This window comes from Nelumbo lutea, chromosome 8 (assembly GCF_056320005.1).
Source record: "Nelumbo lutea isolate HS-2025 chromosome 8, American lotus-T2T, whole genome shotgun sequence".
NCBI lineage: Eukaryota > Viridiplantae > Streptophyta > Magnoliopsida > Proteales > Nelumbonaceae > Nelumbo > Nelumbo lutea.
In genome coordinates, this window is record NC_142691.1 from 19,335,393 (window position 1) to 19,407,481 (window position 72,089).

Consider the following 72,089-nt stretch of genomic DNA (forward strand, 5'->3'; position numbering starts at 1 on the left):
AAGGAAGGTCAGCCTATTGTGTTCACCTATGAAGTCGTATTCGAGGAGAGTGATATCAAGTGGCCTTCAAGGTGGGATGCCTACTTGAAGATGGAGGGGTCGAAGGTTCACTGGTTTTCGATCCTCAACTCTTTAATGGTTATCACTTTCCTTGCCGGAATTGTCCTCGTCATCTTGTTGAGGACCGTCCGGAGAGACCTTACCCGGTACGAGGAGCTTGACAAGGAGGCTCAGGCCCAGATGAATGAGGAATTGTCTGGGTGGAAGCTTGTTGTGGGGGATGTTTTCAGGGCTCCAAGCAATCCTGCACTGTTGTGTATAATGGTAGGGGATGGGGTTCAGATTCTTGGAATGGCAGTTGTGACAATCTTGTTTGCTGCCCTGGGATTCATGTCTCCAGCTTCTCGTGGGACACTCATCACAGGTATGCTGTTCTTCTACATGGTGCTTGGAATTGCTGCTGGTTATGTTGCTGTTCGGCTTTGGAGGACAATTGGGTGTGGTGATTACACAGGATGGGTTTCTGTTTCATGGCGTGTTTCCTGCTTCTTCCCTGGTATTGCTTTCCTGATACTAACCACTCTCAATTTCCTTTTGTGGGGTAGCCACAGCACAGGGGCCATTCCAATTTCTTTGTTCGTTATTCTCATTCTGCTCTGGTTCTGCATCTCAGTACCCCTTACTCTTGTGGGTGGATATCTTGGGGCCAAGGCACCTCACATTGAGTACCCAGTTCGAACCAATCAGATCCCTCGGGAAATTCCATCTCAGAAATACCCATCTTGGCTATTAGTCCTAGGAGCTGGAACCCTCCCATTCGGCACCCTCTTCATTGAACTCTTCTTTATAATGTCTAGCATTTGGATGGGACGTGTTTACTATGTTTTTGGCTTCCTGTTCATCGTTTTGATCCTTCTCGTTGTGGTCTGTGCTGAAGTATCTCTAGTTCTGACATACATGCACCTCTGTGTGGAAGACTGGAAATGGTGGTGGAAGTCCTTCTTTGCCTCTGGTTCAGTTGCCATCTACATCTTCTTATACTCCATAAACTACCTCATATTTGATCTCAAGAGTCTGAGTGGCCCTGTGTCCGCCACTCTTTACTTGGGCTACTCACTTTTCATGGTTCTAGCAATTATGCTTGCAACTGGTACAGTTGGGTTCCTTTCCTCTTTCTGGTTTGTTCATTATCTATTCTCTTCAGTAAAACTAGATTAAGCCTTCCCACCTTGAGAAGCATTCTTTCAAGAGCAATGGTGGAGATACATGGAAGCATGCAGCGTGAATCCTGGTCATGGCCTTTTGAACTTCTGTACCTTCTATCTTGGGTTCATTCTGTTGTTCAGAAACTTGGTGAAGGTAATAAATAATAGCCTCATCCAGTTTTGGTTGAATTTCTTGTTAGATAATTGCTGCACAATACGGTTGTTTACTTGCATTTTGAGGGATAGGAGTAGCGGCAGTTATTGGTAGTCAGGTGTATTGCTTCTTTTTATTTCCTTTTCTTTCTTTTCTCTATATTTGGTTATTGAAAAGAAAAGTTTATGACTTCGTGTATGATTTGTAATGCAGAAAATCATGGATCTTCAGTTTATGATCCACAGTTACCTTCTGATTTCTGTTGTTGAAAATTCTATATTAAACATGTGAATCTTCAAGAACAAATTGTATCTAGGAAATGATGTAGCAAACTGGCAATTTGCAACAAATGATTGTGGTCACATTGTCTTTATCTAAACCCCCTGTGATGGATTTCAGATTAATTGGTTAAATTAGGTTAAAGCTCCCGCATCATTTCTATGGTCAATTATGCAGGCTAGGCTACTGCAAGTGGTGAATGGTCAGATTCATAGTATGCTTTACCTGTGGAAGACATACCATCAAAAGCATTTTGCAAATCTGAGTAATGCTTCTGCTTCATGGCAGGTACTAAGTAACTAACCAGTTGCCCTAATTCATTGTTGTTATGCTGTTGAAATTCGCTAGACATAGTCTTTAAGGCGCCAAGGCAAGGCGACTGGGGGGCGCCTTGTCACCTAGTTGCCTAGGCGATGGATTTTTTTATGTTAAAAACATAAATCCTAGGGTAGTTCCCTAGGTACCATAACCATATTTCTTTAATAATTATTCATGATTTTCCTAAGAAAAGTATAAATTTCATATTAAAGTATAGAAAATCAACATTTTCATGAGAAGAAAAGGAAGAAGGAAATTTCAAAAAATATAGGGGCTGAACCCTTATTTTTGTTATAGGAAAAGAAGAAAATAAAAAGTATTGGTGGTAGTAGTAGTAGAAGAAGTAGAAGAAGAATATATGGAAAAGGAAAATGTGCTGATTAGATAAAATTTTAAGTTCTTCCTTACTTATTGGTTCAGGGTTTTTAAGTCTTTTAGGGTTCAATACAGCATTTAGCAATGTTTGTGTTGATTAAACCCTAATAAATAAGAAAATAATAAAAAGAAATTAGTATATAAACACACAAAATGATTATTTTAGTTTAATAATGTCTATTTTATAATTATAATCTCAAAAAAGAATGTATAAAAAAGTATTTTATAGTAGGAAGTAGAAAACTGCTTGGCGATTAGGCAAGGTGAGCCTCAAAGGGCGCCTTGTCGCCTAGGTGTCGCCTTAACAACTATCTCACCAGACTTGGAAATCATCAATCCCTGCAAACCTTCAGCCGACCCCTCGTAGCATTTATTTTAGGACATTAAGATTAAGAAACAACCTATTTGGAAGATTATTTTTTGGTGAGACCTATTCAGAGGATTTTTAACACTAACAGTTATGAAAAACATTCTAATCTCATGTGATGCATGAGAAAGGGAAATTTGTAATTCTTTATTGGTGTAAATTGCTTGTTCCCCACAAGTTAGATCTTCCTCTGGGTTTACCTATTAACTTTATAACACTCCCTCTGCAATTTCGGCTTAGATGCTTATTCCGCCTCTTCAGTAATGCGCCATCAATCTATTGACAGTGTTTTCATGACATTTTGGACTTTCAAAAGTATATATTTTTTAGAGTGATAAGTTTTTAAAAATAAAACGTTGGGAAATGGGAATGAAATAAAATAAAAATTTGAGATAATAAAAAACTGTATTTAATATTTATAAACAAGGTCACTTTATCAATTCTAGAATATATATTTGTAAGGAAAAATTAATAATTTTCTATTAAGAGTATTTTGGTAAAATATCTATTCCTGTCTTAATTCTTTACCATCTCTTCCATGACAAACACCCTGTGTATTTCATGGTCGAAGGGGTAAAGTTAATAGGTATATCCGAGGGGGGAGGTATTAGTATTTAATTAAAACCCCAGAGGAAGTGTAAGCAATTTACCTCCCTATTTATTACTTGACAGAGATTCTGTATGCATTCACTACCTGTTAATAGGTATATATATCCGAGAGGTAACTTTAACCAGGCCTCTCTTTTCTTTTTTCTGGAGTTTAAACGTTTCGTTATTGGGCTTATGAGAAAGGATACTAGTTGACCTGACAAACAGGAAATTGAAATTTTAACTGAAGCGAATCATAGAGGATCCATTTGGTAATGCTCCTCAGTTGGGTAAAGATCCACTAAAATGAAACAGTTGACTAAGTGGAGTTTGGATCTGCTGACCACAACACATCGCTGGATTTTGATATATTGATGTCCGTGGCTAAAGCTGTATCCAAAATGGGCAATGGACTTGTGGGAAATGGTTGGGTTTAGACCATTAAGCATTGACCCATAGTAATGACACACGCCTACCAATACCAAACTTGGTATAAAGAAAAATGGATTATGATCATGGTTAATATACTAAAAAAATTAGGTATACAATACAAACAAAAACTGGCATGCAGAACTTTGTGAAAATGGGAAGAATTACAATTTCAATTACAAGTAATCTAGTAAAAGCAATCTATTCCATAAGATAGAAAATGAAGAACAAATTACCCGTTACAAACCCAACAACCATGGCGTAAGAACAAGTCCCTCTGCTTCTCTGTGGGAACAAAACCACCTGGTGGAACAACCTTACTAAGAGATGGCCTTGAAAATATCATCCATGCCAAGATATCAGCGCTCACTTTGCAACATTTCTTCAAATTCAGCTCCCTTAACCCCTTGCAGTTCCCTACCATCTCCTTCACCCCCTTCGCGGTCACTTCCAGACAACCTTCCAGGTCCAAGCACAGTAATCTACGACAACTCTGGCTGACCATCGACAACCCTTCGTCGTTCATCCCCGATCCAGCAGCTCGCAGAGACTCCAATTTGGAAAATCCCATGGTCGTTCCGAGATTTGCCATTTCTTTACACCCATTCACCTTTAGCTCCACAATCCCGATGCAACTAGACCCTATTGCTTCTATTCCTTTCTCTGTGATGCTCCAACAATGGCTCAGGTCAAGCGATCTCAGGTTAGGACAAACGATGCCAACCTTCTTCAGTGTTGTGTCGCTTAGACACTTGTTCCAAGCCAATTTCAAAGTCCGAATTTGGTTGTTCTTCCTTAATTCTGTACTGAACTTCTCTTCTCCTACACTCGTTCTTTCCATTCGGATTTCTTCCAGTGAAGGACAGTCTCTCGCGAGGTTGAACAGAGTCGAATTTGTCAAGTGAGAGCAAGAATTTAGATTGATGAAGGACAAGTTCTGGAGGTACTGGGATAATTCCGTAATGGACTGGTCGGTCAAGAAATCTGCTCCTCCTATATCTAAGTAGTTCAGAGATCGGTATGCACTCAGAAGGGATGATATTCCGACGTATGTGTATCCTCGGCAACGGGATAATGCGAGCTTCTGCAATGGAAGATTAGCTTTGGACATTGAATGGAGTAGATCATCTGAAAGGGCCATTTGAGAGAACTCGAGAGTGCACAAAGCTTTGGCATAAATGAGGGAGCTTTCAACTGTGAAGGAAGGAGACAGAGAAGTTGAAGGAAGCGGGAGCTTGTTTCCGTTGATGGCCAGTGAAATCAAATTCGGACTGTGCCGGATTAACCATCCGATGCCATTTTGGCTAATGAAACTGCAATCAAATGCCGCGATTTTTCTCAGAAACTTACAATTGGATGAAAGAGCGACAAGAGATCGATCCGAAATTAAATGGTTTCCGGAGATGTTTATTTTCTGGAGATAAGAAAGCTTCGACGATAACACCGTAATCCCCGCATCGGTGACCATACCTGGAAAAACAGAATCTTGTTCAGCCGAAGAACCGAAATCTTGCTCGGGATAACTGATATCTAGTTCTTCAAGTGACGGGAATGAATCGGCAATAGCAATCAGATCGCTGTCCTGCAAGAAGCAAAGTCTCGAGCAGATTAGAATCCTCAGAGACCTCATCTTTGCACCCAATTCCTCCAAGCTTCTGGTAGGGACTCTTCTCTTCTTGGACATATTGAGAACTTCAATTTTCAATCCAGACCGCGCGATCTCGCGAACAAGGCGATCTAGATCGCCATGGAAATCGACGAGATCTATCCGTTTGATCCCACGAAATCTTTGGAGGAGACTAGAAACGCCTCGGTGAAGTTTAATTGTGGGATCGGAGATCGTCAAACGGGATCGAAGCTGATTGGAGATGGAAAGAAACCGCTTGCAAACCAAGGAGAGGGCTTCGAAGTGTTGGTGATGGTCGAGGCGATTGAACACCGATTCCCAGCATTCCTCCGGCAAATCTTGACACCACTCCTCCATTTTCTCCTGTGACGGGGCTGAAACTCCGTTAGGGTTTCTTCGGTACCGGAGGAGGAGAGAGAGAAACCACCTTTTTATGTTAACTAGTAGCCGTTAACCGGTGACTAGTGGTGGTTATTTTGGGGGAAGGGGAGGATTCGGATTTTAATAGTAGTGGATGCGGAAGTACCGAATATTTTAATGGGAAGATCAAGATATCGGTGTTTTTGAAATTCAAATAACACATTGGACCTGAATGGGTATCGCATTCACACATTCCGTTCATAGGTGGCTCATAGCCTCAAGCCTGAGTCCCACTTCATCTGACTATTGCCACGTGGAAAAATGTAGGTAAAGGTTGTTTTGACAGAGCGCGCCTGTGTGAGATCAGAGTGACCGAGTGAGGCGCACTGAGCAGATCCGATCTCAGATTAAGGAGGGCATTTTTGTCTGCCACCTCTGTTACACGTTTGCAACTTATCAAGATATTCAGGATGACTCTTTTGATATCTTTTGAAGGGAACTTATCAACCAGCTGGTTGGCGTCTGCGTCTTGCGGATATTCAGGATAACTCGATTATGTTTTTTGGGACTCTATCCACAATTCTACCGTATATAATTTATATATATTTTTTTATTTTTTTAATTTTAAGTCATTTTTGAAACAATTAATTAGATGCACTTTTCTAATAATATAAATAATTTCTTCTCTTGAAAATTTTCCTAAATTAATTCTTATTTATCTTCTAAATTATCTCTAATTCCTATTTATCTCCAAAATTATTTTTAATTTATTACAGAATTTCTTTCCTAAATTATCTCTAATTCCTATTTATCCTCTACCCCAGATTTTATCTATATCTTTCTAATGAAAGTTTGGATTAAAAAATTTAAGAATTAATTCAATATTCAAACAAAGTTATATAATAACTTCAAAATATTTATTAAAAACACAAAAAAATAATTTTATATTTTTACAAAATATATCACGGAATTATGTACTAACAATTTAAATTCTATTTTTCCAGATTATCAATTTAAATGTTATTCAATAATAAAAATAAATTAACAACAAAATATTTAGTAATATGTAATAGCTTTAATTATAACATAGTATTGAAATTAATAATAATTTAATATCTTACAAAATTAATAATGAAATTATGTAATAATAATATAGAATATAATATTATGGATTATTAAATTCAATAAATAATTAATGTTTTAAAATTCAAATATTTTACATATTATTTAAGTATTTAAATAATTAAATATTTTAAATAACTAAATATTTAACATAACTATATTTTAAATTAGTTAAAATATAGAAGTTATGTAATAAATATAAAAAATCTGAAAAGTAGAAAAATAATTATAACATAATATTGAAATTAATAACAATTTAATATTTTACAAAATTAATAATGAAATAACTTTAATGATAATTTAATATTTTTACATAATATTGTAAATAAATAATTTCACTTATATCAATTAATAATTTAAGAAAATAACTTTCAAAAATTAATATTTATTAATAATAATTTTAAACTTTTAATATATATCTATTATATAATTGTATATACTAATATTAATATTTATTGTATTTCAATAATTGTTTATTGTTTTTTGTGATAAATATATTTTCAATAATTATGTATAAATTTATTTTTATTTTGTTATTTAACAGAAAACTTTCAATAATTATTGGGTTTAAACTACTATTATTGAAAATTTTAAATTATTGTTGTATTTATTGTATTTATTTATTTTTGTTAAAACTTATTAATTAATATTTATTAGAGATTAAACAATTATTTGAGATTATACTATATATTAACTAATTTATTATAGTTTTAGTACTTAATATCTTTTTGCAATTATTGCATTTTTTCATTATCAATATATTTTCAATAATTTAATATATTTTTTATTTTTTTAATTCCATGTCATTTTTGAAATAACCAATCCTAATAACCTAAATAATCTCTTCTCCTAAAATTTCTCTTTCACTACCTCCCCTACTTTCTCCTAAATTATCTTTAATTCCTATTTATCTACTAAATTATCTCTAATTCCTATTTATCCTCAACCCCACTTTTTATCTATATCTTTCTAATTAAAGTTTGGATTAAAAAATTTTAGAATTATTTAAATATTTGAAAAAAAATTATATAATAACTTTAAATATTTATTAAAAACAAGAAAATAATTTTATATTTTTACAGAACACATCACGAAATTATGTACTAACAATTTAAATTCTGTTTTTCTAGATTATCAATTTAAATGTTATTCAAATAGTAAAATATTATTTAAATATTTGAATAAATAAATATCTTAAATAACACAATATTATAAATATCTAAAAAATTATATAACAAAATATTAGTAATATGTAACAAAATATTTAAACATAACTAGATTTTGAATGGTTAAAATAACGAAATTATGTAATAAATTAAAAAAAAATCTTAAAAGTGGAAAAATAATTGTAACATAATATTGAATTAATATCTTACAAAATTAATAATAAAACTATGTATTAATAGTATCAATTATAATTTTATGGATTACTAAATTCAATAAATAACAAAAATTTTAAATACTTTGTATATTATTTGAATAGTTAAATAACTAAATGTTTAACATAACTGAATTTTAAATAGTTAAAATAACAAAATTATGTAATAAATTTAAAAAAGTTCTTAGAAGTAGAAAAATAATTATAACATAATATTGAATTTAATAATAATTAATATCTTAAAAAAATTAATAATGAAATTATGTATTAATATTATAAATTTTATGGATTATTAAATTCAATGAATAATTAATATTTTCAAATTTAAATATTTTACATATTATTTAAGTATTTAAATAACAAAATATTTAACACAACTAGATTTTAAATAGTTGAAATAAAGAACTTATGTAATAAATTTAGAAAAATTGAAAAGTAGAAAAATAATGATAATATAATATTAAAATTAATAATTATTTAATATTTAAAAATTTAATAATAAAATAAATTTAATAATAATTTAATATTTTTGCATAATATTGTAAATAACTAATTTCACTTATATCAATTAATAATTCAAGAAAATGGCTTTCAAAAAAATTAATATTTATTTATAATAATTTTAAACTATTAATCTATATTTACTATATAATTATATATATTATTTTTTGTGTTAAATGTATTTACAATAATTATGTATAAATTTATTTTTGTTTTGTTATTTAACAAAAAATTTTAATAACAATTGGTGATTAAACTACTATTATTAAAAATTTGAAATTTTGTTTATTATACTTTTTGTATTTATTGTATTTTTGTTATAATTTATTTATTAATATTTATTAGAGATTAAACTATTATTTACAATTATACTATTTATTGACTAATTTAATATATTTTTAGTATTTATTGTATTTTTGTAATTATTATATTTTTTATTATCAATATATATTTTCAATAATTGTGTATTTTTGCTATAAATTTTCAATAATTGTCGGAGATTAAATTATTGTTATTTATCAAAGATGAGACTATTAATTTAGTTGAAGTTACGAGTGTTCATGAGTTGGTTTGGTTTGGTCACAAGCAAGCCGATTTGACTATTTGTGAAAATCGACTCACTTAGGTTGTATCGATTTGGGTCGATTTTTTGGTTTGGTGAGTCGGTTAAAAGATTTAAACTTAAAAATTAAATTTATGATATAAAACATTTTAGACTAAGAAATGTGTGAAAATTTCCACTTTTCCATCTTAAAAATTACATTTAAAATATAAAATATTAATATATAATTATATATCAATGTTTAAGTCATTCGATTTTGGTCGGCTTACAAATGGCCAAAGCGAAACTGATCCAACTTGGTTGAGTTCGGAAATTTGTCAACTCGGGTCAATTTGATCAGGTTGACAGTTTGATGAATAAACCTAAATGAAATTAACTATTGTTACTTTTGTATTATAAAAAATTTATTAAAAGTAGTATATAAAATATGAATATATAATTATTAATTATTTAAAATGTTGAAAATATAAAACAATTATACACTGTTATATGTGATCAAATTCAAGTTCCCAATACACACTCGGGATCAAATTCAAGTTCAATTAGATAAAGAGACAAATTTGAATGCTTCCATTGATCTTAACAAATTGGATTCGATTGGAGAAGTTGATTTATTTAGTTAATGGGTCAAATTTAGATATGCCCCGTTCCGATATCCAATTCGTTAGTTATAAAAATGTATATATTATATTTTATATATTCTATATATTATTTATATTATTATATATAATATATTATTATATTATATAAATAACATAATATATTATTTATATTATATCATAATTTTTTCTAATTGAATCGGATTTGAATAGGATATATGATAAAACATATGAATTTGATTTCGAATCATGCTTTTGAAAATCCAATGGATTCTTATTGGAATCGGATCGATCTCTTATCAGATTGAATCGAATATGTAGACAAACAATAGAATTGCTTTTAAAAGCATAAATGGAATCGTAGGTTGGATTATGCGTTGGTGCTAATTATTCGCCTGCTATATCAAAAAAAAAAAAAAAATCTCAAACGATAATGCTTCTAATACAAGAAATGTTTCCAATTCACGGAAAGGGATGTGCTGCGGGGTGCTTGTGAGGCATGGGATTTGGAGAGTCCTTCGGAATTCATTAGGATAATCTTAAAGGCTAAAGAAGCTTATGCCAGAATTTTACCAACACATGATGGGAATTGAGATCTGCTACTCACACTTACGTTACAGTCACATCCCACCTTATATTAAGAACATCTTCCATGAATAATAATATAAAAGTATGGGTAGGAGTGTCAATATTATTCGAAAATTCAAATTTGAATTCGAAATTCGACATAATTGAATTGCATTTGGATAATTCGAATATTTAATAGGTCGAATTCGGATATTTTATTCATACTGAGTAGCTAATCAGATTTGAATTCGGATATGACCTAATTCGATTCAATAAATATCCAAATTTGATTGGTTATTTAATTCTTACATATAATATATAAAATTTTTCAATGTTTTATATAATTTATATATAACAATTAAATTGTATAAATAATTTATATATTTATATACTTTATATAAATAAAATATTTATTTTATATATTTATTAATTACCTAAAATAATTAATTAGTCGAATTTGAATATTAATTTACAATATCCATCGGATATTGAATCGAATTTTTTAATCGGATTCGAATTCGGATATTACTTGATCCGATTTGAATCCGATCTATTTACATCCAGAAGTACGAGAGCCCGACGTAGTGTAGTTAGAAAATGATGTGAGGTTGGTGTGAAGATCAGATCGGGACTCAGCCCCAACAAAGTCCCAACAGCTCATTGCAACCGTATATTGGGAGTCATGGTTTTAAAAAATGACCTAATAATGGAACTATTCTAGCCACTGATTTTTGGATTGACGGTTCAACCGTCTGATTCAAATGGATGACCTATTTTGACAACAAAAATTTAAAAATAAAAAAAATTAAAAATAAAAAACAGCTAAAACCATTGAACGGGGCCGATGGTTTGACCGCTCGGGTCAATGGGTCGTTGACCGATTCAACAATTTTTGGCCAAAGACCAGGTTTGTGGTAAAATGGAACTGGCTGCCTGAACGATTCCCAGGCCGAACTGTCCAACTATTCGAGTCAACAGTGTTTCAAAAACCATTTTGGAAACATTTCCTATGAATGACAAGATGTTCTCAATATGTAACTGCAGTGACTTGTTAGGAGCATTCCCTACCCCTTATGCCAGTGGCTTAGATATGCTACACACAAGTTGTTTCAAATCCCTATCCCATGAGTAATTACAGGGGGAAATCTCCGTAATCATTCAAGGTGATGTTTTGTGGGTATGGATGTAGAAATAATTTTGAATAGCAGATCCGGAGTGCACGATGTCCATGGTCCAAACCAAAATCATGAACAGTTATTAACAAAATCAACTTATTTTTACTTATGTAAACCAATGGAATAAAAAACACAATTCAAGAATATGTTTCAACCTCTTTTTGCTTATGTGATAATTTAATATTATAGAAAAATATGAAATCACCTGTTTCATTTTGGAAGTCTTCACTAATATGTACGTTTAATTTGTTTTACAAAACAAAAATATTCATACCCAGTAATCACCATGACAAGGAAATATTTCCAAATTGCAGCTGTAATTGCTTGTGGGTTGGGATGTGGGATCAACTTGTGCGTACTAGATCCCATCAGATCTCCAAAAATGCCATGTCAGCAAGGTGCCCAGTTGTCAGCCATTACACTATGTTCATAGTTTCAAACTGCTCTCATGACTTGTTCCAAATTACTGATTTGTAGCTCAGGTTGATTATTAGATTGGGCGGTTCGGTTTTGCCTCAAGGTAGGTTAGACCAGATCTGTGCCGGATTATATGTCCACCCTCCTATATATAAGAGCATAGACATTCTACCTGGTCAACTTGCTTGAATCAAAACGGAACCAGTCCGATACCCAGCGCATTGACTAGTTAACCGAAGCAGCCACTTATGCTGACTAAGAAAAATTGAAATTCTAGAAAATTCTTTAATTGAAAAAGGAAAAGAAAAATATAAATAAGGTAACCCATTTCCAAATGGGGCCCCAATTCCCACCTTCTCTCCCTCCTTCCCAGACTCTCGTCCCCTCTCTTTCCAATCAAATTGGGATTGCAAATTGTAATTGGACATTGAATAGTATAAATAAATTAAACTAATTGGACATTGAACTGAAATTGGCTTTAATATTATATATCATCAACAACAAAATGAATGGAAAATTATATAAAATATGAACCTATGGCAATTTAATAAAAATATAAAATTCAAATAAATCTTTACCAAGAGATACAACATAATTTTCAAACTTTTTAAGAATATATGAGTAACATTTAAATCCAATCGAATCGGATTATACCGGATAGGATTGGGGTGGATCCGCAGTTGATCCCATTATAAAGGGAAAATCTATGATGTGGAAAAGATTCCATATCATATCGGATGAGATGGACCAATCAGCTTTCGAGTTTTTGTTTCGGTGAATACGGATTATGGCAAGTAACCGGTTTGAAAAACAAAAATTAAAATCACATTTTATTCTTAAAACAAGAATTAATAAAGACGTTAACTTGTGGAAAACTACTGACCATCATTCTCCCTGATATCTTCAGCTCACCACCCCTGTTGAATCATTTCTGACGATAATGGTTTCTCTTCGGTGTCACCTCGTCACCCTTGTGCTTCTTCAAGTGATCCTATTGCTCTTTCACCCTTGTATTGATTAGTTTTATTTCTCTGCCAATTTATATATGTTCATCATTCTTTCATTCTTGCATGATTTGGGTCTTCATTGTAAGTCCGAGTTGGCCGATTAATGGGATTTTTCTGATAGAATAACATTCGTTTGGTCGGGAGGAAGATCCCGATGCCTGATTCTCCTAAAACGTCATTAGGTGACGATCTGAACACATTGTGTCTGAAAAAGGGCCTGGATAGGGGAGAAAAATGCATGTTGCAAATATCCATTTGACTGGGTATCATGTTCTGCAGTGTTACTGATTCTCTCTCTCTCTCTGGTACTTCAATGATTCAAAGAACTAGTTTTGAGATTTTTTTGCGTTTTTCTTGCTAGGCTCTTGTAAATTTGATCTGTTTAGAAAGAGTTATGGTTATTTTAGTTGTAGGGTGCAAGTCTGTGATGAGATTACAAAACTTTTATTTTCTGCAGTTGCTTTTAATTTGTTTAGCTGCAGAGGAATTAGTAGGGTGTTGTTAGAATTGTTTTAAGTGTTACAGTCCTTATTTGAGAATCCTATGGATTACCTACAGGTTTGCCTTAATTTTTCACTAATTAGAAAATTTGGTTCAGTTTCCTAGTTGAGTTTGGTATCATTACCTTCATTGGATCGTTTTCTCTTTGTTAAATAGGTTATATCTGGCGTAGGACCCATAGAATGGTGGATATCATTAGTCTGAATGTGCATATCAGCATATGCTAGTTTGCAGCTCTGAGATGCCATGCTATTATACAAATACCTCGTGTTTACTTTAAAATGTAGATTCAAGATTGAGGCTAATGAGTAACTGTGTAATTGATATTGCTATAGTTTTCCAACACCACCATTTCTCCATGGAAGTTGATTATGTCTTTTCTGATCCTCCCCATCTTATTATAATCCACCTCTGAAGGTTGATCTCCATTTGGTCCATATGCTGTAATCACCTTCTGGATTCTGTTTTAGCTTCTATATCAGCATTTCCGACCAATTATTAGTTCAACTGTCTTACTGTATGGTGATCTCCAAGGAGAATAAGAGACTTTCAAATAAGCATTTGGCACTACTAGTTGTAAAAACCTCTGCATTTGTATTCTGAGTGCAAATAGTAACGGTAGTTGAGAGTTTCACCACATGAAGGATCACAAGTAAAAGTACCAACCAAATAAGCTTCATGTCAAAATGCCTGAAATGGTAATGGTACCAAACACAACCTATGAAAGGCAATTTAAGAAGGTAATTCCATATGTGATCCTCAAAACCCCAAGTTAGATGAGAATGGTGTTTCAAGGATTGGTTCAATCTTTAGATCTTGATTTGCTTGCGTTATTTACATGTATGGGAGCATTTGCATGGTTGTCATTGCCATGAGCCAATCTGTTGATGATATTGATATATTGCCTTGTAAATGGGATTCATACTTTGTTTCTTATCTGTTTAAACATTAATTCCTGTTGGTAGTACTTACAACAAGAGGGTTATTTCCTGACTCTCTGTCATAGGGTATGTGTATTTTGCTTCTGCCAGTAGTCGTTTGTGAATTGTAAGTAGGCTTCTTATGTGGGGCAGTTGTGCTTTAGCCTTTAGGTCATGGACTTTTTTCATTGTTATGGTTTGAGTTTGTGAAGGGGATATAGAATTCATATAGTATGTATGGTGCAATATCTGCATGGTGTTGGCTTCTGCTGCAAAACAAGTAAATGTACTTGGGTATTTGGGTATTAGGGAGTGCGTTGTCTCTTTGAAAGGGATACATCATGTCGAGAATGTCTCTTCGCCCACAATATTTCACTCGAGAAGTAATTGTTGGTAATGATGTAACCGTTTTCAGTCACGTATCATTTTTTCGTGATGTGTCAATTTTTTGGCTAAGTACCTCGTCATCTCGTATGCTCTCATATGGTCGGTGACTCAGAGGCTGAAGTGGAGCTCCTTGGTGGCGAGTTGCTTGGTGGCAAGCTACCTAGTGGCGAACTGCATGGTGCCGAGTTGCCTGCTGGCGAGCTGCCTGGTGGTGTGCTACCTAGTGGAGAACTGCCTGGTGCCGAGCTGCCTTGATGAGCTGCTTGGAGGCGAGCTACCTTGATGAGTTGCTTGGTGGTGAGCAAATGTCAGAGGACCCAGGGTGGCTAACCCGGCGAGGTCACTCCGATGGCTAAGTTAGCACTTAGTAAAGAGAGCTTGAAGAATGATATTAGAGAATGAGAGAGCTAGGGGTTACCACCTCTTCCTTTAGCCTCTTTTCACATATCTTTGCCCTTGGGGGGTAAGGTCTTTATATACTGGAGTCCTCGTGAGTTAGGTGGAGCAATTATTGGATCCCAACTGTGATGGGACTGGCTTGTGTGTTAGGTGGATGAAATGCCATCAAACGGTAAAACTGTCCATTCTCGTCAAAATCGGGGAGTGGGTGAGCTAATATAGCCATTACAAGTCACAATCTCGTAAAATGCGAGGTACGGTGCTCAGCTCCTCGAGGTTGTCAGGTTGGCACTTGTGTCAGGCCGCCAGGTCGGTGCTTGGGCTAGGCCGCCAGCTCGTACCAGGGCCAGGTCACGCAAGGGTTAGGCTGCCAGCTCGTTCCAAGGCCAGGCTGCCAGCTCGTGTCAAGGCCAGGCTGCCAGCTCGTGCCTATGCCAGGCCGCCAGGTCGGGCCAGGGCCAGGCCACCAGGTCGCGCCTGTGCCAGGCTACGCTTGTGGGACACTATCATCTTAGCAAAGGCAAGTTGTTCCCAAAGTGGTCCCGGGTGTCACCTAGTTGTTCTGAGTTGCTAGGCTACAAGATGGTCGGCTACCTGTGGCAAGTTGCCTGTAGCGAGCTACCTGTGGCGAGCTCGAACTGTCTATCTGTCAAGGGGCTGCACTTAGTTGGCATGAGGTGCCAGGTGTCACAATGTCATTGGAGGGCCAAATCCGCTCTCATCAGATAGCTAAATGAGCACCATGTCTCTAATTTTTCTGGCTGGATTTGTTCAGAAACCGGTAAGCCTGCTATGAAAATGATCTCAGGTTTCAATTTTTGGGGATTTAGTACACTGTTAGTGTGAAGGGTGTGGTAAACGTAGCAGACATGGCCTACTAATATGGCAAAAATACTTGTTCTTGGTGAGTTGGTGTGGAGTAGGATACCCTAGAACACTGCTGCAATTTGTCTTGGCCCAAAATAGTTGCTGTCTTCCTACCCCATATTTAGCAAGAATATCAGCCAAATTATTGACAGTCTTGATCCATTGAAATTTCATTTCCATATCCTTAGTCAACCACCTAAATTTTTTATCTCATTACTATAACTCCTCATTTAAGCTTCCCTCCTTTGTAGCCATCCCAATATCGACTTCGAATTACCTTTCACAATCAACCTTTTAATATTCAGACTTCTTGCTTTTTTGTTTTCCCTCCAGAGTGGCCAAGACTTGGTTGTGGAATCCCAGGGCTTTAATGTCTGTTTATTTTTTCGATATATGCGGACCCCAGTGGCTGGTGGTTTATTTCCCAAGAGAGAAAATAATATTTATGAATACCAAGCTTCTAGCTTTAAAGCTTTCAAAGCTTAGAATAGAGGATTCGTTTTAACACCAGATTTAGTTCCTAAAAGCCTGGGGGGGGGGTTATTGTTGGATAGTGAGCTGGATTGTTAAATAAGGAAGTTAAAGGATGATTGGTTGAGCTTTCAATTATATTTGCTTTTATGATACTTAAGAATCAATCAAACCAACCAAATCGTTTGCATTGGAGATCTAGAGAGAGAAGAGAGGACTGCATGCAGTTATATTAATCAAGGAATATTATTGTTTTGAAAAAGCAATAGTTCCTTATTAGAATTGGATTATTGTTTGAGTTTAATAGCTTTTGGTCCAATTCATTGTATTCTACCATATGCCACAGTCATAATAAAAGACAAGTGAATAATCATAATCACATTATTCTTTAAAATTTATTTTCCAAAAATTCTGGTTAACCTATTTAGTACGTTTCTAAATGTGTTAACTGATATGTTTTCTTGTTTGCTATTATTGTTAGGTTCCTGACCGATTGGATGCACCACGTGAAGCATCATAACATGAGCTAGCATCCTTGTATAGGTAATGCATTTTAAGCCTTCCATCTTCTTGTGATATTCTCTGAAAAGGTTATGTCATTGTTCTTTTTAAAGGATTTGGTTTTATAAACAGTAAATTTCTCCCTTCTGTGCCATATTTGTTTTGCAGGTGATCATGGATTTGTCATTTGTTTATGCCGTATGGTAGAAAGATGAAGATGGAACTCTTCTTACCTTCCCTTGTTTTTTTTTTTTTTTTTTTTCCTATTTTACTTTATTCCTTAATATATATCCGTAGGAATCAAGAAGCCACACAAATTTTTGACAATAAATGCAAATACCTAGCTTTCTATAATTAGCCAGAGCGAGATATTTTTGTAGTAAACTTCTAGACTGTAACAAGTGGTTGTTTGATTTCAGAAAATATGGAATCGACTGCCACCTGTTTGATTGCAGAAAATATGGAATCGATTGTTAGGAAGGTGTTTAGTGATTGCAGAAAATATGGAATTGACTGTTAGGGAGATGTTTAGTGATTGCAGAAAATATGAATCAACTGTTAGGGAGATGTTTAGTGAGGTTATTTACTAAAATATGGAATCAATTGTAGAAAATATGAAGAAGAAGAAGAAAATACTTGTGATTGAGAGCGAAGGAGATGAATAACCTCTTGCTGCTGATTGAATGCATTGTGATCTATGGATTTACGATTTCCAGAGGGAGAAGTTTGAACAGAGTAGGGAACCGGAAGATTCGGTTAATGGATAGGTTAAACAATGTTTTAAATTTTAATTAATATATGAAATAATAATTACCTGTTACTTAAATAAATCCGATAACTGCTGTATACGTGGCAGTAATAGAAGTTTTAGATATGATATGGTTTTCTATATTATAGTCGGACCCCATTATAAATCGAACTCGGATCACTCTCGATGGGAACGAATTCGAATTCGGACAATCGGGTGGCATTGCTCAATTTGTATCCATAATTTCGCACAGGATGGTCAACCGTCTACAGAAAAAACCTCGTGTAGTGTAGGAAGGTGTGGGACCTACTGGATGATATGTTCTGAACTTAACCGCCAATTTGGAAGGCTCGGTGGATTTCACTGTTCACAGAGCGGATAACTACCATTTCTCAGGAGCAAACCAATGGTGGCCGTTTATCAGTTACAAAATATCAGCCACTCTCCTTAGTCCTCACCTCACTTTGCTACACGAAGATCCTTTCGACTTGTAACCTTCAAAGAAGTGCTCTGCAGCGCAGAAATGGTGCTCAGCTCAGTGATCTCGATTTACTACAACAATGGCGCTTCGGCTCCATTCCCCATAACCACCATGGCTCTTTCTTCCTTCAATTATCACCCCTCCTCTTTGACTTCCTTGTCATATTCTCTCTCCATTCCTTCACCGTATTCGCTCCATCTGTCATCGTTACGATGCTCTTCAAGAACTCAACCAAGGACAAACCCTAAACCAAAGGTTTGCATATTGGTTTTGCAGATTTTCGGTTTGTATTATATTTCTCCTTAGCTTCTTTTTTTGGGCAGGGATTTAGGGTGAATTGTTTGGCTGGCGAACCATTGAAGGTGATGATATCAGGGGCCCCAGCTTCGGGGAAAGGAACTCAGTGTGAGTTGATCGTCCAGAAGGTGATTTCTTTATTTTCCTAGTTTTGATTGATCCGTTGGTCTGCTTAGCTTAGAAGGGTAGAATGCAAAAAGAATCAAAATAAGGTGAGGAAGAAAAGGTGACACAACTTGCATAATGTACAGGATGGGACGCAGTCATTGAGAGATAAAATATAGATTGAACAGTAGAACTTCTTCATTAAGGAAACTACATGCAATAGGTAGTTGTTCCTAGATACTGTTGGAGAAGGAAATGTTTCTTTGGGAATTGCAGTTATAACGACCAGAGATTTTTGCATCTCTAAAATCACACAAATCTAGCAATCATTTGTTATAAAACAGAGATGAGTTATAGAACTGGACCCAGCAATGATACATGAGGCACACTGGGGTAATGCTCCTTTCCTTATTTTTGGTTCCAGCTCAATATGAATACCCAGAGAACAGAAAACACTATCACCTTGAAGAGAAAAATTCTGGTACAAGTTAGTCATATCTACGTGTCACTATGTCTGGTCTTTCTCTCAACAAGCTAGGATTTTTTTCCAAACAAAAAGAATCCAGCCTTATAAGAGGGAATATGATGCATGATAGACCTGCAAAATAAGAAAAAGATAAGAGAATAACATAGGAATCATCACTTAGAGGAACTATTAGGAATCGACATATAATAGCTTCTTGAAGGAATTAGAATCATCAAGAAAATCTGTCATTAACACCAAACAAAACAAAGCCTAAGGAAATCATCAAGGAAATCTGTCAAGGAAATCATCACTTAGAGGAGCTAATGACTTCTAATCACTTTCCAATTCATGCTCATACCTATGTTGGAATGAGTCAAAGATTGCCTAGAACTGTTAAAAACCTTTAGGAAATTGATTTATTTGACCCATTAAAAGTTAAACATGAATTTCCTGTAGGCAGACGACTTCTAAAACAAACACCTAGAAAAATAAATCCTAACTCTAACTTAAAATTTAAAGCAACCAAGTAATAGAAGCCTTGTCACAAATCCATTTCTATTTTTGATAAACGGTGGTTTATTTTAATGGGAAATAAAAGACTAACGGAGTGGTTATTTCAGATACAAGACAGCCAAAACATAACTATTTCATTTTATGTCCAAAATTGCATGATCTTGGGCTTGCTGGATGGATAATCAAATGAGTTTTCCAGTGACATCAAAATCAAGCTAACTGTGTGAGTTTCAATATTCCAAATTGTGGCTGCAAGTAGAATGGTGAACTTGAGATGCTGTCTCTAGTTTTGATTTGAAGTTCAAGTAATTCACCTCCAACTTTGAGTTTTTGATCTTTTTTAGCCCGTGTCAGAATGAAGTGATGCAGATTTGTGATTTTTTTGCGACATGCTTATGTTTTTTTTTTGAAAAAATAAAACTCCTCTCCTTTCTCTAAAGAAAGAAAAGAACTTATTGTCCTTGGTTGTTAGATTCCATCATCTTCATCCTTTTGGTTGGTCAGACTCAGATAAAAAGTTGGGATCAGGTAGTGAGGATCTACCCATTTATCATTTTCTCCTTCTATCTCTTTTCTCTCTTTCTTTGCAAATTTTCTTTTCTCTGAGAAGATCTTTCTGGAAGCTTTTTCAATCCTTGTACAAGGTGAAATACTTCTATTTCAGGATTGTCTTGTATCACAGAGTCCCTAGACCATGTGCCTTCTAGAGAAAGTTTCCACTCTCTATCTTATTCCCCATAAAAACTCTGAACAAAATGACTTTAAGGACACCCATCCATGCCCTTTTTGTCCTAATGTCAATTGAGTTTATGTCCAATGCAAACATAGATTCATCTTTCATGAAATTAATCCTTTTTTAGTAAAATGGTTTCACCTGAAATTTCATTCTCAGGAAATGCATCGTGCTGTTGGGTATAGCTGTTTATGCATTAAGCTTTCCACATTGTCCCATGTGATTTTTGTTAGACTGGACCAAATTCTTTCGTCTGTCTGTTTGTGTGTATGTGTGCATATTTTTTCTGTAGTTTTATAATAATTTTCCAATAATTAATTTAGTGTTTTTAACATGATTATGTTCATTTTAATTTCATTTGTAATTTATTTTCAATTTTCATGTTTCTTTCATTATTCAGTACCTTAATAGAGAATTTTATTTTCCTTGTTCCATTAACTTTCATTATTCAGTACCTTTTTAACATGATTAATCTTCCTTGGTTCTTCAGTATGGATTGGTGCACATATCAACTGGAGATCTTCTAAGAGCTGAAGTATCATCAGGGACAGAGATTGGAAATAAAGCAAAAGAATATATGGAGACTGGCTGTCTAGTTCCAGATGAGATTGTCATTGCTGTATTATATTACTTCCAAGACCTTGTGTTGTGCTTTTTTTTCCTTTCCAGAAAATCACTAAACCAATAATTCTTCGTAGATGGTGAAATCACGATTATCACAACAAGATGCAAAGGAGAAAGGATGGCTCCTTGATGGATACCCACGAAGCTCAGCCCAAGCACAAAGTTTGGAACAAATGAAGATTAGACCAGACGTATACATTGTCTTGGACGTATGTAATTATTCTCCCATCTTTGTTGGTTAATTGTTGTACATGAATTAAACCCACCCAAATGAACTGTACTGAAATTTATAAAAATTACATCACATGTGTATAAGGAGCTGTTTGATAACAGCTGAAGTTGCTGAACTTAAAGACTTATTGCTTTGTCTTTTAGTTTGTTAAAATAATTAAATAATAAAAATTTCAAGGGTATAGTGATCTACCCAACTTCAGTTTCAACCATTAAAGAGTTCACAATCTCCTTAAGAACATATTCACTAAAAGACAAAGCAATAAGTTTTTCAGTTCAGCATCTTCAGCTGTTATCAAACGACCCCTAAAGTTTACGTGATTTCTTGCTTCCTTTGAAATTGTTATTTCTAATTCTATTATGTGAACAGGTTTCAAGTTTTGCAAGCTATTGTTTGATCATCTTAAATGTTAGATATCCATTTAGAACTGGAACCCCAGTGTTACCAGGATGGCTTGAAATTAAAGGGTCTAGTTGTGCTGACATTTAGAATCCATGCTGCAAGTTAGCACTTGGCATGAAACTTACTTTAGCATAATGATGATGCTCAAATCTGAAGTTAGGAAGAAACCTGGCACTTTGTACTCATAAACAGTATATCACAGGAAAGGACACAACCCATAATGAGTCTGCACTCCGAGTCCTTTTTTACTATTTTAAATTATTTATATAATTAAATGTTAAGGGCCATTATTCAGTGTAATGGTAAAATCTCTAGCTGTCAGTGTGAGAATGCAGGTTTTAGTCTGACAGCATCCACTTTGTGCAAAAAAAAAAAAAAATGCTAAAGGTTAGGACTGTATCCAGTGTACCCCTCCCAAGACCCTAGATAGCTGGGACTAACTTTTTTATGATTAAACAAAATTTATTTCCATATCTCCTATGCTATATATGTGGAGGTTCATGTATCTGGACACCTGAATACTTGGTGTCCTTGCTATGTACCATAGTAACTACATCAGAACCAAACCATTGGAAAGCCTTGAAACCTGAATTAGGGGATTTCATATTTAAAACTAATATTACTAATAAAAATGTTATCTAATTAGTTCTTTCTGTATATACTATTGTTCTGTTAGAGAGGTTGTCCAGAGGAGAAGAAGGAAGAGAGAGAGAGAGAGTCGAGAGACAAAAGTTTGAAGTCTCAGAAAGCTGCTGGCAGTGCCAGCTTTTTTGTTATTTGTACTAGGGCGACACAACTTAAAATAAAACAGGTTGAAAGTACTAAAGTACCCCTGCGGTACTAAACATACAAAATAACAACATTTCAACACTCCCCCTCAAGTTGGGACATAGATATCAATCATGCCCAAATTGTCACACAAAATCATAATGTCGCAAGTGATGTAACCCCTTTGTGAAGATGTCTGCAAGTTGGTCTTTAGAACTGACATAGGGAGTACACACTTCCCCTGTGACAACATTTTCTCTGATGAAATGTTTGTCAACTTTGATATGTTTAGTTTTATCATGCAGCACAGGATTAACAGTGATGTTTATGGCTGCTTTGTTATCATAGTAAAGCGTCATAGGTCCATCAACTGGAAAGCCCAACTCAACAAATTCTTTAACCACATAATTTTTGCCACTCCATGAGACATTGCCCGATATTCAGCTTCAGCACTAGACTTAGCTACCACATTATGCTTTTTGCTTCTCTAGGTAACTAGGTTCCCTCCTATAAAGGTACAATAGCCACTTATTGACTTCCAGTCATTCAATGATCCTACCCAATCAGTATTGGTGTACACTTCAACTTTCAAATGCTCATGCTTTTGAAACAACAAGCTTGCACCTGGGAACTTCTTAAGATATCTGAGAACTCTTTCTGCTGCTTCAATGTGGGTAGTCTTAGGGGCATGCTTGAACTGGCTAAGAACTCCCACTGCATAAGCAATGTCTGGTCGAGTCATAGAAAGATATAGCAGTCTTCCTACAAGTCTCTGAAATTGTTTCACATCCTCGATGGGTTCACCTTGATAGTCTCCTAACTTGTTGTTAGGATCAATAGGGGAATCAACGAGCTTCACTTCCAATTTTCCTGTATCTTGGAGTAGATCTAGGACATACTTTCTTTGGGAAATGAAGATACCCTTTTTTGAGCAGGCCACTTCAATCCCAAGGACGTACCTTAGAGGACCTAGATCCTTCACTTCAAACTGGGAAGCAAGGAAACTCTTCAACTTTTGAATTTCATCATTCCAATCACCAGTGATAACTATATCATCAACATATACTATCAGTGCTGCAATCCTTTCTTCTCTTTTCACAAACAGTGTGTGATCAGATTGACACTGCTTGTACCTCTTTGCTGAATTGCTACATGGAATCTATTGAACCAGGCTCTCGATGATTATTTCAGGCTATATAATGATTTTTTTTTTAACTTGCACACTTTCTGTTCCTTACCTTGAGCTCGGAAACCAGGGGGTTGCACCATGTATACTTCCTCTTCAAGGTCACCATTTAAGAATGCGTTCTTGATATCAAGTTGATGAAGTTCCCAGTCAAGATTAGCAGCTAAGGAGAAAAGAACTCTAATGGAGTTAATCTTAGCAACGGGTGCAAAAGTTTCTCCGTAATCCACTCCATACACTTGTGTAAACCCTTTTGCTACTAGATGAGCTTTATACCGCTCCACTGTGCCATCAATCCTATGTTTTACTGTGAAAACCCATTTACACCCAACTGGTTCCTTCCCCTTAGGAAGATCTACAAGTTCCCATGTACCATTCTTATGTAAAGCATTAATCTCTTCCTTCATAGCATCTGTCCGTTCAGGTATCAAAAGAGCTTCTACCACATTCTTAGGAATGAGAACATTGTTAATGGAAGAGAGAAAGGCTCGAAAGGAAGGTGAAATGTTCTCATAGGAAACAAAGTGGGACATGGGGTGTTTAGTGGTGCAAGACCTAACACCTTTCCGATGAGCAATAGGAAGGTTAAGGTCATCAACAATAGAGGTATCAATGGCAATAGGGTCAGGAACATCAATGGGAACCAAGGTACTTGGTTGGGAAGGATCCAGCCCCAGAGAGTTTGATGGTATTGGTGGTACAACTTCTGGATGCTCCACAACTCTTGAACTTGGCTGGCCTTTGTGACGTCGAAAGAAAACACGAAAGGGAGGAGGATCAGGAATAGGGGGCAGCTAAACTAGTTTCTCCTCATTTCTACACTCCCCTTGAGGAGAAACAGGGAAGAAAGGCTCACTCTCAAAGAAAGAGACATCCATAGAAACAAAATATCTCCGGGAGACGGGATCAAAGCATCGGTACCCCTTTTGAGCGAGGAAGTACCCTAAGAAGATGCAAGGAATAGCTCGGGGATCCAATTTTCCACGGGTGGGAGCCAGATTTTGAACAAAGCAATGACAACCAAACACACGAGGAGGAATAGAAAGAAGAGGAGACTTGGGAAAAAGAAGCTAATGTGGGGCTTTGCACTCTAACCAGCGAGAGGGCATACGGTTAATGAGATAGGTAGCACAAAGGACTGCCTCAAGCCAAAAACGTTTTGGGACATTCATATGGATGAGTAAACCCTTAGCCACTTCAAGAAGGTGTCAGTTCTTTCTTTCTGTTAGTTCGGCTGTCTTAGTTTGTATGTTTACTTTTTGTTGGGTCTTAAGTCATTAGTTAGTGGGCCTTGTTACTGGGCCTAATCTTACTTAATGTTTATTTCGACTAGGTGTCCCATCACTAATCAGGGGCAGTCTTGTCCATTCATGTAACATTATGTAATGCCTTTATATATAATAGATTAGGGCTGGCCGAGGTGATTACTGCCGCCCATTTCATTTCTGTTCCTCTTCTTCTTCCTCTTCTACTCTCATTCGACAGCCCTATTTCAGCAAACATGGTATCAGAGCACTGATCTTACGACTGGTTACAGCAGCTGCATCTTCTTCTACTCGCAGGTAACTTTCCCATTCTTCTTGTTGGTTGCTGCAAAGAAACCCTAGAGTTGGTCGTAGAATACAGCTAGACCTACATCTAGGGTTTCCCTTGGTTGTAGGGCCCAAGGGGAGTTAGACCCAGAGGCTGATGCCCTAATAGACACAGCACAACAGACTGTAGCCATTCGACTAAGATAGATCTGTGTAGAACAGATCTAGGCGGAAGGACTGATTTCAGCAGTCCTAGAACTGTTTGTGGGTGAAGTTATAACCTGCGGCAGCAGTGTTTAGCACACAGTAGAAGCCAACACAGCAAGTTGCAGTGTAGTACTCGGTGACAGCAGTAATTTGGGCACAGTGTGCAGTGTTTCAGCTCTGTGTCTGGTTCTCAGGACTGAGTTTACAGTGCAGCAAGTTCCGTAAGTGTGAAACAGTTCTCTATACATTGGAGGTACAGTCTTGACACTTACAAGTAAGTGAAGATGTCTTCGATATCCGGGGAAGTGTCTTCTAGAGATGTTAGGGCTTATGGGAGGTCTCCTAATCTGGAGAATCCAAATCTGTATAGCCTACAGATCACAAGTGTGTTGTTGGATGAGTACAACTTTAGGGAATGGTCTGTCTCAGCCATGCTTTTCATCACATCCCGTGAACTCACTGGTTACTTAGACGGGCAGAAGAAGGAACCAGAAGTGGGAAGTGCTGAATATGGAACTTGGCACAAAGAGAATGCTACAGTTATGTCCTGGCTACTTGCCTCAATGACTCCAAGAGTAGCCAGGACTGTTCAACATTTTTCCACGGCTGCCAAGATTTGGGAAAAGGTTTCTAAAACCTATGGGCAGAAGAAGAATAATGCCAGAGTTTACAGATTGAATCAAGATATTGCTGCCTTGAGGCAAGGAGATATGAGTGTTGCAACATATTTTGCTACACTAGAAGGACTATGGGAAGAGTTAGATCACCACCTTATCATTGACTGGGAGAGTGCTGGAGACAAAGAGAAGCATGACAAACAAATTGAAGAGGGTAGAGCATTTAAGTTTCTTGCTGGCCTAGATCCTATATATGAGAGCATAAGATCCCAAATTCTGGGAAGGGATGAAATGCCAGACTTACATCATGTCTACTACCTTGTGAGGAATGAAGAGGTGAGAAGAAAAGAGATGCAGGTTGATACTCAAACAAAACTAGCTGAACAGCCTGTGGAGCATTCGGCCCTAATCTCTACAAATCAAAGGGGAAACAGGTACTCTGACAAGCGACATCTGAAGTGCACCCACTGTGGAGGGGAAAGGCATGTGAAAGAGACCTGTTGGGTTCTCCATCCGCATCTGAAGCCAGCTGCATTGAGGAAAGATAAGAAGCATCAGAAGGGTCAATCTGCAAGTGTGAATTTGGCTATGGGTCAAAGTGATGATGGTTCAAAACACACATCTACAGTTACTTCCTCTTCCATGGGACAAACTTCTAATTCCCCTCGAACCGAGTCCTTGGGTTTTACTGCTGATGAGGTAGAGGTACTTAGCCGGGCCCTAGCCCGTCTAAGGACCAACTCTCTTCCATCATCCTCCCTTGCCAGATCAGGTATTGTCTCTGCCTTTAGTGCTACTAGTTCTATTGATCATGCCTCTTGGATTATTGATTCTGGTGCAACTGACCACATGACACACATGTCTTCTCTATTTTCTTCCTATCATTTAATGTCTGGCCAAGATAAAATGAGGGCTGCTAATGGTTCTCTCTCTACCATCTCTAGGAAGGGAGTGGTTGACCTAAGCAAGGGCCTCTCACTAAAATTTGTCTTGCATGTTCCCAATCTTTCTTCAAATCTCTTATCTGTTTCCAAGCTTACCAAAAATTTGAATTGTAGCGTAACCTTTTTTCCTACTCACTGTGTCTTTCAGGACAGTTTGACGAAGAGAATGATTGGGAGCGGTCATGAGTGTGGAGGTCTCTACTACCTTAATGCAGACATCAGTTCGGCCTTGCAAACATCTGCTACGTGTAGTCAGTCCAATGTGGAGTCAATAGCTAGGTTACATCTATGGCATGCTAGGCTAGGTCATTTACCTTTTTCATCATTGGAAGTGTTGTTTCCAGAACTATTCAAAAGTGTTTCAAGTCAAGAGTTAGTTTGTGAAGTCTGTCAACTATCAAAGCAATGTAGAACTATTTATTCAACTTCAAGTAATGAAATTCGAGCTTCTTTTGACTTAGTCCACTCTGATGTTTGGGGTCCTTCTCCCATTATTTCTATTGATGGCTTTCGATATTTTATCAGCTTTATTGATCACTATTCTCGATGCACATGAATATACTTATTAGGCACGAGAGGAAGTGCCGCGGGTAACCATGACATTTTGCAAAATGATTGAAACACAATTTGGTACGAAGGTCAAACAATTAAGGTCAGATAATGTTGCCGAATATTTTGAAAGGTCCTTGAATCTGTTTATGGAGGATGCTGGAATGATTCATCAGTCATCTTGTGCTAGTACCCCTCAACAGAATGGGGTTGCTGAGCGCAAGAACAGGCACCTATTGGAGACTGCTCGAGCCTTACTATTTCAGCACAAAGTTCCTAAAAACTATTGGTCTCAAGCAATCCTTACTGCATCATATCTGATAAATCGAATGCCATCCAAGGTATTGGGGATGAAAACTCCTTTCTCTATTCTTTGCCCCCATCTTCCTGACTTTTCTCTTCCACCGAGAGTCTTTGGTTGTGTATGCTTTATACATGTCAAGGATCCGAAGAAGACCAAATTGGATCCTAGGGCTACAAAGGGAATCTTTTTGGGGTACTCCCCTACTCAAAAGGGATACAAGTGTTATGATCCAGTCAACAAGAAAAAATATGTCACAAAGGATGTGGTATTTTTTGAGTCTCAATCCTATTTTCAATCTTCCCAGAATCTTCTTCAGGGAGAGACTAGTGGGATGGAAAAGGATTCTTCTATTTCCCCATTCTTTGTACCTCTCTCGACCTCAGGTCTTCTATCTTCTCCTCCTGATCCACCTAGTTGTGGTATCCTGGGTGAATCTAGTGAGGCTCCCATTGTACCAGCTACTACTAGTGATGTTGCAAATATTACCGAAGACTCCGGCAAGCTGCAAAGAGATATCAGAATCACCTACAACAGAAGGAAGAAGGGTCCTCTAACTCATGACAGCGACCAATTGGACTCGGATCAACCTGTCTCAGAAACTCAAGGTAATCCTATCAGTTCCTCTGACTTAGATCTTCCTATTGCCCTTCGTAAGTCTACTCGTTCTTGTACTATCAAATACCCCATTGCTGATTTTGTGTCTTACTCACAGTTGTCTCCTCGTTATTGATCTTTTGTGTATGCCCTATCTTCTGTGCATGTTCCTACCAAGTATACTGAGGCAGTATCTGACCCAAAATGGAAAGAGGCTATGGATGAAGAAATGAAAGCCTTAATGAAAGCAAGAACTTGGGAATTCGTGGATCTACCAGAAGGGAAAGGCACTGTTGGATGCAAGTGGGTGTTCACTGTGAAGCACAGGGAGGATGGGTCCATTGAGAGGTACAAGGCTAGACTGGTAGCAAAAGGGTTTACTCAAAAAGAAGGGATTGACTACAAAGAAACTTTTGCTCCGGTGGCAAAACTCAACACAATCCGAGTTCTATTATCTTTAGCTGCAAATTTCTCCTGGGAGCTACATCAGTTGGACGTGAAGAATGCTTTCTTGAATGGCGACCTGCATGAAGAGGTGTTCATGGATCCTCCACTAGGTTATGTCTTTGGCAAGAAGGTATGTAGACTGAGAAAGGCCCTTTACGGCCTTAAGCAGTCCCCTCGAGCTTGGTTTGAGAAGCTATGTGGAGTCATGAAGAAAGGGGGTTACACTCAAAGTGGAGCGGATCATACCCTATTCATAAGGAAGAGAAATGGCAAACTTACGACACTTATTGTCTATGTGGATGATATGGTAATTACAGGGAATGATCAGGAAGAGATTAAAAGACTAAAGGAGTTTTTGGTTGCTGAATTTGAGATCAAAGATCTGGGCCAACTGAGGTACTTTCTTGGGATTGAAGTTGCAAGATCCAAAGAGGGCATCTATATATGTCAGCAGAAATACATCCTTGATCTTCTTCAAGAGACAGGCATGATGGGGTGTAGGCCAGCCGATACTCCAATAGAACAGAATCATGGTCTACAGGTGTTAGTAGGAGAGGACTACCCTGATAAGGAAAGATACCAAAAGCTGGTGGGGAAATTGATTTACTTGTCCCTTACTCGCCCGGACATTGCGTATGCTGTACATGTTGTCAGTTAGTTCATGCACACTCCTAAGATCCCTCACATGAAAGCTGTGGAAAGGATCCTCAGATATTTGAAGTCTTGCCCGGGGAAAGGGATTCTGTTCAGAAAAAACAGTAAAATTGAAGTTGAAGGATATACTGATGTAGATTGGGCTGGCTCTGTTGGGGACAGGAAATCTACCTCTGGGTACTGTACCTTTGTTGGAGGAAATTTAGTTACATGGAGGAGTAAAAAACAGAATGTGGTTGCAAGATCTAGTGCAGAGGCTGAGTACCGAGCTATGGCTCATGGTGTTGCTGAACTCTTATGGCTAAAGATCCTGCTTGGTGAACTTGGAATAAAGATTGAGTGCCCTCTCAGGTTGTACTGTGACAACAAGGCAGCCATCAACATTGCAAATAACCCAGTGCAACATGATAGAACAAAACATATTGAGATAGACCATCACTTTGTTAGAGAAAGAATTGTCTCAGGAGAACTTTGCATTCCTTATGCTCCCTCCGAGATGCAGATTGCAGATGTTCTGACTAAAGGGCTAGCTACAATGAAATTCGTGGACTTACTTGGCAAGCTAAACATGATTGACATCCATGCTTAGCTTGAGGGGGAGTGTTAGTTCGGCTGTCTTAGTTTGTATGTTTACTTTTTGTTGGGTCTTAAGTCATTAGTTAGTGGGCCTTGTTACTGGGCCTAATCTTACTTAATGTTTATTTCAACTAGGTGTCCCATCACTAATCAGGGGCAGTCTTGTCCATTCATGTAACATTATGTAATGCCTTTATGTATAATAGATTAGGGCTGGCCGAGGTGATTACTGCCGCCCATTTCATTTCTGTTCCTCTTCTTCTTCCTCTTCTACTCTCATTCGACAGCCCTATTTCAGCAAACACTTTCAACAACACCATTTTGTTGTGGTGTTCAGGCACATGAGCTACGGTGAAGTGATCCATGCGAAGCAAAGAATTCCGTGAGATCATTATGAAAATATTCTTTTGCATTATCGGATTGGAAAATTTGGATCTCAATTTGAAATTGGGTGAAGATCATTCGTTGGAAATCTTGGATAATTTTGGGTACTTCATCCCTGGTTCACATAGGATATATCCATGTGTATCTGGAGTAATCATCAATAAAGGTAATAAAATATTTGTAGCCACTCTCGGACGTTAAAGTAACAGGGCCCCAAACATCAGAATGAATAATATGGAAAGGAAATTCAGATTTATTATTTTTTGAAGAAAAATGAGTTCTACAATGCCTACTCAATTGGCAAGTTTGACATGTAAACTATGACACTAACACTGACTTAAACAACTCTGGAAATACCAAACTCAAAGGACAAATGACCGAGACGACTATGCCATAAATAGACCTGACTTGTACTAGACTGACTATTAGACTCTGTGACTGTAAGACCAACCTTATTCTCTAGCATGTAGATTCCATCCACCATACGTCCTCTACCAATCGTCTTCCCCGAGGCCAAATCCTGGAGTACACAATAAGAAGGGAAAAAGGTTACTGAGCAATTTAAAGAATTAGTGATACTACTAACAGAGAACAAATTAATGGGGAATTTTGGAACATGTAAGACATTAGTCAGGGTGAGGCCATAGGGAAGAGAGATGTTTCCTTGACCAGCTATGGTAGAATATGAACCATCAGCTAGTCTCACCTTGTTTCTTCTAGAGAGGAGGTGGTAGGTCTGAAAATAAGTGGACTTACCAGTCATATGTTTTGACGCTCTAGAATCAATTATCCAAGGAGAGTCAGGGGGATGAGACGATACATGGAAAGCTGTGGCAGAGTTACCTGATGTAGATGCAAATGAAGTTGAAGGAGGAGAAGAATCCATTTGATGAATTACTCTACCATAGAGTTCCAAATGGTCACGGAAGGAATTGATAATATCCTCCCTCTGGTTAGAACCAGAAGTGTATGTCTGAGCCATATCTGTAGTAGGGGGCTGATTCTCCTGAGAAGCCAAATTTGCTGTGGTGAAATTTCTTGGACCTTGCTGTCCTGACTTCTTATTCAGGTCTGAACCTTGCTTCTTGCTTAAATCCTGGGCCCATTTGGGCTTCCCATGAAGATCCCAGCATGTTTCCCGGGCATGTCGGGGTTTCTGGCAGTGGGTGCACCATAGTGTGTCTTTGCCTTCCACTTTTTTTTGAGGGTCCCCCTTATTAAAAAAATTTCCCCCACCTATAGTAACATTCCCTTTTGTTGCCAACACAACTACATCCCCTCCGGAGCTGTTCATTAAATTTCTTCTACTCTCTTCCGACTGTATTAATGCATAAACCTCCTGGATAGAGGGAAGATCTTTGCTGCCTAGGATCTGGACTTTGATGGATTCATATACTAGATTCAAACCATGGAGAAATGTAAACACTCTCTGTTGGGAAACAAGCTTCTTGTATGTTTTTGCATCTTCATCACACTTCCAATCTACACTTTGATAGCGATCTAATTCCTTCCAGACGGAGGTCAAATCTGAATAGTATGCAGAAAGATTCCTCTCCCCCTGTTTACAAGTGGATGATTCTGCCTATAACTGATAGATTTTTGCGTAGTGACGCAGTTCAGAATAGGTCGACTTTGCTTGCTCCCAAATCTCATAAGCCGTTTCAGCCTGTTTGCTGAAAGGTTGTAGCTGAAGTAGTAGAAGAGAGGTGAAGGCAAACAAGTGCTGAGAATGTTGAACTGAGTAACCCAGTCAACAGTACTATTATTTATAGTAGATTACAATACAGTGTTACATGAAATGTCTGGAATGCCCCTGATTAGTGATGGGACACCCAGACTGCTTAAAACACTAAACAGACTTAGGCCCAATAACAAAGGCCCAGTACCTAACAGCTTAAAACCCAATACTAACTAACATGTACACTTATCAGCCGAACCAACAATACATAAAAACAGTCAACTTAACACAGCCCACATAAAGTTCCTTCTCACCTGAGGTTGCATAGACACCAAAAGTTAGGACATAACCATGATGTTTTCCTGGTTCCATCTGTCGTACTCAACACTCTTGGAATTCGGTTATTTAATTCTCCCATTTATATACCCTATTTTTCCCCTTGCAGTAATCTATAACTTGATCCCCCTCGACCATTCTAAGTAATTCAGACCATCCAGGGGTATAACAGCCATAGGGAAGGATAAATCTATTCCCCCACTTGTTCCGTTCTGCATTGAGGAGACTCCAGATGTGGCAGAGTCTTCACCACTCATAATCACAGCTTCAGGTTACACTTCAACTGAACACAAGGCCAAAAGGAAGCAGCCGAACACCCAAAAAAATATTTTACCGAACTCACAGGTCATCACTGGACTACCATAAATCAGGTATGGCTGCTGTAGCAGCATATACAGGTCCTCTCTTGACCTACAAATCAATTGTGGCTGCTGTTGCAGCACATACAGGTCATCCCCTGACCTACAAGTTCACCAGAAGGCTGCTGTCTCAGCATGTAAAGGTCATTACTGACCTACAGTCTGTTACAGGGATCAGCTGATCCCACAAAAAGGGAAGAAGAGGGACTGCTCGCCTCACATTAACAGTCTGAACCTATTACAGGTTCTGTTCTGGCACATGACCAGAAAAAATAAAAAAAAAAGAAGAAGGGAGAGAGAGTACTTCAGTTCGATTTGAATCTGGATATGGATCTTCAATGAATATCTGGATCTGGCGAATGGAGAAGACAGGGAAGGTGTGCTCGATCTCTTCTTTCGGATCTAACAGTCCCACTTTGATACCATGTTGTCCAGAGGAGAAGGAAGAGAGAGAGAGAGAGAAGAGAGAAGAGAGAAGAGAGACAAAAGTTTGGAGTCTCAGAAAGCTGCTGGTGGTGCCAGCTTTTTTGTTATTTATACTAGGGCGACACAACTTAAAATAAAATAGGCTGAAAGTACTAAAGTACCCCTGCGGTTGTCCAGAGGAGAAGGAAGAGAGAGAGAGAGAGAAGAGAGAAGAGAGAAGAGAGACAAAAGTTTGGAGTCTCAGAAAGCTGCTGGTGGTGCCAGCTTTTTTGTTATTTATACTAGGGCGACACAACTTAAAATAAAATAGGCTGAAAGTACTAAAGTACCCCTGCGGTACTAAACATACAAAATAACAGCATTTCAATAAGAGAGATTGAATTCAGTGAGGCATCAAATGTTGGACGGTTTGAGTATATTTTGATATGTTATCAAGTAATTAAGGGAAATGTGATGATTTAATGTTTATATGCTTAGGATATGAAAAAGTTGATAATTGACCATCTCTAGTTAATTGGCTAGGACATATATGGATACAGTATTGGATATGAAATTCACACTAAAAATTGAAGTACCCAACATGATATGGCACCATGTATCCAGGTATCATAGGTGTTGGGATGTTTTGTGATGCAGTAAGGCAAAGTGAGACAGTTTGATTACAGTAAGTGAGGATTGCCTTTCGACATCTGAAAGGAAATGAATGAAGTGCATTACTTATCCCTCCGATTGTGTATTATGTACCCAGAGGATGCTGAATCAGTTAATGGCCTCATTGTTTATCTCGTGGTCACTAGAATAATTTGACACTTTTTCTTGGGCCTAGTGGGGCTTGAGTGGGTGGCACCTTTTGAGGTCCATAGCTTTGGGAGTCAGAGGTCGACTCTACAAGGAAGCTGCCACTCACATGGTTGTGGGTTGCATAGGAAAAGAGAAACTTCTGTGTCTGGAAAGAAATCTTCATTAAGCTTTGCAAGGAGTTTAAGGGCATGTCATTAAATGACATACAGAGGACCATTGGGAGTCAGAGGTTGACCCTACAAGGAAGCTGCCACTCACATGGTTATGTGGGTTGCATAGGAAAACAGAAACTTCTGTGTCTGGAAAGAAATCCTCGTTAAGATTTGCAAGGAGTTTAAGGGCATCTCATTAAATGACATACAGAGGACCATTGTTTAGATCTTGAAATTGCTCCTTTGGCTTTGGGGATCAGAGGCAGAGGTTGTCTCTATGGGGAATCTGTCATTCATGCTGTTACATAGGTTGTATGGGAAGAGAGAAATTTCTGTGTCTGGAGAGAAGTCCTTGTTAAGCTTTGCAAGGAGTTTAAGGGCATATCATTAAATAGAATACAGAGGACCATGGTTTAGATCCTGAAATTGCTCCCGATCCTCAATTCCAGTGGGGGGGGGTGCTTTGTTTTGTCATCCTGGGATGGAGAAGTGATATTCCATGGAGCAGGGGTTATGGTCAAGGCCCTTGGGAGTTTGTATTGTACACTACCTTAACAAGATTTGGGACACTTCCTCTTCTTTTCCTTTCCAATTAAGATTGACCCCCAAGAGCTTAACTTGGTTACCAATGGCTAGGTTAGGGAGGGCAGGAGGAAGTAATTTAATTGTTATGCTAGATATCTATTTTTCAGGCAAGAAATATGGTAGAACAAGATAGAAACAGTCGAATGTAAAAACCAGTACAATTGGGATGTAGGGAAATAAAATGATGAGCAGACAAAATAAAATCACCGAACATTATAAGTTAATTCCAATGTAGAATATGCAACATAGGAAGAGCTTTATGTACAGATATAGCTCTATGTGATCATAACATTTGAGTGATGGGGCTTAAAATTTTCTTTACTTGTATTCTTTTATGTCCTCTCTTGTATATTTGTAGGATTTTGTTAGAATGAGGCAACGGACAACTTCATATTGAATAAATGTAACTATCTAATCTAAAACACTTTGATCACATCTTTGCCACTGCAGAGATGTTCCATCTTCTCTTTATGTTTTAATTGATTTCATATAGGATTTTAGATGTTTAAATAGTCAATATCATGATGATGATTCAATCAAACTTAAAAATATCCTTTTTTCAAAATTGTCTGATATAGAGATCAAGTTTTACTGTATTTGTATCTTTTGTTCATGAACCTTGTATATATTTGTAGCTGAAATATCCATTAGGCCTTACAAAGTTTCATCTAATTGATCACAGAGATCTTATATGTTAATATTCAGGTTCCTGATGAAATTCTAATCGACAGATGTGTTGGAAGAAGGTTGGACCCAGTGACTGGAAAAATTTACCATATAAAGAATTTTCCCCCAGAGTCAGAGGAAATCAAAACAAGGCTTGTAACCCGTACTGATGATACTTCAGAGAAAGTATGGTCATATATTCTTTAAACTTGCATCCATATTTTCCCTTTCTGTCCCTCATATTCTGCCCTTTTCTTTATGGGTTCTGCATAATGTTCAATTTCTCCACATAGACTGTGACGTAATATTACAATATCTATCCATAATAGCTGATCTTCACTTTTCCTTAAGCCGTCTTAACTTCATAATTTCCTTTTATGCTGAAGGAGAAACAACATGGTCTAATACATGTGGTGGATATAGACAAAAGTAACATGATCAAAGTCAGATTCTGTTATCCCTACCCACCTGGAATCCCATAAGAGGCATGAGATCAGAAAAACTTTCAGGATTCCCTTTGAAAAGCTAAAACTATAGGAACTATTTACTTATCTGTATGGTCTATTGGGGGAGGGGGGCTATATTTGACTACCTACTGCTGATGGAAAGGTCTTCATAGGAATATCCTGGAAGCCACTTCCCAAGTATCTGGCATATCTGGATGTTTAAATGAAACACTTCTTTCAAAATAGTTGTGCTTTTACTATGTGAATCCCTTGATTTGACTTTGCGAATAGTTGCACTTCAGTTTCTTAGTCATTCTTCATCAGAAATAAAGGATTAATTTATGATGAAAATTAAATTTATTCAGCAAAAGGTAATACAATAATCACCAACTGAGTGGTGGCTCGGTTGGCATGTTAGCTGGGTAGTCCCAGAAGAGACGCGGATACGAATGCCGCTATTACCACCTACGTTGAAAAAGTTAGTGTGTTGTGTTAAGTACCCAAAAAAAGGTAATACAATAATCATAATATCCAAATAAGGAAGCTTTTGCATCAGAAAATTTTGATACAGCTCCACATGTGCTTACTGGATTCTGAATATTTATCAAACTACATCTTAAAAAATGTATTTCTTTCTCTTTTCTATTTTTTTTAATCTTTTGAAAAGTTTCCTTCTCTTTAAAGTTTAAAGTAGCAGATGCCCCAGTTTACTGACCACACATTGCCTGCTTATGTCTTTCAGCATATGAAAACTGTGATTTTAGGATTGATACCGGTACATGTAATAGATCCTGAAAGAATATATTTATTTTTCAATGAGCAAATAGAAAAATGTATATCCAAATATTTAGTGCAGGATGTAATCTGCTTCCTTTAGTCTCTATCAGGTTTTGGTAGGCTACAAAGGTAAGACCTATTATTTCCAAATGAATCAAAATGCTTTTATTAAAGTATGGTGCTTTGAGATGCTTATTCTGGTCTCTATGGTGTATCATTGACACATATTTCCTTTTGCGTAACTAGGTGAAATCACGACTAACAACTTATAAGAAAAATGCTGAAGCTATCTCTTCAACGTACTTGAATATACTGAATAAGGTGGTTGCATATGTAATTTATAATTTTTTCCTTTAACCCATACATTATATGGAGATGTAAAGTAATTTTCACTTGTTTCAAAACTTACACAAATACAGATAGATGGAAATCGTCCAAAAGATGTAGTTTTTGGGGAGATAGACTCTCTGCTGCTGCGACTGCAAAAGGATAAGGTGGAGACAAAAAAATTAGGTAATCTTGAAGTCAATATTCAATCATGTAAAATAGAATAACTTCATCTAGTAACTCTCTCTTTTCTTTTCAGTAACAAAAATTCTCAGTTAACAATTAAAAAGATGTCTATTAATACATAGAAGGGCACTACTCAATTCTGGTCCCAACTATCTGGAGTATTGGGAGGGGTGAACTGAATTTGGACCTAATATATGACATTTTTTTAATTAAGTGGTTGCTCCCAGGCTTCAATTTTTCTTTTCATCCTTTTCAGCCTGAGGTTTTACCATAGTATCAAGCAATGGCCCCTTATCTAATAACAGGTAGCATCTTTATATGTTATGCTTCAATGCTTTCTTTCCTTCAACATGCATCTCATGAATTATTTGTTATAACAACCAAAGAATTGGTGGATTTCGATTCATTGAATGGTAAGTTTGATGTAAGGTTATCAAGTGATTTATTTTGTTAAGCACATATATGTTTAGTTAACCAGTTTGTAACTCTAGTCAAAGTTATTGTTGATTCATACCTTTTGGAGGGTTATACACTTGATTGTTGTTGTTGTTGTTGTTGTTATTATTATTATCAACACTTAGACCGGATTAGATGCTGGATTGTGAAACTTGGGAATTAGAAGCCATTCCAGTTTATTGATATATTGGTTTTTCAAAATTCTAAAAAACTGGCAAACCAGTCAAAACACAGTGAGAACCATTGAAAACCGGCTGGATTTCAATGATTTTCCTGGGTCACTAAATTACCACAAACTTCAAAATGAAAATAAGGAGACTTGACTTGTGAGTTGTGACTTCTTTGTTATGTACGTTAACATGCTACAATTAATCTATTATTCTACTTTGTCTCTTTAATATCTATATTGATTAAATTCATATTCATGAGGGTTAGGCAAAAGTTTTAGTGTCGACTGCCAACTTGATGCAACCCTCTTCCTTTATCCAAGCTTGGGACTAGTAGTGCAAGACAATACTTGAACTGGCAGATTTATCTATATTGATTAAATATGTATGTATTTTTGAATAAAATGTGAGTTAGAAAACCTGAACTCTGGTCACTTGTATCAAAAGTCAAGAAATCAACCATCTAGCCATCACTTACACATATATTGTAAAAACAGAAAATACTATATTATATTATTTATATGATCCGTTGTCAAATTGTTTGACATGGCGGTCAGACTGTCTGACCCATGACCTGACAGGCATTTGTTTTAGTTTCTGGTCCATATTACAACATTGATCATCATCATCATTATTATTGTATATTGTTGTTGTTGTTGAGAATAAAAAAATCATGAACCTTGATTTTTGTTGCCACAAGGACAAGGAAGGAGTCAGGACAGCATAGACATGGTGCTTTCCCCACTAGATATCAATCATCTGTCTGGATACAGGGGAGGTGTTAATGGTTAGGTGACCTAAGTTAGAGATAGGATTCTATGTTGGCTTTTAAATAGAGACCTAGGAAACTAGATGGTTGGTGCAAATCCATTCATAACCATCTATATGGACTCTTTGAGAACATCACAGTACCTTCCATTTGTAATTTGGCATTTCATGACTTCATATAGAGCAGTATGATATTCTTCTGCTTATTTACTATATAATTCTCCAAGAACTTTAGTTGAATGGTACTTTTATTAAATAAGTCTCTCTAATGTTCTTTGATGTGATTTTCATTTTTTATTAATAGTTTGATAGCATTACATGTACATATACATGCCAGTACCAGCCATACCTAAAGTGATTTTGTTTTCTTTGACAAAGGTCGTTATCCAATGTTGGTCCCAGCTATCTAGGGTCTTGGGGGGGGGGGGGATAGACTAGGTATGGTCCTAGCTTTTGGCATTTTTTCACACATAGTGACCACCCTCAGACTTGAACCTGCATTCTCATGCTTGCTTGCCTGAGATGGGGTGATGTGAATGGCCCAATTTCCATCTTTTTATTCCCTTTATCTACATGAAGACAAAACAATTTCTTATTGCACATCATTTTCTGAATTAAGACTCAGTTGGAATTTGGGTTTTAGGAGAGGTTTAAGTGAGATTGAAATTATTTAGGCTCTTTCCCTCTTTGAGTTTATGGAAGGTGTTTGTCTTGGTCATTTATTCTATTGTGCTTAATTATTCAAAACATTGTTTTCAATTTCTTATAATTAGAGATATTTCCTTGTGAAATCAATTTGGGGGGGGGGGGGGCAGCCACCACTTAAAGTGAGGGGGTTTTTGTTGAGATGTATATATGAAAATAAATACTTGTGAGAATCTCTAGAAGAGAGGGTTGTTTTGGTGTCTATCACTTCATACATGTTTTCTTTGTAGAGCCGGCTGACATTTAACTTACTACTTGCTAATCTCTTTTCCTTTTATATCGATCATGTGGGAACTTTTTTTCTTTCCTCTTTTTAGATGTAGGTGGTATCCTATAGGGTATGTGGGAAGTATGTTCAACAGCTTTTTTTCACCAAGAAAAATGAGGGATAAAATAATGTTTAGGGAAAACTTACTTTGAATGGTTTGGGAAGAAAGGAATGCTAGAATCATTATGGATAAAATCTATACAAAAGAAGCACCAATTGAAAGCATTTCTCTAAAGGTGCCTTGAAAATTGTTCAAATCATTCTCTACTAATGATATTATTTAAAATTGGAAAGCTGTAGCATGTTCATCATTGATAAAAAGTGATCACTATCTGATCCTGATCCCTTCAGCCATTAACCTCATAAAGTTAAACTTTGATGGCTGTAGTTTGGCTAATCCAGGGGATCTCATGGAATTGACATTGTGTTTAGAGATACTTATGGAATGTATTATCATTCCATTAGGGAAGATTGATGGCTGTGTTGGACAAGCAAGAAGGGAGTGAAGACCAAAAATAAAATTCAGAGAGGTGATGAGGAATAGTTGTGTTGTTAAAGAGTGGAGGAAGATTAAGAAAAGAAAGTTGAAAATGACTCTAGGTTCTCAAGGAGAAGAGGTTCGGTTAGGCTGGGAAGCGGTGGAAGAAGAGATTGAAGTCGATGAAAGGGATGATAAAGACCAAGAAGATAAGGAGGTGGTTCTTGATCAAGTGAGGAAGGTGGAGAGCAATTTGCATGAAAAGCATTTTTGGAATTGGAAAAGAATATGCCTATGCATTCTGTACAATTGGAGTCTTACTGGAAAGGTGTTTTGGATCTTGGGTGATGGTTTTAGAATGCTGATTGGGTGTTTGCTGCAAAAGGCTAGAGCAGGGATCTATTTTTGTAAAAGGTTGGGAAAGAGCTAAAAGTTGTTCTTTAAAATATTTGTTAGGAGGGTGTTGAGCTTTTCTCTTTTTTCTTCTGGGTGATATCTTATCACCTTTGTTTGTACTTCTGTCTTTCTTTTGAATATATTTTTCTTTTCATTTATTACCAAAAAAAGTGTTGTATGAGCAAGGAGTTGGGGAGTCTTTACAGTTTACATATAATGGTGGAAGGGGATTCAAAGTAGTAGTGGGTTCGTTTAAGCAAAATAGTACGGGCCCATGGTTACATAGGCATGTAATTAAGGTAAAACAAGTGGCTGAGGAAATAAATGTTACTTCTAAAGATCATCCAATAGTATGTTTGACATGCTGGCAAGACAAGGAGTGAACAGGGATCAATTCTACTGTTTTTTTGGGAGGGGGTTAATTTTCAAGGGGGAATTTTGTAACTAATGAATTAAAAAGTAGCAACTGAGGGATGCATAGCAGTGCTAGCCAATTCTGAGGCATGCTTGGCACAACATGTATATTTCATTTTCAATTATTTATAAACTGATCAGTTACTGATAAAAAATATCTCCTATGATTTTGGAATTGCAGTTTTATGTAATATTTGCTAATCTTTGTATCTATGGATTTCAATATTACTTTGCGTTTTCCATATGGGATGGTCACTATGTATTACACAACATTTTTGGCAATACTGAGGGTGGGCCTTGGTGCAATTGTTGGGTGCTCCATTGTAACCTGGGCTACCAGGGTTCAAATCTTGGAAACAACCTCTCTGTATGTGCAGGGGTAAGGCTGTCTACATTTGTCCCTCCCCAAACCCCGCAATGGTGGGAGCCTCATGCACTGGGCTGCCCTTTTAGAACTTTGAATTTTTAAACCATCAAATTTATCTCATTTTGCTTCTTTTTTATTTAGGAATATCAATTCCTGAAAGTGACATTCATTCAAGTTTGGTGTCTTCAAGTCCGGTATGTAATTTCTTTTCCCTTGTTAATTGGTTGGTCAGTAATACTCTGCTTTCAAATATTCCCATATGTCAAATTGTATAAAATGAACCCATAACTCCTGCAGCTTGGTTTTTCCTTATTTTTGAAAGCTTCTTCCAGGATAATTGGAGAGGAATTCCTACTCGATTGAATAATATTCCTCATTCTAGAGAAATAAGAAAGTATTTCTATGATGATGTGCTACAAGCTACCCAAAGGGCCATTAATGATGGAAGAATTCGATTGAAGGTCAGATATTTCTCACCTTGGCTTTTAGATGGGAAGCCAAACTACTGAATCTGTGATTCCATTTAGTAGTTACCCTTGATTTTTCAATGTTAGTAGTTCATTCTATTTCTTTTGTTAAATGCATTGGGTTCCTCATAGTACTCTTTCATGCATGTACCTTCTATGAATGATAAGTTTTGAGGCTATTACATATAAAACATGTAATCATCTCAAGAATTATCAAGCTATGCTTTGACTGAATAATCATGTTCTATAATTTGGTAAAAACAAATATGTGATGTAGGATAGATAAGAACTCCCCAGCACCAGATACAACTATTTCCCCTAGAATGGCACCTCCCATAAACTCAAAACTCTAAAGGAGGGCACTGGCATAGAAACTAATCCCATACTGTCAATTTCCAGATGTTACAGTAATGCATCACACTGAAGCCACAACTAACCATGGGAACAACCATGAAGCATGGACAATCTCAAACACCACAAAATTGTAACCTTTTACTCCAACCCCCTACAAGCCCCTAAAATTACAATAGAATCAATTGCATTACTTCTCTGGACTTTATCCCCACTAGAAAAACTTGTATCCTTAACTTCATGTATTGAGGGCCCTCTTTAGTATACTTTCAATCTGAAACTGAGTTCAGATCTCACACTTTCAACATTAGGGTCAAAATGACATTATTATTATAACTCCTTGTTTTATCCCTTTCATCTGCCTGCTTTGAAAATCCAGATGCACGTTGATCCCCTTCGGTGAAGCATGCTGCCGGCTTCTAACTCCAGACTCCTAAACCACTTGGAAAATCTAGTTGCTAATTCTACATGTATTGTATGAGGATCATGCAATATACATTTTCTTTTCTTTTCTTTTCTTTTCTTTTGGGTGAGGAGGGGCATTGAAACTGGTGATATGTGTAACCTCAGTAAAATAGAAAACCTAACATTGTCCATTTTATTCAAGGGTGAAAATGGTAATAATTTTTTATTTTAGTAGTATGGCCCATGCAAGTAAGCAAAGCTGATAAGGATGAGTCTTATATACTGGTTTATGGTTGTTATTATGTTCCAATCCATACTCAGTTGTTTCAAGGAAATCCTCCCTCCCCTCAATTAGTTTATAATTTATGAAAATTCTGCTATCAGGAGTCTTTTAAATTTAGTTTGAGTTTACATGACAATTTGTATTGGCAGGTGGAAATTAGCATTCCAGAGCTGAATCCAGAAATGGTAGGACAGTTTATCTGTTTATTTTCTTTTTTTTTCTCTTTCTTTCTTTGGTGGAGAGGGAGGAGGGCCTTGTGAATTAAAACACCTTATCATGCACAGGATGTTTATCGAATTGGTACTTTAATGGAACTTGTTCGGGTTCTTGCTCTTTCATTTGCTGATGATGGAAAACGTGTGAAGGTATATATAGTTGTACCTTGCCAGTGAAATCATGGATCAATGGAGAAGCAGTTGATAGTTTTTGATTGATGAAACTTTTACCTTTCAGGTTTGTGTTCAAGGATCAATGGGAGAAGGTGCACTTTCTGGGATGCCATTGCAGCTTGCTGGAAGTCGAAATATTTTGGAGTTCATGGATTGGGGGGATTATGGTGCCAAGGGGACCTTTATCAACATTGGTTCTATAGGTTTGGGACCCAGATTTTATGTGAAAATTTTAATGTAGTCTAGTTTATACTAATCATAATTCAATTCTCTTAAACATGTTAATTCATGATGGATGTTTGCTTCATTCCCAACATTCCTTTTAAATGGATAACTAAGAAAATGTGCATATAATATGGATATTTTCCTTGTCCAAAAATCAATGTAGCATAAATGTTTTATAATTGTAGGTGCGAAAGAGGTTAGTGAACAAGATGACATATTTATTCTGGTGGCACCTCAAAATGCTGTTGGAAATTGCATTATTGATGTGAGTAACTTTCTCTTCATAATGATTTTTGGAGTATGCGCACTACATGTTCTAGTTTTGCCTTTTTTTTTCCCTTTTACCAATTGTAAAGTTATGCAGGATCTAAAAGCTATGACTGATGCTGCTGGTAGCAAACCTGTTATTCTTATCAATCCAAGGCTCAAGGTTGTATTTCTTACAGTATTTTAATCACTTAACTTTATATTTCATGCATTATATGAATACCTTTATCTGTGCATATACATTTGTATGTGTGTAAATGTATCAAACATGCATGTGATAGTTGGTGCAACCTAAAGTGCATCTCAATATAAAGATCAATCTACAAACAACCATAAGATCATCATCATTATCTAAGCCTTGTCCCAATTATATGGGTCAGCTACATAAATCTTGTTTCACCATTCCTTTATGTTCAGTGATATTTTTTTTTGAAAAGGTTGTAATCATTCATGGAGAGAGAGAGACGAGAGAGAGAAAGAGAAGAGAAGAGAAGAGAAGAGAGAAAAGAGGAGAAGAGGAAGATATGATTGAGAGACAAAAAAAACTATTCTGGCTGCCGCCAGTTTAGTTATTTATATTAACTTAATATAAAAGGAATAGGAGATTACAAGTATGCCCCTGGCGGCACTCCTAGTAACAAACTAATAAGAAAGAAAGAAACTAACTGGCTGACAGCATCTTAGACTGACAGCACACTAACAGCAACTGGAAAATAACAATTAAATAATCCTCACAACACTCCCCCTCAAGTTGGGCTGAATATGTCTATCATGCCCAGCTTGTCACATAACTCATTGTTTCGCGAGTATGGAAGTCCTTTTGTGAGGACATCAGCGAGTTGTTCCTTGGAGTTGACATAAGGGATGCAAATTTCCCTTTTTTCCAATTTTTCCCTTATGAAGTGTTTGTCCACCTAAATGTGCTTGGTCCTCTCATGTAGGACAGGTTTGTTGGTGATGTTTATGGCTTCCTTGTTGTCATAGTAAAGAGACAGAGAATTATGAAAAACAACTCCAATCTACCCTAGAAGATGTTTTAGCCAAAGGACTTCAGCCACCCCATGTGTCATAGCTCTATATTCAGCTTCAGCACTTGACCTTGCTACCACACTTTGTTTCTTGCTTTTCCAGGTCACTAGGTTTCCTTCCACAAATGTGCAATACTCACTTATGGACTTTCTATCATCCACAGCACCTGCCCAATCAGCATCTGTAAAGACTTCCACCTTTAGGTGATTATGTTTACTGAATAGTAGACCTGTTCCGGGATACTTTTTTAAGTATCTAAGAACTCTCTCTACTGCCTCCATGTGTGGTTTCTTAGGAGAGTGCATGAATTGGCTTAGAACCCCAATTGAATAGGCAATGTTTGGACGGGTCATGGACAAATAAATCAACTTTCCCACTAACCTTTGGAACTATTTCACATCTTTCAGAGGTTCACCATCACAGTCACCCAACTTGTGATCAGCATCCATGGGAGTATCTACTGGCCTTGCGCCTAATTTGCCAGTGTCTTGTAATAGATCAAGGGTGTATTTCCTTTGAGAAATGAAGATACCTCTTTCTGAGCGGGCAACTTCAATTCCAAGGAAATACTTCAGGGGACCTAAATCTTTCACTTCAAATTTAGATGCAAGGAATTGTTTCAATTTTTGTATTTCTGAACTCCAATTTCCTGTAATGATGATATCATCTACATACCATATCAATACAGCAACCTGTTCTTGACATCTCTTCACAAAGAGTGTGTGATCAGACTAACATTGTTTGAAGCCTACCTGCTGAACTTCCATGTGAAACTTACTGAACCAAGCTCTGGGAGATTGTTTTAAACCATAAAGAGAATTTCTCAGCTTGCACACCTTATTTTCACTTCCTTTAGCACAGAATCCAGGGGGTTGAACCATGTATACTTCCTCCTCTTGGTCACCATTTAAAAAAGCATTCTTTATGTTCAATTGATGCAATTCCCAGTCAAGGTTAGTAGCTAATGATAGGAGGACCCTAATTGAGTTCATCTTAGCTACTGGAGCAAAAGTCTCATCATAGTCAACCCTGTACACTTGAGTGTACCCTTTGGCTACTAATCTTGCTTTGTACCTTTCAACTGTCCCGTTTGCCTTGTGTTTAACTGTAAACACCCACTGGGTCTTTCCCCCTTGGAAGATCCACCAATTCCCAAGTTTGATTTTTATGAAGGGCATTAATCTCCTCCTTCATAGCATCTGTCCATTCAGGGCATTTTAAGGCTTCAGCAACATTTATGGGAACAAGAATGCAATCAATTGCAGATAAAAAGGATCGGTATGAGGGGGAAATGTGATTATAGGAGACATACTGGGTAATGGGGTGTTTGGTAGTGCATGACCTAACTCCCTTTCTTTGAGCAATAGGAATGTCAAGGTCATCCACAGTAGGAGTAGGAGTATCAATAGGTGTAATAGGGTTTGGGCTTACCTCCTGGGAGGCTAACAATGTTGGTTGCTCAATGTTTGGCTACTCCACATCTCTATCACATTGCTGATCTCTACGGCGTGTACGTTGGAAGACACGAAAGGGAGCAAGGTCCAGAATAGGAGGAAGAGAGACTTGGCGGACCTGAACCTGCTTTTCCTCTTCCACACTACTACTCTCCCCCTGAGGAGAAGTAGGGAAGAACGGTTCAGACTCAAAGAAGGACACATCCATAGACACAAAAAACTTATGACTAGCGGGATCAAAGCACCGATACCCTTTTTGAGAGGAGGGATACCCTAGAAAGATACAAGGAATGGACCGAGGGTCTAACTTACCTCGAGGCGGAGACAAATCATGGACAAAGGCACGACAACCAAAAACTCTCATGGGAATGGAAAATAAAGGGGACTGAGGGAACAACAACTAATGAAGGGCAATGTAGTTCAGCACTCTGGAGGGCATGCGATTGATGACATAAGCAGCTGCAAGTATAGCATCCATCCAAAACCTTTTTGGAACATTCATGTGTAACATCATCCCACGAGCTACCTCAAGGAGGTGTCTGTTTTTTCTTTCTGCAACACCATTTGGTTGTGGTGTTCTTACGTATGAGCTCCTATGAATAGATCCATGGGAGGCAAAGAACTCATTGAGCTCACCATGGAAATATTCTTTTGCATTGTTTGATTGGAAGATCTGTATTTCAACATGGAATTGCATAAATACCATCATCTGGAAGTCTTTCACAATCTTTGGAACTTCGTCTCTACTACGCTTAGGGAATACCCATGTATAGCGAGAGAAGTCATTGATCAATGTGATAAAGTACTTATATCCGCCTTTAGAGATTATAGTAGTAGGCCCCCGTACATCAGAATACACAACATGAAAATGAACACTTGATCTTTTTATATTTGAGTGAAAAATTGTTCTACATTGTTTGCTCAGCTGACACATTTGACACTGGAACTCTGACACTGAACATGACTTACATAAAACCGGAAAAACAAACTTTACTATTTCAAAAGAAACATGACCTAACCGACTATGCCACAAAAAAATTTGACTCTTATTTGATTGACTATATGACTCTGAGGATGACACCAAGAGACCAACTTTGTTGTCGAGAATGTAGAGACCATCCACTAGGCTCCCTCTACCAATCGTCCTCCCAGAAGTTAGATCTTGAAAAACACATGAACCAGGAAAAAATGTTACACTACAGAAAGAGTTTGTGACACTACTGATTGAAGGCAAATTTATAGGAAGTTGAGGGACATGCAATACACAATTCAGGTTAAGGCCATGGGGAAGAGATATTGATCCTTGGCTTGCAATGGAGGAGAATGATCCATCTGCAAGCTTCACTTTATCCCTTCCTGACAAAAGGCTATAAGTCTGAAACAAGTTCGGCTTACCAGTCATGTTAAAGGCTCCTAAGTCAATGATCCAAGGGGAACCAGTGGTAGTGGTGACATGGAATGCAGAAGCTGCATTACCTGATGCAGATGCAAATGAAGTAGGAGTACTAGTGACTGAACTATCCATCTGTCGCAAAGCCCTACCATATGACTCCAAGTGGTCTCTGAAGGAATTCGTGATATCTTCCTTGGGGTCAGAATTAGTAAGGTGGTCCCGGGTAGTACCAACAACTTGAGTATCTTGGGTTGCCACATGTGCTGCATTATGTGTTGTGTTCTTCTTCTTTTGACCTTGCCCTTTACCCTGCTCTTGGTTCTTCACTGCCCACTTGGGTTTTCCGTGAATGTCCCAACATGTGTCATGTGTATGTTGTGAGTGCCGACAGTGGGTACAAAACAACTTGTCTTTATCATCAGCCTTCTTGTTGTCACTTTTCTTCCCCATGTTGTTATTACTCATTGCAGCCAATGCAACTTGTTGCTCCCCCTCGGTTGTAACCATCACACTCCGCCTACTTTCTTCAGATTGAACAAGGGCATATACCTCGTGAACCAACGACAACTCTTTACTTCCTAAGATCTGAACTTTCAAGGGTTCATAGACAGGGTTCAGTCCCAACAAGAAGGCAAACACACGCTGCTGAGAAACCAGCTTCCTGTGTGCCTTAGCATTATCATCATGTTTCCACTCTATAGCCTGATAATGATCCAATTCTTTCCATACAGAAGTAAGGGATGAATAGTAGGTAGACAAACTACGATTTCCCCGTTTACAGGTTGAGGATTCAGCTTGCAACTGGTAAACCTTGGCATAATGCCTTTGCTCATAATAGGTGGTTTTGGCCTGTTCCCAAATCTCAATAGCGATGTCTGCCCTCATAAAGTTCTTCTCCACATCAGGTTCCATGGCTGCAAGGAGCCAAGACATCACCATACTGTTTTCTTGGTCCCACCTATCATGTTCAGCTGTCTCACTCCTGGGTTCTTTCACCCTTCCATTTATGTAACCAGCTTTTCCCCTTGCTGTTACATAAAGTTTTACACTTTTAGCCCACTCCAAGTAGTTTAGACCATTTAAAGGGGTAATGGGCATGGGGAACATCATGTTTTCACTACCCATACCAGTTGTGCTGTGGGTTGGTGTAATCCCCGATGAAGTTGAATCACAGTTTCATTGAGGAAAAAGGAAGGAAGGGGAGGAGAACTGACCGAGAACTCTTTAGGTTGGTTTGGGGACTCATTGATAGGGTAGGTGACTCTAGTAGCAGGGTACAGGGACTAGGAGGCAGAAATAACTTATTCTTACCCCCATGTCAAACCTAAAGATAATTTCTTGGAATGTTAGAGGCCTAAACTCGGGAAGGAAGAGAATGCTCATTTGCTCTTTTTTGAATAAATGGCAGCCAGATGTGCTGTGTTTACAGGAATCAAAACTTCAGCAGGTGGATGCTTTCTTAGTAAGAAACATTTGGGGTCAAAGGCGTTGTGATTGGTTTGCTCTTCTAGCTATAGGCACGACAGGTGGAATTCTGGTGATTTGGAACAGTGACACCATAGAAGTAACTGACGACCGGATCAGGGAATTTTCAGTCTCTTTGAAATTTAAGATGTTAGTTGGGGGCTTCTTGGGATTGTTGACCTCAGTTTATGGGCCTATTGATGCTGGTAACAGACCAAGATTTTGGAATGAGCTAAATGCATTCAGAGAGGGAGACTCCTCCACCCCTTGGTGCATAGGAGGGGATATTAGTACCATCAGATTTTCCTCGGAGAAAAATGGACAGGCTAGAAGAGACAGAGGTATGAGAGGCTTTGCAAGTTTTGTACAGTGGTGGGGATTGATGGACTTGCCTTTGGCTGGTGCTAATTGTACTTGGATAAATAACCAGGCTGCTCCTTCCTTATTAAAGTTGGATCGCTTCCTTATCTCCCCTGACTGGGAGGACAGCTTCCCCAATCTAATCCAGTCAGTCCTCCCCAGATCCATTTCAGACCATACCCCCTTCTCCTAGACAGTGGAGGGATGCCTCCTCCATGGGGCCCTTTTAGGTTCGAGCACATGTGGTTAAAAGAGATGGTTTCATGAACTTGATTCAGGGATGGTGGGTAAACATGAATTTCATGGGTTCATCTAGCCATGTTTTCCATCTAAAACTGAAGGAAGTGAAACAAAAAATTGAAGTTTGGAATAAAGAAGTTTTTAAAGGAGTTGAGTCCAAAAAGCTAAGTATCTTTAGCAAATTGTTGACCTGGATTTGGAGGAGGAAAGAAGCCCTATGAGTGAAGAAAACAGGAAAAAAGGTCCCAAGCCAAGCTGATTTTTGATAAACTTTTAGTTCAGGAGGAGGTTACATGGAGGCAGCGGTCCCAGGACCTATGGATGAAAGAAGGTGACAACAACACTGGTTTTTTCCACAAAATGGTTAATGCTAGAAGGCACATAACAGTATTAAATATTTGAAAGTAAATGGGAAGTGTTGGAAAAGGACAACAGAATTAAAAATGCCGTAGTGGGTTACTATTCAGATCTGTATAAAGAAAGGTGGAAAAAAAGGCCAAGATTGGATGGTCTTGATATTAACAGAATTTATGAAGAAGATGCTGCTGATTTAGAGAAACCTTTCTCAGAGGAAGAAATCAGGGAGGCTATCTTTCAAATGGAGGGGGATAAAGCCCCAGGCCCAGATGGCTTTACTTTGGAGTTCTATAAACTGGGTTGGCAGTTCATCAAGCAGGACTTGCTGAAGGTCTTTGCAGAGTTCATCAAGGTGTCTCAACTCAACTTTTATCACCTTGGTTCCTAAGAAGGAAGGGGTCTTGGAGTTGAATGATTACAGCCATCAGTCTCTTAGGGTGTGTTTATAAAATACTATAAAAAGTTGTAGCTTCAAGAAGAGGGTGATAGGCAAGATCATCTCTCCCTCCCAAGGTGCTTTTGTAGAAGGGAGACAGATTCTTGATGGGGTCCTCATTGCTAATGAGTTGTTGACTCACGTAGAAGGGAAGGTAGAGAGGGGTTGATTCTCAAGTGAATATAGAAAAGTCTTTTGATCATGTTGGTTGGAATTTCCTGGACTATATGCTCTCCAGAATGAACTTCAATTCCAAGTGGTGAAATTGGATCAAGGTCTGTGTTACCACTCCCACTTTCTTAGTCCTCCTCAATGGTGTTTCCTATGGAAGATTCAAAGCTCAAGGGGCTTAAGGCAAGGAGACCCTTTGTCTCCTTTCCTTTTTAATATAATAATGGAAGCCTTAAGTAAGCTCACCTGTAGGGAAACAGATAGTGGTCTCCTTCATGGGTTTAAAGTTGGTGAGAGAGGTGATCAGATCTCTTTACTTCAATTTGTTGATGACACCATCTTCTTCTATGACTGCTCTTCTGATCAGCTGGTCTCTTTGGGTTACATTCTTAGATGGTTTGAAGCAGTTTCAAGTCTCAAAATTAACCTATTTAAGAGTGAATTATTGAAGACAAAGGAGGGTCTTCCTGATCCCAGTATGACTTACCTTTGCCTTCCCTTGGGAGCCAAAAGCAATTCTAAGAAGATTTGGTATCCGGTTATTGACAGATTTGACAGAAAACTGTCAATGTGGAAATCTAAATACTTATCAAAAGGAGGTAAGCCCACTCTTCTTATGGGTTGGGTGGAGGGATAACTTCAAGTTTAATATAATGAGCTGGAAATCAGTGTTCAAATCAAGGAGAACTGGTGGTTTAGGAATCAGAAATATTAAAACTGTTAATAAGGCTCTTCTTGGTAAATGGTGTTGGAGATTCAGCAAAGAGAGGAATAGCCTCTGGAGAAGAACCATTGCAGATAAGTATGGGCTCACAAATCTGGGGTGGGACTTGGGTCCTAGCCTTCTCCCAAGGGGATGTGCCTTTTGGAGCAATGCTGTCTCTATCCTTCCTGACTTCTTGAAGTGGATTAAATGCAAAGTTGGCCAGGGTAATCACTTTAAGTTCTGGTCTGACAATTGGTGTGGGGACACTGCTTTAAATGAAAGGTTCTCCTCTCTCTTTGATATTGCACAGGATAAAGATGTTATGGTGGAAGACTGACTTGAATTGATGAATGGTAAGATTATTTGGGGCCCTACTTTCAGAAGAAATCTTAACGAGTGGGAAATTGGTCCACTAACAGATCTTTTAAGTCATTCATAGTATCAAGCCCAATCCACAGTCAGATGATGAAAGAATTTGGTCTTGGGAGGCTTCTGGCACTTTCTCCTCTCAGTCCTTCTACAACAACATTGTGGCTGGTCAAGAAGGAGACTTCCCTTGGGCTATAATCTGGAAATCCCATGCTCCTTCAAAAGTTGCCTTCCTGGGAAATGGCTCTATCCTGCAATGAGGTTCCTAAATCCTCTAATCACATTTTTATTCACTGCAACTTCTCTCAGCAGCTTTCGGACATGGCTCTATCCTGCTTTGGGGTTTCTTCTTGCCCACCTGGTTCAGTCCTACAGCTTCTTCAGGGGTGAGGCAAACTGCTTTGGAGGATTTTTCCAGATGCTATCCTTTGGGCCCTGTGGAAGGAAAGGAACATCCGGATTTTTGACAATATTTCCAATGACATAGCTTCAGTCGAGAACAAAGTTTTAGGTTCTCTATATTCCTGGTTAAGTGTACAAACTACAAAGAGCTTTCATTGGTTTTCAGCTTTTACCTTTTTTGCAAGCTGGATCTTTTTTATCTGATTTCTCAGACCTTTTTGTAAATTCTCAATGTACAGGTTCTCATTGTACATGGGCTGATGTAATTGGGTTTCTTTTGCAATTCACTACTTTACCTTCTTCTTCTTCAAAAAAAAAAAAAGATTAATATACAATAGATTCTTTAGCACAGATATCTCCACCATATTGATTGCGTGTTATAATTTTCTCATTCTTCTGACATTTGTTCTGTTTTTCAAATTTAGGATCTACCTGGTTCAAGTGGCATTATGCAAGTAAGTGCAAACTTTTAGGTGTGACTTATTGTTAACAAAACTTTACCTTGTAGTTTCTAACTATATCATTTCTATTGCAGACAATGGGGAGGGATAAGAGGTTGGAGTACGCAGCATCATTCCAAAGTTGCTATTTCTTCCGACTTCTTTACTATGCTGGAACTCAGTACCCAATTATGGGTGCTCTCAGGTTTTATAGTTTACTTTTACTATTATTCTCTTCATTGACTAATATTTTGGTTTACTTTTATTTTTTTTATGTTCTTGATAAACTCTAGGTAAATTTTGAAAGAAACTTGTGTTATAAACTTTGCAATTCTTACTTTCTTTTGATAAGTAAGAAGGATTTATGCTAAAAGGAGGGGGATCTTCCCTCAAGATGTAGTTAAATAAGATCTATAGATTATAGATTTAGTATACTGGTATTCCATTTTTTCAGTTTTTTGGATAATAAATAAAAAGAAAATTTTATTCAAAGAAAAAAAAAAAGAAATTACAAAAAATAGGTGATAAGTTGTCACACAAAATAAATACAAATTAAATATCACCACCCTCCAATCAATTTTGAAGTACAAATTTGAGCCCCTGCTCAGATTTTCCAACAATAAAAAGCCCACCATATGCCTCTCACAAACCTCCCACCATAACAAAAATCACACTTCCCCCAAATAACAGTTAAAACAAGAAAAACAATCTTCTTCAACACTTAATCAACATGAAAAGGGAATTTCTTTTCTAATTCCATGAACTTTTTTCTTGCAAATTCCTCCCCTCCCAAGAAAACCACCCCTAACAATTTGCTTACTTGGACATCCATTTCAACAATTGTTTCCGTGTCAACATTCTTCTCTATCTCCCTCACTCTATCCAAAGCCTGCTTGTTGTCTTCATTTGGATTTTTATCATCTTCTCCCCCATCAATGCTCTCTTCCTCCATCTCTTCCACTTCCATTCTGTTTCCTTCATTTTGAGCATCAGAGCTCATTTCCAATTTACTCTTATTAACCTTTCTCTGAACTTTGTTGATGGAGCTATTCTTCTTGTGGCCAAACTGCTTTTTATTTTTGTTCTTGACACCCCTATTCTTATACCCTCTATTTATTAGAGGGTCATGCCCCCAGAAGACCATCTTTCAGATGATGAAAGACCTTAGTGATATGAACTAAGTTCCCATTATGGTTTGTTCTGTATCTCCTTTGAATTGTCATCATTTCTAATCCCTTCATCTATTCATACCATCTTTTGCCATACTAAATCGACTCCTAGTTTGCCTGCAAACACCTCTGTAACATCTCTTAAGGAGTTCAACTCTAACTCTTCTCCCAAATCATTAACAAAGACTTGTTTCCTCTTTCTTCCCCTCATTTTTATCTGACCCAATCTTTTCCAACTCTGCAAGTCCAGCCTCAAAGTCAGGTACCAGTACCACAACAACCTCCATTAGGCAATCAACTTTTTCTAAATCAGCCTGATTTCGTTCCAAGCCAAACTCAACAATTTCTTAATCCTCCAACACCATTGAGGTTCGGTTGCTTGGAGATGTCTCAGCTAAGCTGTTTTGATCCAAGAAAGTGCTTGTGTCCCCAGCGAGCGAACAACTCTGATTCTTTTAAACGAGTTTCAAAGTCCTGTGTTGTTTATTGATCTAAAAGAAAGTCACATGTTGCTTCTTTACTGAAAACATCTAAGCTTCCCTGAAATTGGAGATCCTTCCCTCCTTGAATAGAAAGGGACTCATTTTATGAGTTATTTTTGTAGAAAGGGGCTCAGAAAAAATTAAACAAATGAAGGAAGCAAGAGCTTCCTGAAAAGGTTTTCTGGTTAGGATGTTATTTTGTTTTGGTGAAAAATCAAGGGTGTACCGGGATTTTTACTATTGATTTGTATTCTCTGTCTGAGGAGTGGGTGGATGTATACCAGTGGGTGAGTTGTTTTTGTAGAAAGGGGTTCAAAAGGATTAAACAAGTGAGGGAAGCAAGAGCTTCCCGAAAAGGTTTTCTGGTTGGGATGTTATTTTGTTTTGGTGAAAAGTCAATGGTGTACCGGGGTTTTTATAGTTGATTTGTACTCTCGGTCTGAGGAGTAGGTGAATGTCTACTAATGGGATCATTTTATGAGTTGTTTTTGTAGAAAGGAGTTCAAAAAGATTAGACAAATGAGGGAAGCAAGAGCTTCCCTAAAAGGTTTGCTGGTTGGGATGTTATCTTGTTTTGGTGAAAAGTCAAGGGTGTACAAGGATTTTTACAGTTGATTTGTATTCTCTGTCTGAGGAGTGGGTGGATGTCTATTAATGGAATTAATCTGTTATTTTGTGTAATGTTTCTACTTTTATGGCTTTTTAATATTGTTGAGTGGAAAATGTCTATGCTTTAAGGTCATGGAATGAGATTTTGGTTTCTTGTATCTATTTTTGTGATGCCTTACCAATTTAGATTGTTTCTGATTTGTGTTTTATGAAATTTATTTTTACCATGAAAAAAGGGGAGGGAACCAACTTTGACGTGGCCTCCCTTGTTTCATAAATGGATTCTTGATTGGCTACCTTCTATATCTTAAATGGAAAAAGACTACAAAAGTTACCTGATCATGTGAATACCAATACTTGATATCTGAGAAAATCATACCTTGATGGTAAGAATTTCTGAAATTCAACTAGAATAAAGTTGAACCTAAAGTTAATTGTATGGCATTACCAAAAAAAAAGTTAATTGTATGAACAGTAAATACTATTCATGAGTACTGTAGACAGGGGTGTCAATTGGACTGGATTTGGTCCAATCCGGTCCAGTCCAATGTGAGTCCATTACAAATGGACCTGGTCCAATCCAGTCCAATGAATATTTTGGACCATTTTGGACCAGTCCAGCGACTGTCCAATCTGTTCAAATTCCTGTTAATTTAGATTGGTTTCAATTCAAACCTGGTCCATTGACACCTATTTTTTTGTCTTCTATCAATGGACCAGATATTGGTTCAATCCAATATAAATTCATTATGGACGGACCAGGTCCAATCAATATGATATTGATCCGTCCAGTCCATCCAAATTCAAAATGTCTTATTGGTCCGTCCAATCCATCCAAATGGATTTTGATTTGGATGGAATCCAACCCAAAACCGGTCCATTGACACCCCTAACTGTAGCTACAGCAGCAAAGAATAAAGGGAAGTATACCGACAGTTCACTTTTAGTTTGCAGCCTGTACTGATGTGTATTGGAGATTGCCAAAATCTACAGTGCGCTTGAATCAGTTGCAAGAAAATTTAGAAATATCGGACTTCTACTGTGTGCAAGGTCAAGACTAATATGACTACAGAATTTAGAAATCAGAACAAATGGGTTAACAAAAGCTTTCTTTATTAATTCCAGAAAACACACTAACAATTCAAATCCTGACCACATACTCCCTACTGAACCTATCTGTAAGACTATTTCCTACTTGTATTAGGACTGGAAATAAATAAGGCCAATTAATCCTATTTTAAGGTCAAACTTGTACAACAAGTTATCACTATTGATTCCTGATTACAGTGAAATCTGGATAAAGCGTACAAAGTACCTCAACCAATCCTAATCAAATTAGGGCTCAAAATGAAATAGAAAATAGCAACTTAAATCCAATTGATAACCTATAGAACTATTAGCAACATAAACAAGTTAAATAAACTAAAAGAAATTCTTCTTTTGAGAATGCCACCACTTTGTTTGATGACTTGATACTCCATAACATCCTCCTATATGGCTCTTTCTCCAAAAATAAAAAATTATTAACACTCATCTTGACAAGTCTTGTAGGAACAATGGAGAACAACTTACACTGCTTCACATGGACTAATCGTGGACACTAGGGGTGCATCAACATATATCCTTAATAACAGTGACTATGCCCCTTAATCCATAACCTCTTTGATTTCTCTTCATGTCTTGGCATGAAGCATACTTGTAGCTTCAGAACTACAAACCATATATATTGAGAAAGTCTTGCATGTATCTAATAGTTCTCCTTGGTGGTGGCAAGAGCTGGGAAAAACAGTTTAACCAATTTTGTTGTAGTGCGTTTTAAGGGGTCAATATTCATTTTCCCCACACCCATGGCAACGTGTCATGTGCAGGAAGCTCCTAAACAACCAAAGTTTTTCACTTTTTAAGTGCTTCCAAGTGGGAAATATAACATACCAACAGGGACTACTTTCTTTTAGTTTCTATTTTAGAAAATTCTAAAATCTAAATGGGGCTTTGGAATCCTTCATTTTTTATGATGATTAAGTGTGTCATCCGTCATGTAAGACTTCTTTTCTCCTTTGTGTTTTCTGAATGATTTTGAATAGGAGTCTAGTGTGATGTTAATTCCATATTGATATCTTACTGAATTAGAAGTCTGATATTTCCAAATTATAATATATATTTTCCTATTTCTTTTTTCTTCTTTTTAAACTCCAGCATGTCTGTCATTACTGAAATTCCCAAGATTTGTGACTATAGCCACTTCATGATTTTAGGGTGTCCTATCCATACCGATATGAACTCTATAAGCGGGTTGATGAACCTTCTGGGAAGGAAAAGTATGTCATTCTTGCCACATTTCCGGAAAAGCCAAATGTTGATGAAATTAATAACGCTTTCGAAGGAAAGCCAAGGTAATTCCTCTCATCTTTTCTAGTTATTATTAAAAGGCGATCTTTTTTCTCTACCTCCTGATTTTTGAAGTACATGTCTTGATACACTTTTTTTTTACGAACATCCACAGAAACCAAGAAAAAAGAGCCTCAGGAATTTGGTGAGAGAACTTAATGTCCTTATTCCTTAATGTTAGAAGTGGTTTGCTGTGTGAACTGGTTTAACTTGTTTATTTCTGTTGTAGGGGTTTCTTGAGTGGCATTCTCTAAGTAAAAGGAGTAAAAGGGGGTATCATGCTTGTAATTATTACAATTCCCTCGTGCAGATCTCTATGATAAAAGGGTATGGTAAAGGCAGGGGTTATGTCTGTGAAACAAGTTAGTCTCATATTTCAGTTGATTCATTTAGAGTTTATTTTCATTTTTGTTTTCAGGAATCTTGAATTGTGCACTGAAAACACATAGAAGTGCACACAATATATTTCACTAAAAGGTAGGTAAAGTTACCTCCTTTTTGTTTCCTCTTGAACATATTCTTGTGCAGGTGGTGCAGATATGTAAAAGAATTTTGTATCTAATTCAATGAAATGATAGTTTTACCGGCTAACGTTAACCTTGAAGTAAAAACTTCAGTATCTATACTGCATGAAAGGAAGAGATTTTTCTTTTTTCTTGGTAAAAGCTTGTTAGTTAATATGTTGTCAGACATTTCACACTGAAATAGGGAAAATCTGCAACATGTTAAATGAGAAAGACAAAGAAGAATAATTGTCATGATGTTTTATTATTCTTTCTTTCTTTCTTTCCTCTCTCTCTCTCTCTCTCTCTCTCTTTGCGAATAAATATGTCATCTGGGTGCCTGTGGCAGCTCATACTCTTAGATTGCTGGGTCTGCTAACACCTTGGCCCAATTGCTCTCTAGAATGTTTGTTACTTGGAGTGATTTATATTCTTGGCCTTGCATAGCAGAATTATCTTGTGGTGTACACTCCATACTTATTTTGGGTTGGTGACTATTAACTAGGTTTTGTACCCTTTTTCCTTCACTTAATTGAATAAGATTTCTCTTTTATCAATGATAAAAGAAAGAGAAAACATGATGTTGACAATGATATGATAATGGTGATCATAACAAAAATAAGAATAGTAAGATGATAAAAGGATTAGGTTGAGAAAATGGTGATTTGGGTAGATAAAGGATTAATAAACCATGAAAATACCTCCAAATTCTACATGTTTTTTAATTACTTTAGTACTATTGTCAGCCTGTGAAAATTGAAATAGTTTTCCGCGGGTTTCGCAGAAATCTGGCTTGCAAATCAGACCTTCACAAAATTTTCAACTTCCCATTTCTGGTTCACACCATGTATTTCCAGAGCATTTGTATTTAAATTCGTATTTTTTAACTTGCATAAAACCTTTAGGTAGACAGATTTGAAGTCCAGTTAAATTCATCGGATTTAAATTCATTAATATTCAAATTCAAGTTGAATCTTATTCATCGGATTTAAATCAGATTTGGATATTGAATATCATTAATAAATTAAATTAAAATTACCAGAATATTATATACCATCAATAGAATAAATTAAAATTAAACTTCATTTTTTTATATCATCAGTAAAATGGCTTGAAATTTACTTCTATCACAACGCAACTGTTTTAGTAAACATACAAAATTCAAACCAACTTTAGCGTTACATATTAATTTTGTGCAAATAAGCATAAGAATTCCATCAACTTCATTAATATTGGCTACTACCTTAAATTTAGAATTTTCTTTTCATTAGATCATATTTCATGGTGTACTTGTACTTGCTATTATCTTCAACTAATCGCATTCACTTCTTCTGATGCATGGATGTACCATAGATTTTGCATATAAATGTAAATGCTGACACTAAATATTAACTGATGGGATTGGGATAAAATCCAAGTTCAATACAACTATTAGGCTCAGTTTGGAAGGAGTACAAATGTATGTGGAGTGAAAAATCTTATGTTTTGTATTATTTTATATGTATTTACATCGTACATATTTGCATTTGGGCCTTAAAGGATCCAATTTAAATTGTGTCAATCAGATACAATTTGCAGCGCTCCTTAAGGGAGTGGGCCAAGTTCCTCTCTCTCTCTCTCTTGCCTTCATCTCTATATTACAACCATGTAACACAAACTAAACACAACATACCAATCAAAAAAGGAGAAAGGACGCATATATTAGAATTAGCCAACAATGCCAAGATCCTATCCTTTATCTCTGCTTCTCGCTTTTCATCTCCTGAAGCTAGCAATCTTCAGTTTAGCAGACAATCCTTACAGCAACGATCGCTTCTGTCACCCAATCTACTCTTTCATTTTCAAGACATGTGCTCTCACCGGTATAAGCCGACCACCATTTGTCGTCCTCCCTCCACCACAGTCAGCTTCTTCGTTTGGGTATTCATACAGTAGCCCAACTCCTCCGGCCACCGTTGTTTCCGCCTATCACTTCCTCCCTTATCCGTCACTCCCAGCAGTTGCTGCTGCCACCCCACCACCCCCAGCCTTCCCCTCTGTAATACGATCGTCGCAGGATCTTCCTACATTCCCGGTGCAACCAGCTCCATCACAACCACTGGTATACGTCTTTCCATATTTGCCACCGCCACCGCAACCACCACCACCACCAGTATATGTCTTTCCATATTTGCCACCCACACCACCACAACTACCTCAATACGTCTTCCCATATTCACCACCGCCACCACAGCAACCACCAGTATATGTCTTTCCAGATTTGCCACCGACACCGCCACAGCCACCTCTATACGTCTACCCATATTCACCACCGCCACCACAACAACCAGCAGTGTATGTCTTTCCATATTTACCACTGACACCACCTCCTCCTCCGCCAGTAGCAGAATTTCCTTACGTGTTCCCCACATTTCCACCACTCAGTGCAATTCCATCTCCTGCTGCCGGTGCAACTATCCCTGCCGTATTCCCTCCACCACCACCAACTCTTCCTTTCGTCTATCCATCTCCGCCTTCCTCACCACTGCCAGTGATACTCCCACCTTCACTGCCTACAGTTTATCCGCCGCCGCAGCCGGTAACTAATCCCTCTCCTTTACCATTTTACTATCCGTACATACCACCGCCACCACCATCTTTTCCGGCAATAACTACCCCGCCATCATATCCTTACATTTACCCATCGCCACCGGTTATGCCTGTCAACCCACCTGGTCTCCCTCAGCAACCACCAGTGTTTCCACAACAACCACCAACCCTTCCACAGCAACCACCGGTGTTTCCGCAACAACCACCGACAACACCCCAGTTTATACCCCCTCCGGGCGTGGTGGTGCAGTACATATGGCCACCCCCACCACCAGTACAGGTTCCTTGAGGCCAGCTTTTGATGGGTACCCATAGAGTGTTAGCCATTAGCCAAATCAAACAATCAGGCTGAAGGAGTAAATGCGTCGCATCTGAACCGTCTAACTGGAATTAAAAAGTACAAGAAGAAAAGATTTCGCACTTTCACTCCTCCCTGAGCACCTGCAAGTTGCAACTGACGACCGGCCTTCACGGGTGGCCGAACAGTGGAATCTGATTTTACGTATCCAAGTTCCAAGTGTGAGTGAATGCATGGTACGGTCACGTAATAAATGTATTTAATTAGAGAGATTGATTATGCTTTTATTAGTTTATCAGAGATTCAGAGTCTTGAGTCTGGAGAATCCATGCTCCGGATTAGAGAAATTGGCCTTTGTGGTTTTATCAAAAGAAAAAAGAGAAATTGGCATTTGTCATTGAAGTGGCTTGCTTCCAACAGTATTTAGATATGGTAGACATGGCAAAGTATCAAGATTCAAATATTGGTATCAGGCAATGCAATTATCATTAATCTATGATAAAAGCTCTGTTTTTATGTCCTTTCTACATGCATCAAAGCAAATTATAAGGGGGCAGAAAACAAAACGAACGTACTTTCTATAAAGGAGGGCGTAGAAAATAGCTAAAATATTTCAGTCTTAAAATATTCGTCCATTCTCCACAAAAAACATACATAGCCTGAATTTTTATAACTTTTGTTTCAAGAATTGTTATTGTTGTTATTGTATGTACATTGGTCGAATGAAGGAATTGCACCATTTATATTTATGTTATGTTGATGGATACGGCCTATACAAGCTGTAATCTATGCTTCACTTGCCTTCTTATCTAGATCTAGTTTGTGCAATCAAAAGTAGGGCTGTACACGAGTCGGTTTTTGTATAGGAATTAGGTAAAATCGGACCCGGAACCGATAGGAGAATTTATGGACTTAGAACCGATCTAGATCTTATAGGGTCTATAATTCCAGACCCAGAATTGAATCGATCGGTTTTTGGGACAATCAGATTCAACCCGATGAACCCGATTTTAGTATGTATGCTAATAATGCTTTGCTAAAAAATGCAATAAAAACCCTGTAAAAACCTAAAATAAAACGAAAATCCTACTAAAAACAATTAAAAATCGGGAATCTTTTTTAAGAATTGGTTTAGGTCCGGATCAGTTTGGGGCAAAGCGGACCCGGTTCCAACCAGATAATATTTGGGAGTCTTTTTCAAGAACCGGAACCGACCCATCAGGACAAGTTCTGAAACCAGAACCACTCCAATCGGTTCCATTGGGTCTATTGGGTCTGGCCTGATCCATTGACAGCCCTAATTAAAATCCAGTACTGAAAAATTGGGTATAAATTTTACAGATAAGTACTCTAGCTCACTGCAGAATTTTAAATTCCAATGCAGACCTACAATAATTGAAAATGTCAGTCACCCCCACTTTACACACCAATACCCGCCCATGTATTAGCATCAATTGCCAGCTGAGACTTATCTCAACTGTACGGTGGAGTTAGGAATTCTGACACTGGACTGAACCGTCATTCTCCCTAAATTTTAAGTATGAGCATGTACACATCAGGTAGCCCTTATTAGTTAACCCAGATTTCATACTCACTTTTCCTACCCACACTTTACCTGCGGTAAATTGCAGCCATACATCTCCCAATTCATGATAATAAAGATGTGTGGCTGCAATTTACAGTGCGTAAAGAACAGTGAGCAAGAAATCCCGTTTGCTGGGGTTGATAGTTTTATATATTTTCTTTTATTTGCTGCAAAATGTGGAAAATGCAAGGCGAGCATGGCTGAAATTATAGCGGTCTTGGAGGGATTAATTGCTTATTGCAAAATCCTTGAGACGGATTGTCTTCAGCTTATTAATGGCATAATTGGCTGAAGGACTCTTTCTGCTTATAATTAGTTAAAGATATTTTGCATGTACTTTGGGAGTGGATGTAGGTTGGTTTAGTTTCATTGCCATTTATTAGAGAAATGCCTTTACCAATTTTTATTTTAGAAAAGTACGGATAGGTCAATTGCAGATTTCCGAATTCCACGTTGAATTATAAACATTTAAAATGTCAAATACCCCTATTTTATATATCAATGCCCACTCGTGAATTGACATCAATTCTGAGTAGACACCTATCCCAACCATACTTTAGGTTTAAAAATTCTGACCCTGAACTGAACCGTCATTTTCCCTTTTTATTTTGAAAGTCAAGACAAAATGTTTCTCCCTAAAAAATTGGAACAAATGACATTTCAACAGGTGTCATATGTGTTAAAAAATAAATAAATGCTTAAGCATTGGGAGAAACATCCAAAATTTCGATAAATGCTTAGCCAAACAAAAAGAATAGGTTCCATTGGGGGAAACACATACAGGCTACAATAGTTGTGTTACTAGTAGTGTAGGGTAATGTGTCTTATAGTGTTTGTTGTTTCTATGTTTTGTTTAATGAATTTTTATTTTTTATTTTTTTCTACCGAAAAGAAACAGAGTCATCATGGGTTCGGCTTGGGCTGAACCTTGGGCAGTTTTGTATATATATGATAAATGTTACATAGTAACCATATAATATAAAATACATATAATAATAAACACACATGAAGGTCGGGCCATAAATGATTATTCCTAGTAGTAACTAGTTAAAATATTTTATATTAATTTGTGTCTTTATAATTCAAAAGTTGTTGCTTTTAGAAGTAAAAAAAAAATGTTTTTCATAAAATCCGTTTTTTTGTTATTTTGCTTATTCTCATTTATTTATTAGGTGTTGAAAGGACACAATTTCGCATTACCTTACTATTTCTTGGGATTAAGTAGACAATTTTTTTCTCACACAATTAGTGAAAAACAAAGAAAGGAATAAGAAATTTCATGAAATGACGAGACTGACAGATAGGATATTCCTACTATAGTTAGAAAAAATCTACACAACCATAATGCCAGCGAATTGGCAAAATCTGCTGGATTGGACATGTTTCTCTTTGAATGTAGTCATGACGATGTAGTTCCTTTTTTTTGTCCTGAATAAGGTAAGGTTGTCCACTTGTACAGTTTGTGAATTTCAGGTATGGCACTTTTCTTTTTGTTAAGTGAATTTGAGGTATGGGCCGTATGGCATGGTTTAAAGCATGGCTTTTAAAACCGATTCGGAGATCGAACCGGTCAGGGGTCCGGTTACTGGGTCAAATGGTTTGACCATTCAAACCGAATGGTTGGCCCGCTCTAACAAAAAGATAAAAAAATAAAAAACGGTCAAAATCGTTTGAACGGTTCGAATGGTTAATCGTCTAGGTCAGTGGTTTGTTAACCAAAATCAATGGTTTTTTAAGAAATTCCAATTTTGGGGAAATCCAAAGTCGGTCACCTGACCGGTTCCCAGTTCTTCTGGTCTGTCCGTCCGATACGATCCGATTTTGAAAACCATGGCTTAAAGTAGGGAGCATGGGTCGGTTCAAACTTTATGGCAGAATCTGGAATCTATCTTGTAGGGTCAGGTTTCAAGTTTTTGGAATCGGAATCTATCCTGTGAAGGTTGGTTCCAAAGGTCAGTTCTGGTCTTTGTAGTTTTGGAGCCAATTCTAGGGTTTACCCGTGGATCCTGTTATTTCTATACTCTCTCCCTTGAAGAAAGAAAATATGAAATATGTCCTTCAAAAACTTGATTTTCAATAATGATAACATATAATTTAATTTATCTTTATTGATTAAATTGAGTAATTTAATGTAAGTTATCATAATATATTAATATATGGTTGAAATTTTTTTCATTATGATTTAAATTTTATAAATATTAACTTTTACATTACTTTAATATATACATACAAATATTAAAATGAAAATAAATTATCAAATCACTTAAGTAACTCGATGATCAACTGAGACCATGGCTTTTATAATCATGAGTGCTTGAGCTCAAACCTTCTCATCCTTAAATATATTTTGGAGTTTATTTCAAAGCATGTTCGATTCCAAGATGAACCAAGGCCAGTTTGGATAGGATAAATCCCTAGATCTTAGAACCAACCTTGGTGGGGGTCTCGGTTCCAATAATTAAGAACAAGGCCCTACCCTGTAACAGATCAGATAGGATCAATTCAAGGCCGGTTTGAAATCAATTCCATTCAGCTATAGGTAGAACCTACTTATTTACTCACCTCTAGTTTAAATTATCGGTACACCCAATAAACACGAATTAATCTATATATGGGGTGTTTCTAATGAGGATAATTTTATTTTTTAGTTTTTCTTTTTAAATTGGTCAGGGATCAGTGTTAGGCTTGTCTATCTGTCAAACTAGAAGAATCCCTAAAAGGCCCTTATAGAGTATCGGTGGATCTTAGGGTAGAGAGTTGGACTATTTTATGCTTTTCATAGCCCAGTCAGCCCATCCACACCCCTAAAACAATGAAAAGAGTTCCCTCTAATTAAGTAGTAAGCAGATTTCTATTACAAAATAAATGTGCTTTGTAACATGAATCCCCACAGATGAGTCACTATGCCAAGTGGCTAGCCACATTGCAGATTGGGGGTGTTGACCACTTGACCTGAAAGATCAGGTATCATATTATCCCTACCTTAATTTTCAGGACAATCCACCCCTTCTGTCACAGCCACGTGTTCCACGATGACTTCTGATTGTTGAAATTTTTACAGAAGGCATCACCCCTTTCCGGTATGATGTCTTTCCGACATCATAGATTTTCCCTCTACAAAAACAATGTTACCCCATTTTGGATGATGTGGGCTTAAATTCTACAGGTGGCCTATTTAGAGAATAAGTAAAATTACATTAATGCCCCACAGCACAATCCAACCGTGTATTGGGAACATCTCCCAATAACAAATACGGAAGATGTTCTTAATGCACCGTGAGATGTGCGTGGAGCGTGCTTTATGGGTCCCGATGCAAATTCAGAATAAGCAGTAATATATTGATCGGTTCTGATATGCCACCTGGCAAGGAATTTGGTAATGTCAAGTAACGTAGGGCTGTAATCGGGTTTGATTTGAATCAGAACCCCTTTTTTTTTCGTTCGAATTCAGTTCGATTAACGAAATGTTAAGTTTAAATCTCCTCTCGGATCAGATTTGGATGTAATCCGATCAGAGTCCAACTTCTCTTGCCGAAAATGAAAAAAAAAGTTAATTTAAAAAAAAAAACTATTTATTTTTTAATTATATATAAATATAAAATATCCAATTTACTCATTGTAAGCTTTAATTAGACTTGGATTTTAATTGGATAGGATGGGATAAAATCCATATTAGATCCAATAATTAAGTAATGCAAATTGTAACATTCAAATCTGGAATAATTAGATTAAGGCCCCGTTCTCTTTTCGATAAATTATTTATCCGGGTAAATTTTTCCTGGGAAACACTTACCTAGGTAGGTGCATTTACCCATATTCTTTTATTTCTCAAGTAAATAAGGCAATGACCATTTAAGCCATAAAAATCCATTATTAAAAAGGATATTTTTGTCCCATTCAAGTATTGACAATTTTCCTCCTACCCAGGAAAATAAACTTTCCCTGATCCACACATAAATCTGAAAAAAGAACATGGGATTTTTAGTTAATGGGAATCAAAATCTCATTGACCAATTTCCCCCCTCTCAGAATCCAAAAAAAAAGAATGCCCCCCAAATGTCAAATTGGTATCAAATTCCCAGGTCATCCCTTCTGGAGGATGACCTGGAGCTTCGCTATGTGACGAGCTGATTGTTCTAGAAAACAGTGAGCTCAAAGAACCTGGGGTGACTAACCCGGTGAGGTCGCTCTGATGCTTAAGTTAGTGTTCTTGCAGTAGATTGCGAGCTGAAAATGAACTAGAGTGCTAGTGTGCAAATGAAGGCTTGGATGCTGAACTGGAGTATTTCTATTGGATGAAGGATTGGATGTCGAACTGACTTGATTGAATTAGGAGGCTGTTCGGGTGCCTAGCTAGGTAGCTCTTCGAAGAGACCTGCAAGAAAATAGATCAAAGAACTCGGGGTGGCTAACCTGATGAGGTCTCTCCGGGCAACCTCCTAATTCAATCCAGTCAGTTTGGCATCCAAGCCTTCATCCAATAGAAATACTCCAGCTCGACCTTTGAGTCATCGGACACCAAGAAGTAGTTAGAACAACAGGATGCTACCAAAAAATGTTCGATCAATGACAAAGCCGGAATTCGATCCAATGTCTAAGGTTGGAGATATAACACATAGGTTCAAATTCAATTTGTTTACATATTATTAGATTAAAATATCAATAGATCTATAAAAATTATCATATGTTTATAGAATACATATAAAAATATATTTAAGTCAAAGTATAAAATTGTAAATATTTTTAACACTAAAAGTAATATATAGTCTTACTATGGTGCAATAAATATTTGTGATATTAAATTTCAATTTATTGGTTGAAAGACATGGTATGGTTTATTGACCTTTCCATTGATTTTTTTGGTCATATACCTTTTCATTGGTTTAAGTCTTACAAGATGTATTTATCAATTACCTTTAAAATTTTAACAATATTAGAGATATCAACTCTCGCATCTCACTTTACATTTTTCACTTCAAGGTACGATTCATTCACCTAGTATCTTAATTGAAGTCGACTTTTGATGTTTTTTATAAAAGGGAATTAATCGTCCTAATTGTGATGGATGCTAAAGCCATTTCATTAGAAATGAAATAAAAAAAAATTGTGAAGCAAAAAGACATAGCTTTCTCGCCCCGAAATAGAAATGTTTCCCCTTTTAGATCTCTTGATTGATTAGGGTGATATTTGGTATCGATGCTATTTTTTGAGAAAATAGTGTCACATAGGTGTTAAATCAAAGAAAGCGGTGCTTCAAATAATATCCTCTTGTTTGGTACCATTTTTCAGGAAAAACATTGCTCTAGACCACACCTTGGAAATCAGGAAAGTGTGGTCTAGAGCAATACCAAATTGAATGTTTTCTAAGAAAACAGAGTGTTGCTACTAGGGATGACAATTTTCCCCATCCCTAACGGGACCTAACTTACTTGACCCGATGGGGTCGGGGATGGGGATTGAGGTCCCCACCTCGACTCAACCCCGATTATATATATATATATATATATATATATATATATATATATATATATATATATATATATTTTAAAACATTATTTATAATTTTTTATTTATTTATATAAATTTATTTTTCAAAAAAAATGTAATCTAAAAACATTTCGAGGATTTGGGTCTCCGTAGGAAACCCGTCATCGTCAAAGATCAGGGATGGAGGACAAATTTTATCCCTGGTAGAGATTGAGGACGAGGACGAGGATTGGGGTTGGTGACGTGGAATATGATCCCCACCCCAAACCCACCATGTTGCCATTCCTAGTTGTTGCTTGTAGTATAATGATGTGGCATCATCTTGAACGTTTGATAATATAGATCAATGTTGAAAATGTTGATGCCAGTACTGGTACCAAATAAAACCAGTGTTGTTTCTCAGAAAACACCTATATAATTTACAGTATTGGTTCAAATAAAAAATAAACACTATTTTCAGAAAAAAATTATTATGAGAAAGCAATGCAATATTTCCAATGAGGAAGCAATGAACCAAGTTAGGATTACAATAAGGAAAAAAAAATAAAAAACCTTTGTTTTTTTGGATAGAAACAATGAGGAAGCAATGATAGAGAACGATTCAATGTCTTGCATCAATTTCTTGCAAAATTAGTAATGCGATTACTTATGATGTGTAGGCATAATCTGATTTTCAACCTGTCGCTACAACAGAAGCCAATAAGCTCTACATTTGTTGGCTCAGCCTCAGCAATGATGTAAGCCCCTAAGCAAAAGTAAAGGGTCAGTGTGGAAGGGCTGAAGCTTTGAGTGAGCTGTTTCGGAGAAGCCACTAAAGAAGCTTCGGGAAAAGCCCAAATTTTCACTAAAAAGGTAGCTATTTTGGACTTTTCGAGGTAATAATCAAACACAGCTTATGGGAAGCTGATTAGGTGGGAAGTGGGAACCCCCTCATAAAGCCAGAGGCCGCTATAACTTAAAGCCCTCCCAATAAAGTGTTAATGCAGAGCAGAAAGGCACATTTTTAAGGGCCCATTTGGCCATTCGGTTCAATATTTTAATGCGAGTCATTTTAAAATATGATAACCTCGAATTAGTACATACCCTTTTTTGATAAGAGAATTTAGTACATACCCTTGAGTGCAAACAGTTGGAACTCAATTCAATATCTCCACATTTTCAAAAAAAAAAAAATCAGTATCTCCACTTACCCAAAAAAAAACAACATTTCTGATTTCCTAACTTGATTTTTTTTCTTTTGCTTGAAAGATATACTATCTTAATTATGAGCAACATTTATCGAGAGAAAAAGGGAAATTGTCTAAAACTCACCACGAGTTTTCAGCATTTCTTTTAAATTCACCACAACTTTTCAAAATGGCTAAAACTCATCATTGTCACTAATTTAACGTTAAACACACCAACAGGCGTTAATATATACAAAATAAATTAACGGGTATTAATATATTATCATTTAAATATTTAGACATGAAAAAAAGTTTAAAAAAGTATTTTTAAATATAAAATGCATAAAAACATGGAAATTACAAATAAAAAATAAAAAAAATTATAGAAATTACAAAAAAATAAAAAATTATTTTCAAATTATAGAAACTATAGAAAATGAAAAATAAAATCAGAAAAAAATAATTGTAGAAAAAATACCAAAAATTATAGAAAAACACAGAAATTGTAAATAAATAACAAAAATACAGGAAAATTTATAGATTGTAGAAAATAAAAAATTGTAAAAAAACAAAATTATAAAAAATATTGGAAATTATAACAGAACATTTAAAATACAAAAAAAAAACAAAAAAATTGAAAACTGAAAAGACTATTTTTCCTCCAACTTACCATTCAAGGATAATTTGATCATGAAAATTATTATTTATGCTGAAATAAAAAGTTAGTGTCGTTTTAATCAATTTTCCAAAAAAAGGATTATGAGCAACGAGCAGCAAATCTTTATGAGATCAGCAAAAACGTTGAAATAGGGATTGTTTTAGATTGAAATTTAAGTATCAAACCGGTGTTGCATGCAGAAGCTCACTTGTCAACGCTTCACTACTGAGTACTGATTTCATATAAACTAAAACCGAAATGCCAAGGATTAAATAAAAAAAATTAAGTTAATCCATCTACCACGAACTGTAAAGTCGAGGTGGGTCCCGCCTCTGAGTCTTGCAATACTGATCAAACCCTCCATCATAAAACAAATAAATAGGAGAGAGAGATAGAGAGATAGAGAGAGAGAGAGATGTGGAGATTGTACAGAACTGGCTTAGTAAGGTGAGTAGAGAATAATTGGTAAGTGGTAAGAGTTATAGAGAAGTTTGGGCGACTGATCTCGCCATGCAGCATGCAGATTCTTTTATCGCTCTCGTATACCTATGAACAACTAAGAAAAATACTACTCAACATAGAGAAAAAAAGACCATACAAGAACAACTCCAAGTTTCAAACTAATTATTTTTAACAGAACCAAATATTGAGAAAAAGAAATACAGAGTGGATCACTTCATAGAAGGCGGAGAATCAGATGGTGGTGAAAGCTGAAATGGAGGAAAGGAAGGAAGCCCAGCGTCTGGTGCAGGTGGTGCGGGCGGAAGTAGTGGCTCCAGTGGATCATCTGGGATTTGAACCAGTGGTGGTGGCTGAAAAAGATCGGGTGTCTGCGGAAGAGGAAATGATGGTGTCTGATGGGGGTCAGGTGGGGCAGACGTCACCGGCGGAGAAAACAAGAATGGGTTTTCCGGAACCAGTGGCAAGGTTGGATCCCATGGTGGAGAAAAGATTGGGACGAGAGGAGGCGATGGTGTAGCAAAGTCCGGTGGTGTGTCTTGATCTGGTGTCGGTGGATCAACATCAGGCACTAGTGGTGGTGCAAAAAACGGGAACAGAGGTGGCGGTGGATCAGCATCAGGCACTAGTGGGGGTGCAAACAACGGGAACAGAGGTGGCGGTGGATCAGCATCAGGCACTAGTGGCGGTGCAAACAACGGGAACAGAGGTGGCGGTGGATCAGCATCAGGCACTAGTGGCGGTGCAAAAAATGGGAACAGAGGTGTATCATCTGGAGGAGAGAACCAAGGAAATATTGGCGGGTCAGTTACGACGGGTGGTGGCGGGGAGGGAACTAAAGGCGGCGGTGGTGAGGGGAACAAAAGGGTTGGTGAAAATATGTCCGGTAGAGGTGGGAAAAAGAGTGGTGGAAGAGGCGAAGGGTCTACTACTGGTGGTGGAGGTGAAGGGACCAGAGGTGGTGGTGGGGAGGGGACTAGAGGTGGCGGTGGGGAGGGCACTAATGGAGGTGGTGGAGAAGGAACTAATGGAGGTGGCCATGGAAACGTGACAGGAGGTGGTGGTGAGGGCACTAATGGAGGTGGTGGAGAAGGAACTAATGGAGGTGGCCATGAAAACGTGACAGGAGGTGGTGGTGATGGAACTAAAGGTGGCGGTGGAGATCGGCGACGTCGCCGTCGAGGAGAAGATGGTGATGGGGTGGGAAGAAAAGGGTTGTCAGGAGAAGGGGAGATAGGGAAAGGCCATTGGCCACAGGTACCAAAGAGATAGTGGTATAACGGATCACAGTTTGCTCTGTTAGTTCTCGCTCGGCCGCCAATGTTCCTTACTCGCCCAAAACCTCTTCTACTACTAGGACTGCTGCTGCTGCTGCTCCTATGGACTCTTCTCTTCTCTTCTTCTTTTCTCTGCTGATGCTTGCTGTGTGGATGCCGATGGGTTCTGGCCTCTGCGCCTGTGATGGACGCTATAGAAAGAACTGTCAAGAGCAGAAGTAGCAAAGCCAATCCCACTAGGTTGGCCTTCATCTCTTCTTCCTATATCAATACTCTTTCATCTACTTACAGTCTTGCATGCAAAGAAAGAGCCCATGTGAATAAATATATACGCAAGGTATTAATGGAGGTAACTTCCCCCACTTAATTATGCTTAGGTTGGTTGGACTGTGCTATTAGCTCATGGGGATAGCTGGAAGCGTAGACCAACAACCTTGCTGTTTACCAAGGTTTCTATAATTATCTTTTGCTCCAGTATGTCCTCTGTGTACCAATCAGCATTGTAGACTTCTTACTATTAAGATTTGATGCCGAATTAAGGGATGGGGTTGATTGATATGTAGATGGTAGAAGTGGGTTTCTGTTGGATGAAGCACTGAAGACTCCCTGGGGTATAGCAGGAGTTCATGGCCAGCTGTTTTCTTGTTGAATTTCAGTAGCAGGTGAAGATGAACTTATGGCCTCCCTCTCTCTCTCTCTCTCTCTGAGTAGAAATTGCTTGCAGGCTGGCCCAGGCCTAATAAATCTGCTTGGTTTTTGGGATTCTTGGGCTAATAGCACGAAAGGAATTATGGTTAGGGCTGAGAAGAGAACCGAGGGGTGGAACCGTGGAAGGAGTGGAAGGTATTTAATGGTTGCTCATCTAGTTTTATGTGCCACAACAGTCTCGCATGGACAATTTTTTCCTCCCTGAGATTGAGTCATTAATGTTTTCAATCTCCACCATATCACCAAGGCTATATCGATCTTCTGTGATTTAAGAGGAAATTTCCAATACCAAGGCTTTCATGCCAT

At 37.4% G+C, this 72,089-nt stretch overlaps 2 protein-coding genes and 1 pseudogene across 4 annotated transcripts in view; 2 read left to right on the forward strand and 1 right to left on the reverse strand.

Annotated features, from left to right (window-relative positions):
- Positions 1-1,738, forward strand: part of LOC148843157 (transmembrane 9 superfamily member 11 pseudogene) — a 3,036-nt pseudogene extending 1,298 nt beyond the window's left edge. Inside the window, exon 2 of the transcript XR_016103141.1 lies at positions 1-1,738. This exon is cut by the window's left edge and continues 788 nt beyond it. The product of XR_016103141.1 is annotated as a transmembrane 9 superfamily member 11 pseudogene (transcript).
- Positions 1,739-3,760: 2,022 nt separating this feature from the next.
- Positions 3,761-6,400, reverse strand: LOC148843158 (RNI-like superfamily protein). Its single transcript, XM_088957156.1, has one exon. It carries the CDS (start codon positions 5,697-5,699, stop codon positions 3,948-3,950), a length of 1,752 nt encoding a protein of 583 aa, XP_088813282.1. The 5' UTR covers positions 5,700-6,400; the 3' UTR covers positions 3,761-3,947.
- An 11,779-nt stretch (positions 6,401-18,179) lies between these two features.
- Positions 18,180-57,824, forward strand: LOC148843159 (adenylate kinase family protein). Of its 2 annotated transcripts, XR_016102836.1 has the most exons (20): positions 18,180-18,560; positions 18,629-18,730; positions 20,910-21,038; positions 21,118-21,252; positions 35,482-35,628; positions 36,912-36,986; positions 37,085-37,178; positions 41,339-41,391; positions 41,530-41,658; positions 42,853-42,888; positions 42,988-43,068; positions 43,157-43,295; positions 43,503-43,582; positions 43,682-43,747; positions 52,391-52,420; positions 52,501-52,610; positions 56,921-57,058; positions 57,169-57,198; positions 57,283-57,380; positions 57,472-57,824. XR_016102836.1 is itself a non-coding variant. In XM_088956615.1 (19 exons), the coding sequence occupies exons 1-19, from the start codon at positions 18,348-18,350 to the stop codon at positions 57,305-57,307; spliced, it is 1,812 nt and encodes a 603-aa protein (XP_088812741.1). In that variant the 5' UTR covers positions 18,180-18,347; the 3' UTR covers positions 57,308-57,664. The 2 variants fall into 2 exon arrangements, 1 of the variants encoding a protein (XP_088812741.1); XM_088956615.1 differs by having other exon boundaries at positions 57,283-57,664.
- Positions 57,825-72,089: the final 14,265 nt, after the last annotated feature.

What these genes read in the sequence shown, in the direction of transcription:
- LOC148843158 (XM_088957156.1), bottom strand. Translation starts at nt 5,699, where the DNA reads ATGGAGGAGTGGTGTCAAGATTTGCCGGAGGAATGCTGGGAATCGGTG.
- LOC148843159 (XM_088956615.1), top strand. Translation starts at nt 18,348, where the DNA reads ATGGTGCTCAGCTCAGTGATCTCGATTTACTACAACAATGGCGCTTCG. An exon ending in ATGGAAGAATTCGATTGAAG is followed by an intron (nt 41,659 to 42,852) that starts GTCAGATATTTC and finishes TTGTATTGGCAG; the next exon opens with GTGGAAATTAGCATTCCAGA. An exon ending in TTGGAAATTGCATTATTGAT is followed by an intron (nt 43,583 to 43,681) that starts GTGAGTAACTTT and finishes AAAGTTATGCAG; the next exon opens with GATCTAAAAGCTATGACTGA.